Here is a 72,089-nt window from a genome sequence, read left to right on the forward strand (position 1 = left end):
ACATCTTCTTTATCCATTCGTCTGTCAATGGGCATTCAGGTTGCTTCCATGACCTGGCTATTGTAAATAGTGCTGCCATGAACGTTGGGGTGCATGTGTCTTTTTGAATTATGGTTTTCTCTGGGTATATGACCAGTAGTGGGATTGCTGGATCATATGGTAATTCTATTTTTAGTTTCCTGAAGAACCTCCATACTGTTCTCCATAGTGGCTGTATCAAGTTACATTCCCACCAACAGCAAGAGAGTTCCCTTTTCTCCACACCCTCTCCGGCATTGGTTGTTTGCAGATTTTCTGATGATGCCCATTCTAACTGGTGTGAGGTGATACCTCACTGTAGTTTTGATTTGCATTTCTCTAATAATTAGTGATATTGAGCCACTTTTCATGTGCTTCTAGGCCATCTGTATGTCTACTTTGGAGAAATGTCTATTTAGCTGTTCCACCCATTTTTGGATTCAGTTGTTTGTTTCTGTAATATTGAGCTGCATGAGTTGTTTATATATTTTGGAGATTAATCCTTTGTCCACTGATTCGTTTGCAAATATTTTCTCCCATTCTGAGGGTTGTGTTTTTGTCTTGTTTATGGTTTGCTTTGCTGTGCAGAAGCTTAGAAGTTTCATTAGGTCCCATTTGTTTATTTTTGGTTTTATTTCCATTACTCTAGGAGGTGGATCAAAACAGATCTTGCTCTGATTTATGTCAAAGAGTGTTCTTCCTATGTTTTCCTCTAAGAGTTTTATAGTGTCTGGTCTTGCATCTAGGTCTCTAATCCATTTTGAGTTTATTTTGGTATATGGTGTTAGGAAGCGTTCTAATTTCATTCTTTTACATATAGCTGTCCAGTTTTCCCAGAACCACTTACTGAAGAGACTGTCTTTTCTCCATTGTATATCCTTGCCTCCTTTGTCATAGATTAGTTGACCATAGGTGCATGGTTTTATCTCTGGGCTTTCTATCTTGTTCCATTGATCTATTTTTCTGTTTTTGTGCCAGTACCATATTGTCTTGATCACTGTAGCTTTGTAGTATAGTCTGAAGTCAGGGAGTCTGAGTCTTCCAGCTCCGTTTTTTTCCCTCAAGACTGCTTTGGATATTCGGGGTCTTTTGTGTCTCCATACAAATTTTAAGATTTTTTTGTTCTAGTTCCATAAAAAATGCCATTGGTAGTTTGATAGGGATTGCATTGAATCTGTAGATTGCTTTGGGTAGTATAGTCATTTTCACAAAGTTGATTCTTCCAATCCAAGAACATGGTATATCTCTCCATCTCTTGGTATCATCTTCAATTTCTTTCATCAGTGTCTGATAGTTTTCTGCATACAGGTCTTTTGTCTCCTTAGGTAGGTTTATTCCTAGGTATTTTATTCTTTTTTTTGCAGTGGTAAATGGGAGTGTTTCCTTAATTTCTCTTTCAGATTTTTCATCATTAGTCTATAGGAATAGAAGAGATTTCTGTGCATTAATTTTGTGTCCTGCAACTTTACCAAATTCATGTTTATCTCTAGTAATTTTCTGGTGGCATATTTAGGATTCTCTATGTATAGTAGCATTTCACCTGCGAACAGTGACAGTTTTACTTCTTCGCTTCCGATTTGTATGCCTTTTATTTCTTTCTCTTCTCTGATTGCTGTGGCTAGACTTCCAAAACTATTTTGAATAACAGTGGGGAGCGGGGACATCCTTGTCTTGTTCCTGATCTTAGAGGAAATGCTTTCAGTTTTTCACCATTGAGAATGATGTTTGCTGTGGGTTTGTCACATATGGCCTTTATTATGTAGAGGTAGGTTCCCTCTATGCCCACTTTCTGGAGAGCTTTTATCATAAATTGGTGTTGAATTTTCTCAAAGGCTTTTTCTGCATCTATTGAGATGATCATATGGTTTTTCTTCTTCAATTAGTTAATATGGTGTATCACATTGATTGATTTGCATATATTGAAGAATCGTTGCATACCTGGAATAAATCCCACTTGATCATGGTGTATGATCCTTTTAATGTGTTGTTGGATTCTGTTTGATAGTATTTTGTTGAGGATTTTTGCATCTAATTTCATCAGTGATATTGGTCTGTAATATTCTTTTTTGTAGTATCTTTGTCTGTTTTTGGTATCAGGGTGACGGTGGCCTCATAGAATGAGTTTGGGAGTGTTCTTCCTCTGCAATTTTTTGGAAGAGTTTGAGAAGGATGGGTGTTAGCTCTTCTTTAAATGTTTGATAGAATTCACCTGTGAAGCCATCTGTCCTGGACTTTTGTTTGTTGGAAGATTTTTAATCACAGTTTCAATTTCAGTACTTGTGATTGGTCTGTTCATATTTTCTATTTCTTCCTGGTTCAGTCTTGGAAGGTCATACCTTTCTAAGAATTTGTCCATTTCTTCCAGGTTGTCCATTTTATTGGCACAGAGTTGCTTGTAGTAGTCTCTTTGGATGGTTTGTATTTCTGCGGTCTCTTTTGTAACTTCTCCTTTTTCATTTCTAATTTTATTGATTTGAGTCCTCTCCCTCTTTTTCTTGGTGAGACTGGCTAATGGTTTATCAATTTTGTTTATCTTCTCAAAGAACCAGCTTTTAGTTTTATTGATCTTTGCTATTGCTTTCTTTGTTTCTATTTCATTTATTTCTGCTCTGATCTTTATGATCTCTTTCCTTCTGCTAACTTTGGGTTTTGTTTGTTCTTATTTCTCTAGTTCCTTTAGGTGTAAGGTTGGATTGTTTTTTTGAGATTTTTCTTGTTTCCTGAGGTAGGCCTGTATAGCTATAAACTTCCCTCTTAGAACTGCTTTCGCTGCATCCCATAGGTTTTGGATCATCATGTTTTCATTGTCATTTTCCTCTAGTTATTTTTTGATTTCTTCTTTGATTTCTTCAGTGATCTCTTGGTTATTGAGTAACATATTGCTTAGCCTCCATGTGTTTGTGTTTTTTACGTTTTTTCCTCTGTAATTCATTTCCAATCTCAAAGCATTGTGGTCAGAAAAGAAGCTTGATATGATTTCAATTTTCTTAAATTTACTGAGGCTTGATTTTTGACCCAAGATGTGATCTATCCTGGAGAATGTTCCGTTCCCACTTAAGAAAGTGTAATCTGCTGTTTCTGGAAGGAATGTCCTATAAATATCAATTAAATCTATCTTGTCTATTGTGTCACTTAAAGCTTCTGTTTTCCTATTTTCATTTTGGATGATCTGTCCATTGGTGTAAGTGAGGTGTTAAAGTCCCCCAATATTATTGTGTTACTGTCAATTTCCTCTTTTATAGCTGTTAGCACTTACCTTATCTATTGGGGTGCTCCTATATCTGGTGCATATATACTTATAATTGTTATATCTTCTTCTTGGATTGATCCCTTGATCATTATGCAGTGTCCTTGTCTCTTGTAACATTCTTTATTTTAAAGTCTATTTTATCTAGTATGAGCATTGCTACTCCAGCTTTCTTTCGATTTCCATTTGCATGGAATATCTTTTTCCATTCCCTCACTTTCAGTCTGTATGTGTCCCTAGGTTTGAAGTGGGTCTCTTATAGACAGCATATATATGGGTCTTGTTTTTGTATCCATTCAGCAAGACTGTGTCTTTTGGTTGGAGCATTTAATCCATTCACGTTTAAGGTAATTATTGACATGTATGCTCCTATGACCATTTTCTTAATTGTTTTGGGTTTGTTTTTTTAGGGCCTTTTCTTCTCTTCTATTTTCCACTTAGAGAAGCTCTTTTAGCATTTGTTGTAGAGCTGGTTTGGTGGTGCTGAATTCTCTTAGCTTTTGCTTGTCTGTAAAGTTTTGATTTCCCCATCGAATCTGAATGAGATCCTTGCCGGGTAGAGTAATCTTGGTTGTAGGTTCTTCCTTTTTATCACTTTAAGTATATCAAGGCACTCCCTTCTGGCTTGTAGAGTTTCTGCTGAGAAATCAGCTGTTAACCTTATGGGAGTTCCCTTGTATGTTATTTGTCATTTTTCCCTTGTTGCTTTCAGTAATTTTTCTTTGTCCTTAATTTTTGCCAATTTGGTTACTATGTGTCTTGGCCTGTTTCTCCTTGGGTTTATCCTGTATGGGACTCCCTGAACTTCCTGGACCTGGGTGGCTATTTCCTTTCACATGTTAGGGAAGTTTTCGATTATAATCTCTTCAAAGATTTTCTCTGGTCCTTTCTCTCTCTATTCTCCTTCTCGTCTGGGACCCCTATAATGCAAATGTTGTTGCTTTTAATGTTGCCCCAGAGGTCTCTTAGGCTGTCTTCATTTCTTTTCTTTCTTTTCTCTTTATTCTGTTCCACAGCAGTGAATTCTACCATTGTCTCTTCCAGGTCACTAATCCTTTCTTCTGCCTCAGTTATTCTGCTATTGATTCCTTTTAATGTAGTTTTCATTTCAGTTATTGTATTGTTCATCTGTTTGTTTGTTCTTTAATTCTTCTAGGTCTTTGTTAAACATTTCTTGCATCTTCTCGAATTTTGCCTCCATTCTTTTTCTGAGGTCCTGGATCATCTTCACTATCATTATTCTGAATTCTTTTTCTGGAAGGTTGCCTATCTCCACTTCATTTAGTTGTTTTTCTGAGGTTTTTATCTGGTTCCTTCATCTGGTACGTAGCCCTCTGCCTTTTCATCTTGTCTTTCTCTGAATGTGGTTTTTGTTCCACAGGCTGCAGGATTGTAGTTCTTCTTGTTTCTGCTGTCTGCCCTCTGGTGGATGAGGCTATGTAAGAGGGTGGGCCTGGGTTCCCTTCCTGTTGGTTGTTTGGCCTGAGGCAACCCAATACTGGAGCCTACCTGGGCTCTTTGGTGGGGCTGATGGCAGACTCTGGGAGGGCTCATGCCAAGGAGTACTTTCCAGAATTTCTGTCAGTGTCCTTGTCCCCACTGTGAGCCACAGCCACCCCCTGCCTCTCTAGGAGACCTCCAACACTAGCAGGTAGGTCTGGTTCAGTCTCCCCTGGGGTCACTGCTCCTTCCCCTGGGTCCTGATGCACACACTACTTTGTGTGTGCCTTCCAAGAGTGGAGTCTCTGTTTCCCCCAGTCCTGTCAAAGTCCTGCAATCAAATCCCACTAGCCTTCAAAGTCTGATTCTCTAGGAATTCCTCCTCCCATTGCTGGACCCCCATGTTTGGAAGCCTGACGTGGGGCTCAGAAACTTCACTCCAGTGGGTGGACTTCTGTGGTATAAGTTGTTCTCCAGTCTGTGAGTCACACACCCAGCAGTTATGGGATTTGATCTTACTGTGATTGTGCCCCTCCTACCGTCTCACTGTGGCTTCTCCTTTGTCTTTGGATGTGGGGTATCTTTTTGGCAAGTTCTAGTGTCTTCCTGTCGATGATTGTCCAGCAGCTAGCTGTGATTCTGGTGTTCTCACAAGAGGGAGTGACAGCACGTCCTTCTACTCTGCCATCTTGGTCAGTTCTGTATTAAATTCTTTCTACTGAATTTCTTGGCATTAGTTCTGTTTCCTGACTGGACACTAATTGATTCATTATTTTTTTGTCCTAAAATCTCTGATATTAGAATGCATCTTGTTATTTTTTTGATGAGATAGCAAAACTGACTTATTTACAGTTGCCTGTGTATGTGCATCAAATTTTGCAGAATGAGTGTCAGTAGCTTAAAGGAAAATCTCAGAGAAGGTAATAGAAAAGTTTTAAGAAACACTGCATAATCTATACTTTTGAAGTTGCAGCAGATATAATGTGGAAAAACATGTACATTGACCACTCTGAGACAAAAAAAATAAAAGATACAATTTCATGTAAGACAGTTTAGGAGTATCTTAACCAATTTGTTTTGCTCATATTTTCTTTTTTCTGCATGTACAAGTGTGATATATGATTAAAGTATTTGCTAAAATGTCTAAATAAGCCCTTTCAATACATAAAAATAAAAACAATATGTCATAGGCAAGCATTTTATCATAGTTTTAATTGGCAGTGTATATTTTTTTCTTTGTTAATGGATCATAACATAATGGAGCATCCTACAATTGATGGTGCCTTAGATTGGATGAAATATAACATATGTACAGACCAAGCACTAGGAAGATTATTTCCAAGTTCAATATAGGGATTTGTATGACTTTTTAGTTCCTTTATAACTTTACTTCCTTAATTCTTTCTGATTAAATTATTGTAATGTTAAAGTACTGTTAAAGTAATTTTTACAATAAGAAAAATCTATTTTTTTAAAAAAAGGATATATATTAAGCCAAAATGTGTACTGGAGGTATATTCTGGACTTCTTCCTTACATGGCAGAGTCTGCATTCAAATCTAGTTTGCTAATGTTTCTTTTCTATCACTCTTTTGGGTTAATCAACACTGTACACCTTAAATCAACCAGTGCTTCCTTTTCTCATAAAAGGACTGACAATTATTGACATTTCCTTTTTTTGGTTAAAATGCTTTTTAAATGATCTTAGTTAATAGGTAGGCTATATTTAAATTTGAATATTTTCCAATAAATTGATCTTGGCCAAAGGACAGGCCCAAAATCTTGCGTGTTCAGCTGAATATCTTAAGAAGCAAGATCGTGATAGGCATTCAGGGGAACCCATGCTCAGCCAATATACTCTGGATTAGAAGTGAGGATCACAGTTACAGATTGAGGTCTCTTTAATAATATCCCTATTTGTCAGGATGAAGAGAAGGAGATAACACAGGAAGGGGCACATGTATAGTAATTACAAAAATTTCAGACACTGAAGTAATTTACATATATTTACTCATTTTATCTCTCCAACAATCCAGTACTATTATTATCTTCAACTTATACATATAGACTAGTGCAAGAAGAATTACTCAAAGAATGATAATAAATATGCATAATTGCAGAATGTAGACCTTTACAATTTTTATAGAGATATTCCCTAACTTTAGTGCCTGCCATGTGTGCCAGACACCATGAACTAAATAAATAAGACAACTAAAATTCTGAAAACAAGAAGAGAACCTTTCCTTTTAAATCTCCTGGATCATGGTTACTGAAAGGGTGCAGCTCCACTCAATCAGTGACATTCATAAAGTGAAAGAATTTTTGACATCACTTATTTTTTTAAAAAATCATTTCACAAATGAAAAGGTTGTGTCCCAGTGTAGACGGAAATAGCCTACACTATCTATTGCTGCATAACAGATTACTGCAAAATTTAGTGGCTTAAGACAAAAAACTTATTATGTCATAGTTTCTGAGGGTCAGGAATTCTTAGCCATGTGTTTTTGGCTCAGAGTCTCTCTCGAGGTTGCAGTCAAGCTGTTGGCTGGCTGGTCTGCATCTCTATGGATTCATGGGGCCTGGAGAATCTCTTTCCAAGCTCACTCACATGGCTATTAGTATATTAGTAAGAGGTTTCAGTTCCTCACCATGAGGGACTCTCCATAAGTCTTCCCCCAAATCAGGTGATAAGATAGAGAGAGAAAAGGGGAGAGAAAGAGAGAGAAGAAGAGGGAGGGAGGGAAGCGGGGGCGGGGGGGTGGGGGAGAGGGAGAGAGAGAGAGAGAGAGAAAGAGAGAGAGAGAGAATCCAAATTGGAAGCTGTCTTATAACTTAAGCTCAGAAGTGATATCCCATCGCTTCTGCCATATCTGATTCATCAAATAACCTAACCCTAGTCATTTAACAGAAAGGGGTTGGATATCAGGAGGCATCAGGGGCAATTTTTAAGGCTGGTTACCACAGAGCTCTTGACTTGGAGTCCAAAGATCTGAGTTAATAAAGTCATCTGGGTAGTAGAGGAAGATGAAAACCCACTCTTTCCTTATCCTTCCCAGAAGCTCCATGATTAGAAAAGATGCCCCTTGCCTTTTGATTTTAGAGGCACTGAGTATCCTCCTGATTTTGTCTCATCCATGGGAGACATAAAGCAATAGTGTATTCGAGTAGTGAAGTGATGTACTGAATGGCCCTGTAAAATCCTGAATTCCCTTGCTTTGGTGTATTCTCCAGTTAAAGCAATGGATTTACTAGAAAAGCTTACTGTTAATCAGAAGCTGAGGCAGTTTTCTTAACAGGAGAAGCTGAACAGAGTAGCAAAGCAATTGTACTTACACCTTTGAAGTACCACATTCTCTATTCTTGTCAAAGTTCCCATTTATCCTCCTAGGATCCATGAAATAGTTTAGCTTTTCAAGGACTTGTGAATTCCTCTTTGATGTTTTCCTGAGAAGTTTTCTACATGCTTCAAGACAGAACATTGAATTAAGATTGCTTCAAGGCCAACCTACATACTATTCACATGCTGCTCTTTAGTCAATCTGAATTAAGCTACTAGGAGTGATATGTCTAGGATGACAATCAGGTGTGTGGCTTACAATTCTAGAGAGAGGGTTTTGCATAGTGTAGACCTTATTTTAAGTTTGCTTCTTTAAACATGATTTTTTAATAAGACATACATTTTTTCAATGTATTACCAGGTACAATCACTATATACAGTTTTAGAATAGGATCACAATCATCAGGGAGAATTACAGCAAGCAAGAAGTATTTTTGTGCTAAGCTTTACTGCTCATAGTGACTACTTACATGGCATAAATGTAGTTCAAACATCAGCCAGTTTCTTTATTCATTTTAAGAGATAGGCTCTTTTTTTATCTTACTGATTTTTCCCTGCTCATTATGGATCACTTCATCTTCCTTTGATTTGTTTCTCTTACTGACCTGGCACTTTGTGTAGGTGCTTCAATTCTCACTAATGGCAATTGCTGGCTATTGACCAAATATGACATGACCACTGAATCAAAAATTGTTACAACATTATAGCTCAATATTGGTAAATGGAGTTTTATACCATCCAAATTAGCTCTGCTGTTTGCAGTAGGGACCAGCGAGGACAAAATCGTAATAAAAATGTCCAACAATACAATCACAGCTTAGATCTCTCCTAATACTATATGGTACAATAATTTTACTTATCTAGAATTAAGTGAAGCTTCCACAAACATCACTGTACTTAATGAATATCTATTATCTATGTTTATTCACTGGGATTTTTATTGTACTTGGTAAAAGAACCACAAAAATAAAATTAATCCTGTATCGTAACTATTGGACGCTGAATAAACAAACCAAGGAAAACACTGATTTTGTCTATGTTTTTTCTTTTTTAGATGCTGCATTTGACAAGACCAATGTTCTCAAGGACAGTAATTGTTACTTAGCCCACTCTGTCAGTATTGAGCAGCAGAAAACAGATAATTACATTGACTGTTCTCTAACCTGTTTCTGTGACCTACAGGAGTTACTGATTCCTTTTTTCCCAAAGGTTGCATTTAAATTGTAACATATTCTACAGAATATGTGCCTGTAGCAGAAAATAAAAATATAACCTTTGTGAAATATGCATGCTTTTGAAACTTGGATAGTCAGATATAGGATGGGTGAGGCATAAGAAATGATAAGAGAGAAGAAGCTAAAACAAAATCTAAAAATCCAAGAGTATTCTATGGTTTTTGTTCACAATTATGAGAGCCTCAGAAAGATGTATACATCTTATAACAGGACACACTAGTAGGAACTACAGGAAATATAAGATGCAAAACCATGTGTTAAGATTTTATTCAAATTATCGGTTACAAACCTTTTTCTTTCTTGGCTTGAGCATATAACTACATAATCATTTATATGAATGAGGTAAATCAACACTTTCTTATTGACTTCCTTTCTCATTCTCCTCAGGTTTTTACTGTACCTTTACTACTCTCCTTGAATCCCTAACCTGCCTCTTGACTGTCACCCTCACCTTGGCCTTCAAACATGGTCAGTCCTTTCCACTCAGAAAATGGAGATAATAATTCGTGTTTTTCAGTTTCCATTCTTCCTCCTCTTCTGATATAGACACTCAAGAGCAATCTCTACCCACTTTTCTCATGCTTATGCCTTCCAGTGTCTTGAATCCACTGCACTGCTATTTCTTTTCCTCTAGCACTCCAGAGAAACTCTATGAAATTGACCTCTGGATGATCAAATAGACTTTATTTTTCACCTGCCTTGTTTTCTTTGTCATATCTGTCTTATTGGACATTCTCTCTTCTTTTAGCTTAACTGCCAGCACTATTTTGATTTTCCTTCTTATCACTATTATTTACCTGGCTGGTTTAGCATTAGTTTTTCATCTGCTCCCTTCCCCAGAGATGAACAATATCTTTGTTCTTGTTATGGTCTTTCTACAGTCCCTTCCATGATAGCAACTACAAAAATTATTTCTCCAATATTAAACTTTCTCCTGAGTGCAAAGTTCATTTTAATTCACCTACAAATTCTGAACATCTATATAGTTCTTCAATAGAAATTTCAAGTATATTATTGACAAAAATAGTAACAGTAATAATAGTAGTAATAATATATGATAGAAATAGTAATCCATTTCACATACGTTAGCTGTTTTAATCTCCATAAAAACCCCTTGAGAGGAATTACTCTACATGTTTTACCATGAACAAAACTAACAATCAGGTTAAGTAACATGCACAATGTCAAAAAAAAAACAGTAAAGGTAAGTACAGTGATTATAATTCAAGTCTATCTAACTGCTAAATTCCACTGCTTCCGCAAACAAATTTTATATACAATGAAACCTGTCTTTCCACTTTGTTTAAAACTCAGGTAATGACTTCAGCATCCACCGATCACTCATACTTGAAATCTAAGAGACTGCTCTGACCACTCCATCTCTAACAATACCCACATTCAACTTGTTTACGATTTTTTGATAAATGGGTACCAAAACTGTGTTTAAATAAACTCCCTGCTTCCATTTTCTCTTCTAGTACCACTTGCTCAACACTTTCTAATCTCAGCTCTCTCTAAATCATCTTTTACTCACTTCATGAATTATCATTCGTTAACATAAACCTTTTCATATTAGTTCCTTGAACAAAATCTTTAAATTATTTTAACTGCAGACCGGATAAAGCCCATACTCCCAATCCTCTCATTCACGTATCTATTATTATTTCTAGTCATACCCCCTGCCACTCAGTTCCATGCCTTTTTGGCTTTGCAGTCACTCCATCATTGTTTGGTATGTGAATATGCCAGTCACTTTCACACCTTCCCTTATTCTTTTGCTCATGTTCTTCCTTCTGTCCTTATTTTCTTTCCTGACTAGAAATCCAGCTCATCACTATTCATCAATGATACGTTTGGATTTGAATAGGTTGGTTACGTGCCTATCTCCCAAAATAAACTGACGGGTTTTCAAGGGCATGAGTAAGGTATTCATTTTCACAACTCTCCTCTTTTTCCCCTGTAGACCCCGTCATCTAGAACTTCTTGCACATGAAAGCTCAGACTGAAATCATTGTTTCACGGCTACAGTGGGATAATGAGAAATTTTCAACATTCATATATGAAGTTTTGAGATCCTGGGAAGACTATAAAAGTGAGAATAATCGTAATAACTACCTTTTTAATAAATTACAATGTGACAATGACATACACAAAAATCCCACCATTGTACCATACAGTAACATTTCAGAACACATATAACGTGAAATTGATCTTAAAAAATTTTAGATATAGAAAAACAGATTATACACAAAGGATGGGAGATCAGAAATGCATCACATTTCTCAAAATCTATAGCTATTTATGTTTTCTAAAAATTAAGGACACCACAAGGAAAATACAAATTTGACACAAAAACATTCAAATCATGAAAGGGAAAAATGAAAAGATGTTTTATTTTAGCAAAATTAATAAAAGACAAGAACCCATAAGAAAGTCTAATAAACATGAAATGTAAAATCAACTAGGATAAATAATACAAATAAAAGGTTATTAAAATAAGTGTAAATAAGATTTTTAAACTTTTATATATTATTAAAGAAAAAGAGGAAAGTATCAATAAATCTAGGTAAATGTAATTTATAGTAGAAAAACAAAAAATGAGCAAATAAATAAATACATAGGCAAAAATATAACAGATAAATGTAAACAAAAAATATTGTAAGATGGCAGTTTTATATTAGATGACACAGTACTCAAGAAAAAATTTTTATTTTGCAGTAATGGAACAAATGTGAAGCTTTCAAAATGGGAAAAGCTACAATATTATAAACATTTACAAACATAAATTCTTTTAATATAGCAGCAAAATATACAAAGCAAAAGTATTAGAAACAATGACTGTTTGTCACCCTTCCTCCCTCCATCCAAAAAGAATTCATGTTAGGAGACAATAACTTATTTACCTCAGAATTCAATAGGCTGAGGAGACAAATGATACAAGAAATTTAAGTATCAGCCTTAATATCCCTAGAATTCTATATCATACCCTGAATATATATTCTTTTAAAATTGACAAATATTATTTATAAAATCAGTTATGTCTTTTGCCACAAAAAAACTCAATAAAATTTCCAAGTAATAACTATAAAGTCAACATTCCCTTATTTCAATGTACATAATAAAACATATTTTTAAAATTAATATAAAACAGAGAATTTTTAAAAAATCAATCCTCTAAATAAATTTTCCTAAAAGAGAAAACTAAATTTTTAAAAAATCTGCTTGAAATTAATATTGATGAAAACTTTATATGGAATATCTATAGGATTCAGCCAAAGCTCAATGTAGTAAAAAATGTGCACAGTAACTCATTTAATTAGAAAGAGATGTTGAAAATAAATGAATTATGCCCTTAAGAAGGTAGATAAAAGGCAATAAAAAATATGGGATGAATTTAGGTGGATGATATTAAGGTGGATTTTAAAAGTAAAACTCCTCAAAAAAGTTAATGTGTAGTCCACTTGTTTATTTTCATTTTTGTTGCCTGTCCTTTTGATGTCATACCATAAAATCATTGCCAAGATCAATGTCATGAAGCTTTCCCCTTACATTTTCTTCAAGAAATGTTACATTTTCAGGTTTTAAATATTTAATCCATTTTGAGTTGATTTTTGCATGTCATGTAAAATAAGGATCCAATTTCATTCTTTTACATGCGAATACCCATTTTTCCCCAAACCATTTGTTGACGAGACTACCCTTCCCTCCTTGTGTATTCTTGGTGCTCCTGTCAAAGATCAAGTGACCATATATGCATGGATTTACTTCTTGATTCTCTATTCTGTTCTATTGGTCTATAAATCTGTTATTAATGCCAGTACCATACTGTTTTGATTACTGTAGCTTGATAATATATTTTGAAATCAGGAACTAGGATACCTACAGCCTTGCTATTTCTCAGGATCATTTTGGTTATTCATAGTCTTTTGTGGTTCCATATGAATTGTAGAATTTTTTTTTCTAATTCTGCAAAAAAATGACTTTGGGACTTTGACTACATCAAACATAAAAATCTCTGCATTGCAAAGCAAACAATCAAGGGAGTGAAAAGGTACCTACTGATTGGGAGAAAATATTTTCAAATCATTTATCTGAGAGGGGTTAACCTCCCAAATATATAAGGAACCCCTATAACTCAATAACCACAAAACTAATAATTCAATTTAAAAATGGGCTAAAGACTTGAATAGACATTTCTCCAAAGAAGATAGCATACAAATGGCCAACAGATATATGAGAAATCATCAGGGAAATGCAAGTCAAAATCACAGTGAGATATCACCTTACATCTGTCAGGATAGCTATTATCAAAAAAAAAAAAAGACAAGTGCTGGTGAGCATATGGAACAATGGGAACCCTTGTACACTGTTGGTGGGAATGCAAAGTGGTGCAGTCACTATGGAAAACAGTATAAAGTTCCTAAAAATTAAAAAATAGAGCTACCATATGATCTAGCACCCCCACCTCTGTATATATGTCCAAAAGAATTGAAATCAAGATATCAAAGAGATAATAGCACCCCCATATTCATTACAGCACTATTCACAACAGGTAAGGTATGGAAACAAACTAAATGTCCATGGACAGATGAATGGGTAAAGAAAATGTGGTATTATACACACAATGGGATACTACTCAACTTTAAAATATAAAAGAAGGAAATTCTGCAATTTGTGATGACATTGATGGACTTTGAGGAAATTATGCTAAGTGAAATAAGCCAGAGATAGATAAATATTTCATGATTCTACTTACATGAGGTACCTAAAACGGTCAAATGCATAAAATCAAAGATTGGAATGATGGTTACCAGGAGCTGAGAGGAGTAGGAAATAGGGAGTAATTAATCAATAGGTACAAAGTTTCAGTTAAGCAAGATGAATAAATGTTAGAGAGCTGTGCACAACACTGTACCTATAGTCAACAACAGTGTATTGTACACTTAAAATTTGTTAAAATGAAAAATCTCAAGTTAAGTATTTTTACCACATTTTTTTTAAAAGCACAGTTAATAAGACTAAGAGCTGGAATTCTGAAATGGCCAACAAAATAGACAAACTCTTAGTGAGCAAAGAAAAAAATCAAAGAGAAATGAAAAGTAAACACTATCAATTATAACAGGGGCATAATGACAGATACGAATAAGATTAAAAACTATATGGGAATAAAATTGTATTAGGATGTTAAATTTAGAAATATTTATATAAGAAATATATAGTAACATAAACTACCAGAGCTGATTGAAAACCGTAGGAAAGGTAAATAATCCAAATTATATAAAATAAATGGAAAAGTTAACAAATGATCTACCTTTACTTATTCCAAGTTATTTAAAATATTTAAGAACATAAATAAAAAATAATTGCTCTCCAATCTATTTTAGAAATCTATTTGAAATCTGACACCTAATGCTAACAAACATAGCAAAAAAAAAAAGAAAATCATAGACTCATTTGATTTACAAAGGTGCAGTGGCTTTGCATTTTACAAGAGGATTAGGTTCTGAACTCAGTCTCTAAGGTAAAATCTGTTTTTTAATATTTGAAATTACCCCTGAAGACCCCTTAAAATGCTCATAACAACATAATATGTTTCTTTGTGTTTGTAAACCTTGTCAATACTATACCTCAGTATGTACAGCAGATTATAGCTTAGTAAATATTTGCTTTGCATTTAGGGGCCCTGGTCATTGAAAAATACATACGCTTAAACCCCAGAACAAAAATTTATCTTAGAAAAGTCTTCCACAATGAGAGGCAAACAGGAACTGAATTCACCTGAATAGAGAGATTCCTATCTTCCCTCATAAAGCTAATTTCAGAGGATGTATGCACTGAATGGAATGGCAGAAAGAATTGACCATACTAGTTAAGATTTAGCATTTAGTAATTTTGCACTTGAAGGAAACTTACTTATCATGATAAACCCATACCCAGAAAACAAATGCAAAACTCTGTGTACTTATATGTAGTACACTAGAACCAATACCATTTAAGTGAAAAAAAGAAAACAAGCAATGACATCCATTAACACCACGAGAATTCCAGAGTTTGGCATTGCAGTGGCGTTCATGATTGAAGCAATATTTCAACTGAAATAAATAAGAATTAAAACTTTTAAAAAATGAGGCAAATTTCATTATTTCCAAAAATATAATACTAAATTGGAAAAATAAAATTACACCAAGAAAAAAATACTATTAGATATTCTAGGAGAGCTTAGTAACTAGTGGCAGGCCCAATATCAATATACTGAAATTAATGTCTTTTTCATAAACTATCAATAAATTGTTTTGAAAGTAAGAAAATAATTGAAATCCATAATAGCAGCAAAAACTATAAAAGACATAGGAATAAACCAAACAAGAAATGTGTAAGGTCTCTGAAAATAACTGTAAATCTTTTGTTACAAATATAAAAGTTAAGGGAAATACATACTGTACTTTTAGATGAGGAGATCCCATATCATAAAAATATAAAATGACTCAGAGTAAATGCCAAACTCAATCAAATTCTCAGAGGGTTTTTATGGGGTTAGGGGGAGAAAAACAAATTTATTCAACAGCTTATCTGGATGAGCAAATGCTCAAGAATAGCCAGGAAATTTTTGAAAAAGAAGAAAATAAAAATAAATGTGATATTATGCAATAATGGACAAACGGATGAAAAAAGTAACTGAGGAGTTAAGAAAAGGGCACATACATATATGGGGAATTAGTATGTGGAAAAGAGAAAATTTCGTTTCAACAGGGAATAAATGCAGATGGGGCTTCCCTGGTGGCGCAGTGGTTGAGAGTCTGCCTGCCGATACAGGGGACACAGGTTCGTGCCCTGGTCCGGGAAGATCCCACATGCCGCGGAGCAGCTGGGCCCGTGAGCCATGGCCGCTGATCCTGCGCTTCCAGAGCCTGTGCTCTGCAACGGTAGAGGCCACAACAGTGAGAGGCCCGCATACCGAAAAAATAATAATAATAATATGAGGATGATTCCAGCCATATATCATAATGAAAAATAAACTATAAATGATTTAACAAATAAGAATTTTATGTAAAATATAGTATTAGAAAAATATTTTTGAATATTCCTGAGATAAAACACTTTTCTAACCAAGATATAAACAACATGTCATAAAAGAAATGTGATAGATATGACAGTAAAATTTTAAAGTTCTATATATTACCAGAGCTTAAAAACAAAGTTAAAAGAAGTGATATAAGAAGAAAAATATTTTCAACACATATAACATTAAAGAGTTAATATCCATAGGGGCTTCCCTGGTGGCGCAGTGGTTGAGAGTCCGCCTGCCAATGGAGGGGACACGGGTTCGTGCCCCGGTCCAGGAGGATCCCACATGCCGCGTTGAGGCTGGGCCCGTGAGCCATAGCCACTGAGCCTGCGTGTCCGGAGCCTGTGCTCCACAACGGGAGAGGCCACAACAGTGAGAGGCCTGCGTACTGCAAAGAGTTAATATCTACGATATATTAAAAAGTCCTACAAGTCACAGTGAAACAGATTCTTCTAGAAATCTAGAACCAATTCTCACATGAAGTGCAAAGACGAAAGCACAAGAATATTACGGTATTGTTTCTAATGACAAAATACTAAGAACAACCCAAAAATATGTCAGAGCATTCTGTATATTTCATAGTGAGAATGTCTCATAGAGTAAGTAATGTGAAAGATCCAGGTTTTTTTTTTTTTATTCTTCCCAATACTTTGTAATGTCAGTCTCTAAGTTTAGCCATTTTGGTAGCTGTGTAGGGTTATCCAATTACTGTTTTAACTTATGTATCTTTTATGGCTATTGGATTGAGTTCCCTTTCATACATTTATTGCATATTCTCTTTTGTGAAGAACTTGTTCAAGTTTTTTACTCATTTTTCCAGTTTGATTGTCTTTTTCTTATAGATCTATAGGAGCTCTCTATATATATTTAGATATGAGTTCATGATGAAAATATGTATTGAAATATCTCCTCTCAGAGTGCCTTTTCACTCTCTCAGTGGTGTCTTTTCATAATAGAAGTTCTTAGATTTAATGAACAGCAACATCAACAGAACATCAACAGAAACGAGTGCATATCAACAGAATGACATGTACAAAAATGGTCACATTAGCTTTATTCATAATAGTCAAATTTAGAAACCAATTGCCCATCAATGAGAGAATGGGTTAAATAAGTTGTAGTATATTCATACAATGGAAAGCTTCATTTATAAAAAAAACAAAATTCAGCCAAACACAACAATAGAGATCAATCTCGGAACTATGGTTAAAACATCCACTCTAACAGCACAAATAGATCTACACTCAAGGACAGTGATGGGTTGATTAGATAAGATAGACCAAAATGCATACCGTCTAATTCCAATCATGTGATATTTAGCAACAGGCAAAATTATTCTATGGTGAGAGAAGCCAGAATAGTGTTTACCAGTGGTTCTCAACTGGGGGTGATTTTGTCCCCCATGGGACATCTGACAATCTCCAAAGACATTCTTTATTGTCAATACAGAGGGAGGGGTTGCTATTGCCATCTAGGATTAAAGGGCAGAGATACTGCCTATTAGATATTGTCTTTTCTTTTTTCTGCATTACATTGGACAGATATATAAGAAGCAATGGTGAATAATTAATTTAATTAAATCTATTAGTGTCTACAAAGCAAACATCAAAATTGGAAATAGAAAGAAGGAAGGAAGGGAGAGAAGGAGAGAGGGAGGGGGGAGAGAGGGAGGAAGGCAATTTCTAAATAAGGTAGAACTAAAACTGATTCATTATAACTTTCCAGAGGAATATAGGCAGTGATGGGAAAGAGAGAATGAGGCAAGAGTTCTTTTTTTTAACACTTAGTATTTCTGCTTGATTCTTCTTTATAATTTCTTGTTCCTCCTTCATGCTACCAACATTCTCTGTTTTCTGAGTATATTTATTATGTTTATTTTAAATTATTGAACTACCTTCTCTATTAATTCTGGTTTGTCTAGGTCATAGTGTGTTATCTTTCTTTTATAGCTGTGATCTTCAATTTCTGTTGTTTTTCTTTTTTCTTCCAGTAAATTCTGGGAGGTGGAGAAAAATCTAGGGATGCATTAACTTTGGCCATTCCAGATGGTTTGAAGGATGCAGAATGCCCAAGGCAGAGGGTACCTGTGATATCTCAGCATTTAAGCACCCTCAAAAGGTGGTATTAATATTTAGGAAATATCTTTATAGCTCTCGCAGGGCACTACTCTTACAAGAGCTTACTCCAAAATGTAGTGGTTCTCAAATTTGACTGCACATTATAATAACCTGGGGTGCTTTACAAAATATGCCTGAGTCCCAAACCCCAGAGAATCTCACTTACTTCGTTTTAGTTGTGGCCCTGGCATGAGAATTTCTTAAAGTTCCCCAGTTCTAATGTGTAGCCAAGACTGAAACTAGTTTTACAATCGGAAGATTCAACTTACAGAAAACAACCAATTGTTAATCTGTTTTAATCTTTTCCTAGTAGCAATACCCTCCTGTAGTGGTTCTTAAAACACAGTGTGCTTCCAGATCACATAGTGGGCTTGGAAAATCTCAGATTCCTGGGTCCAGCCCAAAGTTTCTGACTCAATAGCTTGGACTGGTACCTAAGAATTTTCACTTCTAACACATCCCCAAGTGATGCTTATGCCATGGGCCTCATTCTCTAAGAGAACGACTGTTCTACTGTTGATATTTATACACATGCTTAATTTATAAAATGTACATTAATATGTTTCTGGTAACTGTTTTTCACTTTTTAAATAAAGTTATTTAAGCAGTAAAAACAGCATGAAGAATTCAGTAAAAATAATTTTAATTTAATTTAAATGAATTAAAATTGATTTTTTAAAAGAAAACTGCTTGAAACTTTGGGGCCCTCCAATTAAGCAGAAAAATCCTAGAATGCTGAAAAACTCACATTGGAAGTTACTGTTCTGACCTGAAAACTTGGAAATTATAAGTGAAATCAGTAACCTCTGTAGTGACCTTAAAGTTTTTCTATAAATATTCTTAATTTTCTTAGCACTTGAAAAATAAAACCCTGAACACATCATTTCTTAACAGGTTCCAGTGAAATATAATGTTAAACGTTGTAATAATCAAAGGAGAGTTTGAGCTATTACCTTTTGATTTGTCTGCATTACATAAACCCAATAAAATAATTGCTTTGGAGAATTTTTTATGAGGATTACTCCTGGAATAACTTATACTGAGAGTTTATTAAACCACCTTGGAGATATAGGATAATAGTTTTTTGTTCTATTAGATCACATAATTCTAATAATGCTAAGCCATAAATTGATTTATGTAATTGATAGTTTCAGATCATATGATATAGATTTGTGTTGCACTTTAACACTGCATATTATAGTTTATAGCAAAAAGTTTTAAAAATGCTAATAATAATTAAATATTTTAGATGTGACTACTGCCCCATTGCCTAATGATGTACTTTTTATGTTTCTAAGCTATGTGAGGCAGAAGCTTCAAAGCTACAGTCTATACAACTTCCATTTTTCAAAGAGGAATTCTTCACGTAAGTCATTCTTACATGGAAGCCTAACATGTAGGTATGTAGCATTACACTGCTGAGAATCCTGCTTTCATAGAAGGCAGTCCAAAAATGATAATGAAAACTCTCCAGTTAAAGCAAACCATTTTACTGAATTTAAACTTAGTGGGTTAGAAACTTGAAATTTTTTTTGTTTGTTTGTTTGTTTGTTTTCTGCTCCTTGCCTTCAACTATCCTCTTTTTCTACCTTTCTCCTTAAGGACATCTTTGAGTCCACAGTAGGACAGGAGTGATAATGTCCTCTAAATAAACCCAAAGAAGTATCTAGTCTTCATTTGTCCTCAGTTCTCCCCAGAATACAGAGTATTTAAGCCTCCCTGTCCTCAGTTCTGGTTCCTAGTTACCAATTCCCAGTTACAGGTAAGACCTATTCACCACCCTGTAATATTGGTTTTCAAAAAGCAATCATATTAACCTCATACATGAAATTCTTAATGCAATTAATTATTGTTTTTTTACTGAAAAATCTGTCCTTTAGATCTAATTAAATATTTTTCTGAAATACATCTGTTTAAAGTTCAAAGAAAGTTGCTCTTAAATATATGAATCGATTTTTTTGCACAGTTTAAAATTATTTATAAATATATTAGATAGGATGTGTTACAGAACTATCTAATTTGAGGGTTTGAGTTGTATTATGTATTGACAAATCAGAGTTTTAGATCATTTTACACAAAAATATTGCCCTCACAAAATACGTTTAACAAAACGGGACAGTATCGTATGAGTGAGATTTTTGTGTTTCTAAAATTCTCTGCTCTTAAGAGTTTTACATTGAAAGATAAATTGTTTAAATGAGATGCATACAAGAATGTGAGAGTAAATGCAGCTTCAAGTTAAGCTAAGGTTTCAAAATAAAAACAACAAAATGAACAAAAGCAAACAAACCTACAAAAGCAAACAAACTTACAGTCACTATCCACTCCTCATCTTGTTTGTTCCTATCATGTCACTTTTTTTTCAATATTCATATCAGCTTTGGCTACACCCTAGCTCACGTCGCAGAAAGCTTGGCTGAGATTTTACATTTTAACCACTCAATAAACATTCCCAGGTATGAGACCAATCTTAGTGCCAGTTCCAAATTCATTGTAATGAATTATGAATGGCCTACCTTGGGTCAGGTGCCCACCTAGAACTTGCCAGATGTGGATCAAAAGTGGGGTCAGACTGCCCAGTGACCATGGAAGTGTGAGTGTGAAGCATCTTCCAAAGAGGAGGTACTGAAGATGTTCATGCAGTGCTCATACAGGTTTGATAAATTCAAAGGATGAATGAATGAATGAATCACACTAAAGCATAAAATCTATTTTAAAAGTTCTCATCAATAAGGTCTGATGGATATATCCAGGAATGGAAAGTATTTTTCCCCTGGTGATAAGCAAGATAATAATTAAAGCATCATCAGAGATTGACATCATTCTTGGATACTTGTTTTCCTTCCTTTTTCCTCTGCTGTATTTGTCTTGACTTTAAAGTACAGAATTGGCTTTTCATCGTTTCTTCTGTTGTGAGAGAATATGTCGTTTTCACGTGACAGGATGTTCAGTGTATGTTTTTAGAACTGCTATATTTATTAGTATCCTCCAGTGATGCACACCAAACAGAGTTGTTTGTTTAAAAAACATAGGAACAGTGCAGATATTAAATAATGGAATTCCTAGTTTCTACTTCCCTTAACTGCCTTTACCTAATTTAGTGAAGTTTTCTCGCACAGACCCAATAAGATATATGAAAATTTTAATTAATAGTTCTATACATTTTCTATAATTTTTCAGAGGTTTTTCTTGAAGCTGCAGTGCACTAAGCCAGGATGCAGGCCAAGTGTAGGGTAAATGTCTTCAAAAGAAACATAAGTAAAACCAAACCAAGAAGCATGCCAAGAAGTAAATGAATAAGTAGAGTGCATAAGCAGGAGAGTGATGCTGGATAAATATCTGAGTTACATCATGAGCTTGTGCCTTGTGATCATTTATTTGATATGCCAAGGTGAGTGGATGTACCACCTGGTTCCATTTAGAAGTTTTAGGCACAGGCTAATCTCCTCCTCCCCCACCTTTAGGACCCACTCAGCAGATTTATACACACTCTGGGGCATTCTTGAGGTTACAGGTAGGTTGCCATCATAGTTTTATTTTACTGTACCCTTCCTACAAAATCAAAATTGGAAATTGCAATAGCATTCATGGGAAGGAAATTCTTCTTTGACTATTTCCCATATTCCGCTTCTTAGTATGCCTGTGCTGATTGCTGGTAGTGATCATGAGCATGGAAGCCTGATTAGCATATCCTTACTAGGGTATCTAATTATAAGATTAATAAATAATTAATTACTTGGGTATCATTATTAGCATAATAAGGAATCCTTGTTAGGACTGCAACAAAATATTTATATAGCAAATATATCTGATGATGATTTTTAAAGGAAAATTCCTAATTTTTTTAAGCTGCAGATTTACATATTTGCTCAATGATTCTTGTCATCCTTTGAGATGAGCGTTATGGATATGCTACATCATTTTCAACTTTAAATTAGATGGGTTTACTTGATATAACAGGAAGAATCATTCACTGCTGTGAATGATTAACCATGGCAAAACTAGTTTTCAGATCAGTTACAAATTTCATTATGGCTTAAATAATTTTTAATGGTATCGTACTCATAAAATCGAACTTTGCTGCATAAATCTGGTAGTTATATTAACTCCATTTAGAATAAGAAAAAACAGTTACTTTTAATTTTAAACTTTTTTCCTTACCAACAAAAGGTTCAATTTTTAAAAATCTAAACACCTTATAGATGTAGGAAGTAAGTCCTTTTATTATCCAACTGTTTGCTGACGGATAGCACTAGTGACAGAGTAGAAAACATTGTGTGGTACAAAAGGGCCCAATTTTAAAAAACAGGAGGTTTAAGCTTAGTCATGCCTTCAGTATTTTTGTCCACTAAAAAATTTATAGAAACTCTCTAGACATTCCTCTTCTCTTCAACAAAATTTAGGGGATTACATTTACTTCTATATAGTATGTAAGAATTCTAAGACTCTACAGATATATGAAAATCTATTTAGTGTTAATTTTTTTCCTTCAAGTAATAGAATTTGATTAACCTGAAGAATTTGCACTATATCTTTCTATCTAGAGAGCTGTGGTATATGAATAAAGGAACATTATTACTACTATTCAAAATTAGAAATCTTACTTTTTATTCATTCTGTATATTAACCTATATTTACTGAACACCAACCACATGCAGGCATACTTGTTAAATACAAAGGTAGTGAAAAATTCCTGTCCTTGAAGAGTTTACACAAAAGTTTCATACTGCCAACCAATGAGTTCTACAGCTTACAGATATATTTGATTTGGTGTGCAGTGTTGACTGCACAGTGGTGTTTTTTGATATTTTTACTTATTTTACTTGCTAATTAAAAAGTGATGTCACATAAATGTATGAATTTATGGTTTATTTTGAGAAAAAAATCAACTTATGCTTTCTTGTCTTGTATGATGAAAACTGACTAAAAGTAAGTGACATCTACTTTTAGACAGGACCATCAATCCCTAGTTGGTTATATATGCATTTACCTACCCACCCCCAGCCTCATTTAGTTTTAACCACTGATCTACAAACATAAAATTAATTGGGAAAATATCTCACTGAGAGAAGCCATACTGAGCTAGCTAAGTATGCTGTAAGAGTTTCATGTTAATGCTAAGATAGCCAATATATATACCTAAGAAATGATTTTGTCAAGAGATAGGCATAAAGGATGGGATAAAGAGAAAGACATAATACAGTTAATAAACTTGTGAGAATCAAGGATATAAGACAATTTGATCATTTAGTTTATAAGACATTTCACAGCATATGAATTAATTTTTGTGTTAGGCTATTTATCTATGAATTCAGCCCAGGGAAATTCTATGCAGGCACATTTCAAATATTAACAATACTGGCCATTTCCTCATCTTTGAATTCTACCAAAGTGTTTAAATTTAAATAAGCCTTTAGGACAAACTTAAAGAACCAATAGGAAAGAAGGAAGAACTGTAAAGAGAAAAGTAATATTAATTTGAATCAAAGGAGGAGGAGGCAAAGAGAAGGGGATGGTGTATGTAGAAAGAAAAAGAAAATAAAAATCATGACAGAGAAACAAAAAGTGCTATTTCACATGCCCCACTAGCACTTGGTGACTATATGGTTTACTGCCAGCTAAAACATGCAGGAAAATAAAATAAAATAATAATTTTAGTTTATAAGGTAGTACCATTCTAAATTAGTATGTAAATACTTATTATGTTTGGCTGCATCTTTTTGTTTAGCTTACAGTTTTTAAACTCCTTACTATTAAAAAAAAAATCAAAAAGTTTGGAAACAACCTAACTGTTCATCAACAAGGACTTGATTAAAATAATGTCCTTATTATGGAAAACTTTTTAATAATAAAATCAGCCAGAGCTGATTTATCTTTCAATTAGTCACAATAGACATAGTGCCTAAGGCTCACCAGTACCTTTAGGGACCCATGAAAATGTGCTAATTTAAATTTCTTTTAAAATCAGAAAAAATAAATATACTAATAATAAATAATAATGAATCCAACCTTGATTATATTCATCTTTATACCAACACAGTCATAAAATAGTACATTATTATTATTACTATTACCATTACTATTATTTATGGAGAAAGGGGTCAAAGAAGGCAAAAGAACCTAGGGCTCACAAAAATCACAATTCAGCCCTGAATAAAACAGTATGACAAATCTCATGATGTACTGATATGGAAAGATCTCCAAGGTATTTTAAAAAATAACACCAACGGAAAAGCAAAGTACCAAACTGTATGTAAAGAATACTACCATTTCATTTGTGTTAAAAAGGACACTTTTACATAACTTGTATACATATGTTTATCACTGGAAAATGCATGAGAAACTGAAAATATTTAGGCTCTGAGAGAGGAACTGTTTATCTGGTAAATAGGGATGGAAGACAGTTTCTCAGTACATATCCTTCTGTACATTTTGAATTTTGAACCATATAAATTTAATATCTGTTCAAATAAAAATATTTTAAAATTTTAAAATATTTCTTAAAAATTTTTAAATATTTTTAAAGTATTTAAATAAAAATATTTTAAAACTAGCCGGTTTTCATCATACAGAAGCAACTGACCATTAGGAAGCACTTCTCTCTCTTACATGGCATCAAGTATATCCTTCTAAATTAATGAGCCATTTTGAGATATAATGCTTACTATCCCAATATCATATGCTCTTTCTGGAATTAAAAACACAAGTATATTGTCTCCAACAAATTCTAAATCTGGCTTCAGCTCTATCAAAGAATGGCAAGATCTGTTCACAAAGGCTTGCATATTTAATTGCCTTGGTGAATTTGGTTATTTTCTGAGGTGCCCGCCCTGTTTCTCAGCTTTAAGACATAAACTGCACCTCCTCCCCTGCCCTACTAATATCAACCACCACCCTATATGGCACTGAAGAGGCCCTAGAGAAGACAGTTGCAGACATATCTGTTACAGATTATAAACTTCATGACCCTATGATCCCAATGACTCTTCGTGCCTCAGTAAATTCCCACTGCCCCATAAATGCAGTTTTTAACCCACTTGGTGACACTCGTGCTAAGGAAGATTATACTGTGCACATATAAAGCCAGTCATAACTGCCTTGTCTCACAAAATAATCTCTATTTTCCCCTCAAACCTGACACTGAGTTCTCCTTTTAGGTTCATTGCCAATAGACTATCCCTCACCTTAGGAACACTAAACTGCTGCACAGGCTGAAATGTTAATTAATATAACCCTCCTCAATGAGGCCTTACCTTCTCCCAAGTGATGATGGCAATGAATGGGGGCAAAGGTGTTATCACCCTACTCCATACTGGCTCCACTCTCAGACATCGCCCTCCTGTATTCTTGCCTGTACTTAGACCACAGTCTTGGGTTTACTTCCCACAGTTATTATTCACTGGATTGGGTGCTCAGTTACAGCCTATGAGACCATTCACCATTTAGTATTGCCTCAGCTCTATCCACTTCTGCTTTTCAAACAACTGACACAACAAATTTATTTTTTAAATCTTTAAGACAGGGAGACTCTGTCTACCTAAAACCCTAAAATGAGGTCACTGGCATATATTCCCTTAAGAAATAATTCACTGGCAGAGATGCAGAAAATATTTAAATAAAATAATACTTTAGTAATATTTTTCATAACAGTGCTCCAGCTAAAGGGAAACTGTCCAACGTAGTGATTACATATAATAAATCATTAAAATTCATGTTTACAAAGATACTTGAGACAAAATATTATTTATGACATAAATATAAAAATAGAATAAAAATTATATATACTCTATTGGACTAAATATACAAGCAAAAAATTATATATGTATATATACAGGCACATATATAATATTGGAATAAAGGAAATTCTCAGGGTGGTAGAATTATTGCTTCTTTAAACTGTAAGTTTCTAAATTTCAGTAGTATCAACGTACCACTTTTATTATTAGAAAAAATGCCATCTTCATGATCCACTGTAAGAAATACTTGACAAAGATATATTTTTATTTGTAGCTATATATTTATATTATCTTTCCATAGATATAACTCTCTTCATTATTTTTGACTGGTTGCTGTAAGTCTAATGATATTTCTCCTTATTATTATTTTAACAATGCCTATTTAGCATCAATATTGTGTCACTTCAATTTTCACTTCTAATCATAGGGGATTCCTACTTCATAAACCCCACTTCACACCTGACATTTCCCACCTCATATTTCACAAATGTTATAGCCTTACAACAGCATGATTCTACTTATAAACATTCCACTTCTAACCTTAGGAGTTTCCTACTTCATAATCCCACTTCACATCTGACATTTCAAACTTCACATGTCACATGTCATAATTCACAAATGGGAAAGTATATTTCCATTTAGTTCACCTCCCTTGTCCTTTACCTTTATGCTCTATTGCCATGTTTTTACATGTACATGCATCTTAAACGTGGCCTTATGCAAAGCATTAAATTTTTTTTAAGAAAATTAGAAGAGAATTAAAAAATTGGTCTTTGTATTTACACAGTGATTTTCCATTTCCACTTGCCATTCTCTCCTTCCTGTAAATCGAAATTTCCATCTTGTATCACTTCCATCCAGCCTGAAAAACATCCTGTAGTGCCGTCTGTTTGAAATGAGTTTCCTCAGCTTTCACTTGCCTGAAAATATCTTTATTTTGCCATATTTTTTGGAAGATAATTTTACTGGATATATAATTCAAGATGGATAACTTTTTAATTTCTTTTTAGCACCTTAAAGATGCTACCGCTCCTGGTCTTCATTGTTTCCGATGAGAACTCTGCCTTCATATATATTATTGTTCTTCTGTAATGAATGCATCTTTTTTCTGTGGCTCCTTTCAAGACGTTCTAATTTGGACTCTGATATCCGTGACTCTCTGTGTGACTCTGATATGCCTATATGCAGTTTTCTTGGTATTTATCTTGCTAACTGCTCTCTGACCTTCTTGGAACTGTAAGTGAAAGTTTTTCAATCATTTTTCAAAAATATTTATTGCCTCATTATAATGATTTTTCTTTTGGAGCTCCAATGCATATATATTAAACTGTGTAATATTGGTCCATAAGTTCAAGGGGGTTTGTTCATTTTTTCTTGAATCTTTTTAGATCTCTGTTCTTGAGACTGTATCATTTCTGTTTTCCAAGTCCCTGTAAATTGGTGAGATCCAATCTCAAAACTCTGTGTCCTCTAAGAATCTTGTTAGGGCTTGGTTTTAAGCTTTGTTAAAGTGGGTATAAACAGGGCCTTTCTCTGGGTGTGGCTTTTATCATAAAGCAGTGATTCAGCTTGATTCCCACTTTGTTAGGAGGTGTTAAAGGGTCTATTCAGGAAGTCTGGGCCCTAAGTTCGAAGTCCCCCAGCACTGCTTAATGTCTAATCTCTCTGTTCTGCTCTTACCTCTGTAACAGCCAGTCTCTTATTAACTTTGTTGGCTGTGTTTGGTGGTACTGCCCAGCTCTCAGTCAAGGGTGTGTGGGAAACTGCCACATGAACTTCATGACCTCCACAGACTCCTTCTCTTAATGCCCTGGCCCACAGATCCCAACCACTTCAAAAGCCCAGAACTCTGATCTCTGCCTCTTCAGATGAGAGACTTGCACATTCTGATTGAACTCCAGGTTGATGCACTACAGCTGGGAAATTTTCCCCAGGCAGAGATCCAGGGAAACTGTGGGGCTCACCTTGTTTCTTTCCTCTCAGGAACCATAGCCCATTTACATGGTCATTTTCTTTTAGATATTTAACCCTAATATTTATTCATATACCTACTTGGTTATGTGGTACCTACCTCAACACTGTTCCTTCTTATTCTTGAACTGTTGCTCTTTAGTTGTCCTCTGACATTCCAATTCTGCCTTCACGTTTGAGCTCTTTAGTACAATCTCTTGACTTCCTGGTTTTGTGATCAGTTTGTATTCTCTTTTCATATTGAACTCTTTTTCTTTTTGGACTTCAGGGTATAGACAGTCCCACCTGATGTGGCAATAAACTGCCACTTAAAGTATAAGAGACTCAATCTATCAGATGTCGCTATGAATGACCATTCCAGCTGAGCCAACCTCCTACCTTCCCTCTTCCTTAATGGGAGGGGAAGAGGGAAGGTAGGGAATTCTGACACCAGAGAACACTCATTTGAGCCTTGTTCTCTATTAGATAGAACTGAAAATGAAATGCCTATCAATATAAATTGTCTTCTTTTTTCTTGCTAACATAAAAAAATTTTGTCAGGGACTAGAATATGTCCATTTTAACATTAAAATTCCAAGATTCCCAGAAGCTAGAAGTGGCCATGTGACATACCTCTCTCCAGTGAGATGTGTGTCAAGGTGGGACTTTGGGTAACCAGTTGTTTTCACTGTTTAAAAAAAAAAACAGACATACATAGCTCCTCATTTCTCCTTATGCCCATTCCCCATCCCCTTTCCACTTACTCACAAGGTCAACTTAAATTAGTCAATCCCACCTTTACCAAAAACACAGGAGAAAAAATAAATGTTTATTTGCTGTATGCCACTGATATCTTTTTAGTTACTGGCTATGCAGCATTAATCTAGCAATAGCTGATTGAGACAATAAGCTAGACTCAAATCATGGAAACCTACAACTAGGAGAAAATAAAATGTAGCACGCAATAGCCCACCTCTGCTGCTAGACTGCCTGGGTTCACTGCCCAGCTCTATTGTTTTTACTCATGTTGATTTTTACCAGTTTGATTATCCTTGATCTCAGTTTCCTTAATTGTAAAATAGGAATAATAATGGTTTTGTTTTAGTTTATTTGTTTTTTTCTGGTAAGGACTAAATAAAGATAATCATTTAACATTTGATAAAATGATATCTGGTACACAATAGATGCTTAATTAATATTCAAAATTATTATTCAATACTAGAGCAGGGAGGGAGGGTTAGATTTTCCTTATCAGGCCAGTGGTATTTTACAGATTTCCACGAAAGACTGTTGTTCTGTCAGCTGGAGTGTTCCCTGATAAATTAGAATAATGGTGGTCTTTTCCTAGTATGCAGATTAATTTAAGTAAATTGATATAAATTACTTGTTCTAATAATTTTTCTCCCCTATATGTTTTTAAATCTCTAGTGATGGGCACTACTTGTTTGCGAGACAAATGAAAACATGTAAATGAACAAATATTATTATTATTAATAGAAAAAATTCAGAAGCACCAATTATACTTAGTTTGACAATCTGTCTTTTAAATAGACATGTGTGCCCCCAAATTGTCATTTTATATTATATAAGCAAAATACAATATTTTCTCCCAGGAAACTTGCTCCTAGTTCCTGTGATTGAATTGAAAATATTTTTCATGACACTTTACAAATAATACGGTATTATGCAAAAAACACAATAATCTGCAGATTTAAGATCTCTAGCAATATAAAAATAATCCCTTGTCAGAGGCAGGGAACAGAAAAGAGTTGATTAGTGACAGAGACATTAGGAAAATGGAGAAAATTTGACAACATTTGGACATAGGTGGTGAGAGAGAGAAGAGATTCTTAAACTTTAGTGCAAATAAAAATTACCCTGAGAGCTTAATAAAAATGCATACAGAGTCCATGTCCCCAATCCCAAACATTCTGGCTCAGAACTTCTGGAATAGTGACCTAGAACCTGCATTTTTAACAAATCCCATTTCTGATTCTGATTCAGGTAGCTAAGAATCACATTTGGAGAAACACTAGAACATGATATGCTCTAACTATTTGGAATCACTAGTTTAACTCTGCTATTTCAGAATTATTTAGCACTTTGCAGTTACTGGCAAGCAATGATGCCAGTGGAAAGCCACGGGTAAAGGATGACTCCAAGATTTTATGCCTGAACACCTGAGTGAAGAATAATGCCATTAATCAAGACAAGGAACACAATGGTAAAAATGAGATACTGTAAAGAAAGAAAGATGATGATGAACTTTTTTTGTTTTTTGATTGTGGAATATTGGACTTTTTTGAGGAGTGGAAGGGAGTGGCATTACATACTAACTCTCTTCCACATTTGACTCTGAATAAGGTTGTGAATGAGGGAGAGAAGAAACGCAAGGAGCCACTTCATTACTGATAAATGCCCAGGCTGGAAGCTAAAATTAGGGTTTGTCACCAATGGTCTTCCTCACACTGGAACCCAGCATTAAGAGGCCTAGTCCCTGCAATTCTACGTGGCAGGAGCAACTGCATTGCTCTGTTACCCCCAAGCAGCTAGAAGACACTATCCTCTCCACCTTACCTACAATAGTCCTTTACACAATTTTTACTGTGGACTCTGTACTTGTCACTTATAACACACACTTCAGAATCAGAATGAATGCAAGTGTTTATTCTGTTATCTCCATTTGAACCTAAGTGCTAAGAGAGCAAGGATATCTTACTTGCCTACTATTTAATACTCAGACCCAGTGCTAAGAAAGGAGTAGAAAGTCTAAACAATTTGTTGAATGAATACGTTTTTAAAAGAACAAATACTAACTCTGACTTCTGGTCTGGTGTTTGTTTGTATCTGCTCAAACCAAAGTTCCATGTTACTGATGTCAAAGTTAAACAGGCAGGGCTTCCCTGGTGGCGCAGTGGTTGAGAGTCCGCCTGCCGATGCAGGGGACACGGGTTCGTGCCCTGGTCCGGGAAGATCCCACATGCCGCGGAGCGGCTGGGCCCGTGAGCCATGGCCGCTGAGCCTGCGCGTCCGGAGCCCGTGCTCCGCAACGGGAGAGGCCACAACAGTGAGAGGCCTGCGTACCGCAGAAGTTAAACAGGCAAGGAAGACTTCTCCAAGATTACTGCAATAGAGAAGAGGGGCCAGGACTCTGAGCTCAACTCACCAGAAAATAACAAAAAGCTTATGAGATTTTAAGAGTAGGGAGGCTCTTCGGCCAATTCTGTTTACTAATTAGCCTTACCCAAAGAAAAAGTAAAAATTTCTCGTAGCTTTGTGGCAGGAGGTAGTTTTACAAATTGAAACAAGATGCCTGCCTAAGTTAGGCTCCTACCCTTCCAAAGAGACTGGGGAATAGGGATATCTTCTTTGTTGGCATTTTTCAAAAGGATGGCTCCTTGTTCCTTAAGAAAGCCCTGGGTTGTATCACCGGCAAGAACTTTTTTAAAGATTTATATTTCAAAAATGCAGAGAATCAATGTACAGTTACAAGATTTCTAACGTAAATGCCCTAAAGAAAGAGAGGTCAAGGACCTAGAGGCAGGAAGAAACCTGTCTAAAATTTGTACCTGAGCTGAGGGAAACGTCAAGGCGGTCTTAATAAATGATTAGCTGTGTTTCTGCAGTTCTGCACCAACGAACTCAAATTACGAGCTTCCAATCTCTCATGGTTTCTTCATGCAAAGAGCTCCTGCACACTTTAAACACCTTTTTTTGTTTACTTTCTTACTTGTGAGCCAACCACGGAGCTCTTCCCCGCGCCCCTGGCAGGGCGCGTGCGCAGATGGCCTTGCGCGCCTGACGTCACGGAACGCGCCAGCCCCGGCATGTTAGCAACCGAAAGCGTCCCTGGTAGCAGTGGCTGCTGAGATGTACGAACTTCCGGTTCTCCCAGCAGCTGCGGCCGCTGACGCTTCTGCCAGCTGCTGTGGCCGGGTCTTAGCCCGGGATTTGGTCACCCTTCGTTCTTCACTGCGCCCATGGTCCCACCTGGAGCCAGGGCGGCGGGCCCGGCAGCTCCCACGTGGTGAGAGGGCGGTCCGGGGAAAATGAAGGCGACGCACTGTAGCTGCTGCCTCAGCCACCTGCTCGCCTCCGCCCTCCTGCTGTTGCTACTGCTGCCTGAGCTGAGAGGGCCCTTGGAGGTACTGCTGCAGGCGGCCGAGGCCGTGCCGGATCCCATGCCTCCGGACCGTGGGCCGCGAACCCTGCCACCTCAGCCGTCCGGCCCCACAACTGCCCAGTCCCCGGGCCGCGCTCCGGCCGAAGCCGAGGGACCACGGGGCGCCGAGGGCGTCAATAGCAGCACTCCCAGTGCGGGGCTTGCAGCCGAAGACCCAGGCGGGAAAGCGGGGGAAGAAGGCCCAGTGGGTGGCGTCCTCTCTGTGAGCCCCAACCCCGGCGACAAGCCCATGACCCAACGAGCCCTGACCGTGTTGATGGTGGTGAGTGGCGCGGTGCTGGTGTACTTCGTCGTCAGAACGGTCAGGTGAGGCGAAGCCTCGATGAGCCTCCCTCGCAGGCCTGAAATGGGCTATCTTTTGACCTGGCGTTGCCCTCTTCCCACCCCCAGTATCATGGATTCCTGCCTGAGTGAGAGACTGAGGATGAATGTCTTAAAAGTCTGTGGTACATTTGGGAGTATTTAAACCACCAAGTACTTGCTCCCTTTCATTTATAAGTTATAAGTTAGTACCGAACCTCTAAATCAATCTTAATATTTGAGTAAATTAATACTAATGCAGAGTGACCTTATTATATGGGTACTTTATTTTATAAAATGTAAAAGAAGAAAAGTTCTTTTAGCAGTAGTTTCTTTTTTATTTTTTACATCTTTATTGGAGTATAATTGCTTTACAATGGTGTGTTAGTTTCTGCTTATAACAAAGTGAATCAGTTATACATATACATATGTTCCCATATCTCTTCGCTCTTGTGCCTCCCTCCCTCCCACCCTCCCTAGCCCACCCCTCTAGGTGGTCACAAAGCACTGAGCTGATCTCCCTGTGCTATGCGGCTGCTTCCCACTAGCTATTTTACATTTGGTAGTGTATATATGTCCATGCAACTCTCTCACTTTGTCACAGCTTACCCTTCCCCCTCCCCATATCCTCAAGTCCATTCTCTAGTAGGTCTGTGTCTATTCCTGTCTTACACCTAGGTTCTTCATGACATTTTTTTTCTTAGATTCCATATATATGTGTTAGCATACGGTACTTGTCTCTCTCTTTCTGACTTACTTCACTCTGTATGACAGACTCTAGCTCCATCCACCTCACTACAAATAACTCAATTTTGTTTCTTTTTATGGCTGAGTAATATTCCATTGTATATATGTGCCACATCTTCTTTATCCATTCATCCGATGATGGACACTTAGGTTGTTTCCATCTCCTGGCTATTGTAAATAGAGCTGCAATGAACATTTTGGTACATGACTCTTTTTGAATTATGGTTTTCTCAGGGTATATGCCCAGTAGTGGGATTGCTGGGTCATATGGTAATTCTATTTGTAGTTTTTTAAGGAACCTCCATACTGTTCTCCATAGTGGCTATACCAATTCACATTCCCACCAGCAGTGCAAGAGTGTTACATTTTCTCCACACCCTCTCCAGCATTTATTGTTTCTAGATTTTTTGATGATGGCCATTCTGACTGGTCTGAGATGATATCTCATTGTAGTTTTGATTTGCATTTCTCTAATGATTAAGGATGTTGAGCATTCTTTCATGTGTTTGTTGGCACTCTGTATATCTTCTTTGGAGAAATGTCTATTTAGGTCTTGTGCCCATTTTTGGATTGGGTTGTTTGTTTTTTGTTGTTGAGCTGCATGAACTGCTTGTAAATTTTGGAGATTAATCCTTTGTCAGTTGCTTCATTAGCAAGTATTGTCTCCCATTCTGAGGGTTGTCTTTTCATCTTGTTATGGTTTCCTTTGCTGTGCAAAAGCTTTTAAGTTTCATTAGGTCCCATTTGTTTATTTTTGTTTTTATTTGCATTTCCCTAGGATGTGGGTCAAAAATAATCTTGCTGTGGTTTATGTCATAGAGTGTTCTGCCAATGTTTTCCTCTAAGAGTTTCATAGTTTCTGGCCTTACATTTAGCTCTTTAATCCATTTTGAGCTTATTTTTGTGTATGGTGTTAGGGAGTGATCTAATCTCATACTTTTACATGTACCTGTCCAGTTTTCCCAGACCACTTATTGAAGAGGCTGTCTTTTCTCCACTGTATATTGCTGCCTCCTTTATCAAAGATAAGTTGACCATATGTGTGTGGGTTTATCTCTGGGCTTTCTATCCTGTTCCATTAATCTATATTTCTGCTTTTGTGCCACTACCATACTGTCTTGATTACTGTAGCTTTGTAGTACAGTCTGAAGTCAGGGAGCCTGATTCCTCTAGCACCATTTTTTGTTCTCAAGATTGCTTTGGCTATTCGGGGTCTTCTGTGTTTCCATACAAATTGTGAAATTTTTTGTTCTAGTTCTGTGAAAAATGCCAGTGGTAGTTTGATAGGGATTGCATTGAATCTGTAGATTGCTTTGGGTAGTAGAGTCATTTTCAAAATGTTGATTCTTCCAATCCAAGAACATGGTATATCTCTCCATCTATTTGTATCATCTTTAATTTCTTTCATCAGTGTCTTATAATTTTCTGCATACAGGTCTTTTGTCTCCTTAGGTAGGTTTATTCCTAGGTATTTTATTCTTTTTGTTGCAATGGTGAATGGGAGTCTTTTCTTGATTTCACTTTCAGATTTTTCATTATCAGTGTATAGGAATGCCAGAGATTTCTGTGCATTAATTTTGTATCCTGCTACTTTACCAAATTCATTGATTAGCTCTAGTAGTTTTCTGGTAGCATCTTTAGGATTCTCTATGTATAATATCATGTCACATGCAAACAATGACAGCTTTACTTCTTCTTTTCCAATTTAGATTCCTTTTATTTCCTTTTCTTCTCTGATTGCTGTGGCTAAAACTTCCAAAACGATGTTGAATAAGAGTGGTGAGAGTGGGCAACCTTGTCTTATTCCTGATCTTACTGGAAATGCTTTCAGTTTTTCACCACTGAGGATGATGTTGGCTGTGGGTTTGTCATATATGGCCTTTATTATGTTGAGGAAAGTTCCCTCTGTGCCTACTTTCTGCAGGGTTTTTATCATAAATCGGTGTTGAATTTTGTCAAAAGCTTCCTCTGCATCTACTGAGATGACCATATCGTTTTTCTACTTCAGTTTGTTAATATGGTATATCACATTGATTGATTTGCTTATACTGAAGAATCCTTGAATTCCTGGAGTAAACCCCAGTTGATCATGGTGTATGATCCTTTTAATGTGCTGCTGGATTCTGTTTGCTAGTATTTTGTTGAGGATTTTTGCATCTATGTTCATCAGTGATATTGGCCTGTAGTTTTCTTTCTTTGTGACATCCTTGTCTGGTTTTGTTATCAGGGTGATGGTGGCCTCGTAGAATGAGTTTGAGAGTGTTCCTCCCTCTGCTATATTTTGGAAGAGTTTGAGAAAGATAGGTGTTAGCTCTTCTCTAAATGTTTGATAGAATTCGCCTGTGAAGCCATCTGGTCCTGGGCTTTTGTTTGTTGGAAGATTTTTAATCACAGTTTCAATGTCAGTGCTTGTGATTGGTCTGTTCATATTTTCTATTTCTTCTTGATTGAGTCTTGGCAGATTGTGCATTTCTAAGAATTTGTCCATTTCTTCCACGTTGTACATTTTATTGGCATAGAGTTGCTTGTAGTAATCTCTCATGATCTTTTGTATTTTTGCAGTGTCAGTTGTTACTTCTTTTTCATTTCTAATTCTATTGATTTGAGTCTTCTCCCTTTTTTCCTTGATGAGTCTGGCTAATGGTTTATCTATTTTATCTTCTCAAAGAACCAGCTTTTAGTTTTTTTGATCTTTGCTATCGTTTCCTTCATTTCTTTTTCATTTATTTCTGATCTGATCTTTATGATTTCTTTCCTTCTGCTAACTTTGGGGGTTTTTTGTTCTTATTTCTCTAATTGCTTTAGGTGCAAGGTTTGGTTGTTTATTTGAGATGTTTCCTGTTTCATAAGGTAGGATTGTATTGCTACTTCCCTCTTAGAACTGCTTTTGCTGCATCCCATAGGTTTTGGGTCATCGTGTCTCCATTGTCATTTGTTTCTAGGTATTTTTTTTATTTCCTCTTTGATTTCTTCAGTGATCACTTCATTATTGAGTAGTGTATTGTTTAGCCTCCATGTGTTTGTATTTTTTACAGATCTTTTCCTTTAATTGATATCTAGTCTCATAGCACTGTGGAAGGAAAACATACTTGATACAATTTCAATTTTCTTAAATTTGCCAAGGCTTGATTTGTGACCCAAGAGATGATCTATCCTGGAGATTGTTCCATGAGCACTTGAGAAAAATGTGTATTCTGTTGTTTTTGGATGGAATGTCCTATAAATATCAATTAAGTCCATCTTGTTTAATGTATCATTTAAAGCTTGTGTTTCCTTATTTATTTTCATTTTGGATGATCTGTCCATTGGTGAAAGTGGGGTGTTAAAGTCCCCTACTGTGAATGTGTTACTGTTGATTTCCCCTTTTATGGCTGTTAGTATGTGCCTTATGTATTGAGGTGCTCCTATGTTGGGTGCATAAATATTTACAATTGTTATATCTTCTTCTTGGATCGATCCCTTGATCATTATGTAGTGTCCTTCTTTGTGTCTTCTAATAGTCTTTATTTTAAAGTCTATTTTGTCTGATATGAGAATTGCTACTCCAGCTTTATTTTGGTTTCCATTTGCATGGAATATCTTTTTCCATCCCCTCACTTTCAGTCTGTATGTGTCCCTAGGTCTGAAGTGGGTTTCTTGTACACAGCATATATATGGGTCTTGTTTTTGTATCCATTTAGCCAGTCTATGCATTTTTGTTGGAGCACTTAATCCATTTACATTTAAGGTAATTATTGATATGTATGTTCCTTTTCCCATTTTCTTAATTGTTTGGGGTTTGTTATTGTAGGTCTTTTCCTTCTCTTGTGTTTCTTGCCTAGAAAAGTTCCTGTAGCATTTGTTGTAAAGCTGGTTTGGTGGTGCTGAACTCTCTCAGCTTTTGCTTGTCTGTAAAGGTTTCAATTTCTCTATCAAATCTGAATGAGATCCTTGCTGGGTACAGTAATCTTGGTTGTAGGTTTTTCTCCTTCATCACTTTAAATATGTCCTGCCAGTCCCTTCTGGCTTGCAGAGTTTCTGCTGAAACATCAGCTGTTAACCTTATGGGGGTCTCTTGTGTGTTATTTGTTGTTTTTCCCTTGCTGTTTTTAATATGTTTTCTTTGTATTTAATTTTTGACAGTTTGATTAATATGTGTCTTGGTGTGTTTCTCCTTGGATTTATCCTATATGGGACTCTGTGTGCTTCCTGGACTTGATTAACTATTTCCTTTCCCATGTTAGGGAAGTTTTCAACTATAATCTCTTCAAATATTTTCTCAGTCCCTTTCTTTTCCTCTTCTTCTTCTGGAACCCCTATAATTCGAATGTTTGTGCATTTAATGTCCCAGAGGTCTCTGAGACTGTCCTAACTTCTTTTCATTGTTTTTTCTTTATTCTGCTCTGCAGAATTTCCACTATTTTATCTTCCAGGTCACTTATCCGTTCTTCTACCTCAGTTATTCTGCTATTGATCCCATCTAGAGTATTTTTAATTTCATTTATTTTGTTGTTCATCGTTGCTTGTTTCCTCTTTAGTTCTTCTAGGTCCTTGTTAAATATTTCTTGCATTTTCTCTATTCTATTTCCAAGATTTAGGATCATCTTTACTATCATTATTCTGAATTCTTTTTCAGGTAGACTGCCTATTTCCTCTTCATTTGTTAGGTCTGGTGGGTTTTTATCTTGCTCCTTCTTCTGCTGTGTGCTTTTCTGTCTCCTCATTTTGCTTATCTTACTGTGTTTGGGGTCTCCTTTTTGCAGGCTGCAGGTTCGTCGTTCCCATTGTTTTTGGTGTCTGTCTCCAGTGGGTAAAGTTGGTTCAGTGGGTTGTGTAGGCTTCCTGGTGGAGGGGACTAGTGCCTGGGTTCTGGTGGATGAGGCTGGATCTTGTGTTTCTGGTGGGCAGGTCCACGTCTGGTGGTGTGTTTTGGGTGTCTGTATAGTTATTATCATTTTAGGCAGCCTCTCTGCTAATGGGTGGGGTTGTGTTCTTGTCTTGCTAGTTGTTTGGCATAGAGTGTCCAGGACTGTAGCTTGCTGGTCGTTGAATGAAGGTGGTTGTTGGTGTTGAGATGGAGATCTCTGGGAGATTTTCGCCGTTTGATATTACGTGGAGCTGGGAGGCTGCAGCACCAAGATCCTTTCATCCACATGGCTCAGAATAAAAGGGAGAAAAAGTAGAAAGAAACAAAGAAGGAAAGAAAGGAAGGGAGGGAGGAAAGAAGGAGATAAAAGAAAATAAAATAAAGTACGATAAAATAAATATTTTATTTAAAATAAATATTTTATTAAAATAAAAAATAATTATTAAGAAAAAATTTTTATCAAAAAGTAAATAAAAATACGGACGGAAAGAACCCTAGGACAAGTGGTGAAAGCAAAGCTATACAGACAAAATCTCACACAGAAGCATACACATACACACTCACAAAAAGAGGAAAAAGGGAAAAAATAATAAATCTTGCTCTCAAAGTCCATCTTCTCAATTTCGGATGATTCGTTGTCTATTCAGGTATTCCACAGATGCAGGGTACGTCAGGTTGATTGTGGAGCTTTAATCCACTGCTCCTGAGGCTGCTGGGAGAGATTTCCCTTTCTCTTCTTTGTTCACCCAGCTCCCAGTGCTCAGCTTTGGATTTGGCCCCGCCTCTGCGTGTAGTTCACTGGAGGGCGTCTGTTCTTCGCTCAGAGAGGACGGGGTTAAGGGAGCCGCTGATTCGGGGGCTCTGGCTCACTCAGGCTGGGGGGGGGAAGGAGGGGCACGATGCGGGGCGAGCCTGCGGTGGCAGAGGCCGGCGTGATGTTGCACCAGCCTGAGGCGCACCGTGTGTTCTCCCGGGGAAGTTGTCCCTGGATCCTGGGACCCTGGCAGTGGCGGGCTGTGCAGGCTCCCAGCAAGGGAGGTGTAGATAGTGACCTGTGGTCGCACACAGGCTTCTTGGTGGCGGCAGCAGCAGCCTTAGCATCTCGTGCCCATCTCTGGGGTCCACACTGTTAGCCGCGGCTCGCGCCAGTTTCTGGAGCTCCTTTAAGCAAGGCTCTTAATCCCCTCTCCTCGCGCACCAGGAAACAAAGAGGGAAGAAAATGTCTCTTGCGTCTTCGGCAGGTCCAGACTTTTCCCCGAACTCCCTCCCAGCTAGCCGTGGTGCACTAACCCCCTGCAGGCTGTGTTCATGCCGGCAACCCCAGTCGTCTCCCTGAGCTCCAACCTCTCCCTAAAGCCCAAGCCTCAGCTCCCAGCCCTGCACGCCCCGGCTGGTGAGCAGACAAGCCTCTGGGGCTAGTGAGTGCTGGTTGGTACCGATCCTCTGTGCGGGAATCTCCCTGCTTTGCCCTCCACACCTCTGTTGCTGCGCTCTCCTCCGTGGCTCTGAAGCTTCCCCCCTCCGCCACCTGCAGTCTTCTCCCGCGAAGGGGCTTCCTAGTGTGTGGAAACCTTTCCTCCTTCACAGCTTCCTCCCATTGGTGCAGGTCCCATCCCTATCCTTTTGTCTCTGTTTATTCTTTTTTCTTTTGCTCTACCCAGGTACGTGGGGAGTTTCTTGCCTTTTGGGAGGTCTGAGGTCTTCTGCCAGCGTTCAGTAGGTGTTCTGTAGGAGTTGTTCCATGTGTAGATGTATTTCTGATATATCTGTGGGGAGGAAGGTGATCTCCACATCTTACTCTTCCACCATCTTCCCCCTCCACCACCTTAGTAATTCGGTTGTACCATATGAAATTTCTTATGTTCCACCTTTTTTAACTGGGAATACTGACAATTTTGTATGATTCAATCTTTGTCATAGCCCCTATTAGAAACATCTAGCATTCTTTTACATGGCACTAAATATTTCAATGCAAAGTGTTACCAGTTGCATGATAAGATGGAAAACTAATACCTATGCCGGGTTGGGGGGGGGTGTCATAAATATGATCCTGTTTTAATATTGGTACATACGTTTAATATCCTAACTATCCTATCCTGATTTTAAATTTGCAAAAATTTGAATGAGTAAATGGATAAATTTGATATCTTACACACAAAAAACCTTTGCAAAGTGAATTCATCTATAAATCTAAGTCATTCAGAAGTTGAAACTTACAAATGAATAGTTTTTTTAGCCTATTCTTACTACAGAATGTTAGATTATAGAATTACTTAAATTTCAGATTTGGTACAGATATGGACATGTAAATGACATCTTTCACTTTATATATGATGAAACTGACCTAGAAGAGTAAAGTGGTTTAATTTGTGTCCCATGGAGTCTAATGACCATCTATGATTGTAAAATCCATTGTTTGCTTTGTTTGCCTTTTTTTCCCATTAACGTGATGTCTGTGTCCTAAGACTATGATCAACCTTGTGATGAAGTAGACCAGGTCTTTATGTTGTACCAGGTTATGAGTAAAAGTAGAAGACTGTCACTTATTTTTCTACTCCTTTTAATGCCTTATCAAGTAGAAAAGGAATTATATAATTCAATTAGTGACACTTGTTACTGTTGTAAGTAACTTCCACTTGATACATTCCACTGTTACTGAAGTAAAGTTATTTTATGGCATCAATCATGATATTAAAATATTTCAACTATGTAGTAAGACTGATTTGGAAATCTATAATAAAGCCTCTTTAACTGGGTTAGTTGGGTACCACCTCTCTGAAGAGCTGACATGCAGAGCCAAGACCTCACTGTTAAAAGGAGCCAGCCAAGAGAAGAGCTGAGGAAGCACTGTGTAGTTTCCTCCTGTATAAATACAGTAGAGGATAGGTTTATAGGAATGCACTGGTTTGTTTTCTAAACTATTTCACATCTTTTCCTGTAACTGCCTACCCTCTACTATTTCATATATTTCTTTAAGTGGATTTATTTAAACTGAAAGTTTCCTTTTAAACATATCTATTTATTATTTTGTGAACAGAAAACCAACATCCCTTGGCTTAAATAACTGATTGAAGAAGTACAATGTAAGCCAGTGGTCCAGGGAACCCTGGAGGGTGGGAGGGTTCTCTGAGACCTCTTCAGGGGATCTGCAAGATCAAAACTATTTTCAAAATAATACATTCTAAGTTTATAGGGCACAAGAAGTTCATTGATACAGTTTCAAATTACACATTGCAACTAGCTTTTAAGAAACTACTTCTTGTTGAGTTTGGGTGTACTATCAAAATAGCATAAACACCAGTATCTGAAAACACTATTAAAATCCACCTCCCTTTTCCAAGCTCATATCTACATGAACCTGGATTTTCTTTATATCCTTCAACCAAACAACACATTGCAAATGATTGAAGGCAGAAGCAGATATGAAAATCTAGCTGTTTTCTATTATCTCTCTTTTCATTTTCTATCTAGTTCTATCCATTTAAGCCAGACATTAAAGGGATTTGAAAAATCTAAATCTATGCCAATTTTCATCTTTTTCTGTTTTCTTTTTGATAATATATTTTTCACAGAAACTATGTTAATATGTAGTGGATTTATTCTAATTTTAAAAAGCAAATGATATTTTAAAGTTTTCTTAGGTTTAATTAACATATTAATAATCCACCTAATTGATATATATATATATATAATCCACATATTTATAAGCTCTTTGGGGTCCTGAATAATTTTTAAGAACAGAAAGGAATTTTAAGATCAAAACATTTGAGAACCACTGGTGGGAACAATATTATTTGAGTTATATACTGTTGGTTCACAAAACCCAGCAAATCCAGGCCCACTTTCTATTAAAGAGGGAGTTAGAAAATGAGGTGTTACAGACATATTACCACTAAACTGAGACTTTCTTCTTGATATAAAGAAATATTAGAAGAAAATTGAAGCAGTAATTACTTTTCCCACTATATAATTGTTAGTTAATGCTGTCTGTATATTTCCTATAAATATCCAGAGTATCCTAAGTGTTATGTTTCATATACATATAAATAATGGGTCTGATGATAACTTTTTGGGGATGATCTTTTTTCATTTTGCTTCCACCTTATGTATAATCTTATATATAATTGTTTATCGCCATTGATTTTCTATCTTCATTTCTGTAAAGCTTGGAAGGGTACAGTCTTTTCAGTCTGATTCTGTTGGATGACTCACTAATATTGTGTGTTAACAGCCAAATTCTGAACCTATGGCTAAGAAAAACTGGACTCTTTAACCAGCATCTAGTACATTCATTTAGTCCAAGTCCTAAATTTAGTTGGCCACCTGATGTCCAAAGCTTGACTGATGCTAACAATGTCTGGGCAATGTTCAGAACTGATGCTTTTTGCTTCCAGATTATGGGATGAAAACTATTCATTTTGGTGAATGCCCATTTTGACCCCCCAACTTCCAAAATAGTTGTGACAACAAAGCAGCATTATTTATTTGTGCCAAGGGGGAAGAATGGGCCAAAATCATCATTTCATTAACTGATATGTGAAAACACAGAATATTTTACTTGTAAAGTAGTTGAAGTCCCTGAAATGTCCATATTGTTTTAATCTAATTCAGTTATAATGAATGTGTAACTAGAGATAACTTTCCCTTTGAGTCTGGAAATATTCCAAAGAACAATTAGATTCTCTCTATAGAAATTGAAATATATATAGAGAGAAGGAACAGAGTAGGCTTCCTAAGATTAATACATAGTCTTTATGAGAAGAGGCTGTCACATTCTCTATTATATCCCCAGTGCTGAACGTTATGTACAAAATAGGGTAGGCACTGAGTAAGTAGTTGCCTAATGAATGAGTGTTCTTAGTTCTTGTTGGGGATCAGTGTGAGTCTGGGGAAGACTCAAAAACATGAGAACAAAGGCTATTTACTTATCTTTTTTTTTTTTTTTTTTTTTTGTGGTACGCGAGCCTCTCACTGTTGTGGCCTCTCTCGTTGCGAAGCACAGGCTCCGGACGTGCAGGCCCAGCGGCCATGGCTCACAGGCCCAGCCGCTCCGCAGCATGTGGGATCTTCCCAGACGGGGGCACAAACCCGTGTCCCCTGCATCGGCAGGCGGACTTCCAACCACTGCGCCACCAGGGAAGCCCTACTTATCATTTTTTATCCAAGGCTAAGTACAGTGTTTGCACTCAGACATTTAGTAAATGAACTAAGTTTGATTAGACTGAGAAAATAAATGTTTGGGTAGGGAAAACAATTATTTTATTATGTTTTTCAAAAGAAATAACATTCCCCATCTTTCTCCTCCTGTACACTTTTCCTTTCATGCTTCATTCTAATATTAAAGGAATATTAGATTACTGCTTCTATCAGTTACTATTTTAGTTAAACAGATAGAACAAGCCTGGCTAACTTAAACTAATGGGGATTTACTGGAAGAATGTTGAGATCTCAGAAAGTCAAAGAGAAACTGGAGAATCGGTTCTGGGAACAGGCAGAAACTAAGTCAGCTTAGGAGACAAGACATCAAAATACCACACAGGTTTCTTTGCAGGAACATACCATTGTATAGATACGCAGTAGTTTTCAGTCTCTTTGTCCCTCAGCTTAGGAATCAAATTCCATGGAAGGAGAAATAAATTAAGTCTATCTATTGGCAGAGGTGTTGGGAATCTTAATTATCATCTCACCAGACAGTTTATTGTGGTAGAGATACTACCAATAAAGGAATATGGGTGCAAAAAGAAAAGAATACCATCACCGAAACAACATATTTACACCTCTCTGATCCATCTTTGCTCTAGGAATCAAGGAAGAATATAAACTATTCATACCCGCCTTGCTAGATATTTTTTAGCCTAGCAGTTTGAAATGCCAGTCCCTATGAGTGGCTCAAAAAGTGTCATGCAATTTGACCAGCAGTCTGTAAGGTCACTAATCACCTCCAAGCTACCAAATATTCTTTATTCTACCAGAAGGGTCTTTATTCTGAATAGCTCTACTGCATTTGTTACCAATCATTTAATTCTTGAGTAATTTTCCTCTATTGGCTTTTGATCCTTTTTACTATTTTAACCCCTTTTCAGTATAGTCTTATGGGAAGTCAGACTTTCTGAGTTCTAATCCCAAGAGCTGTGTACTCTTGAGTAAGTTACACAGCAGCTCTAAAGTTCAGCTCAGGTTTTGTAAAATAGAGAAAATGATAGTATTTACCAGAATGGATTGTTTCAAGGACCTATACCAAGTACTTAGCACAGTTCCTGGCACATAATAACTGCTCAATGAATTTTACTAGTGATAATGATTATTATTTTTCTTATCACTCTTTTCTGATCTCTTCCATGGATCTTTTCCATTTTCTCTTATAATAAGGACAAAAATCTAGGCTTCTGAGAGTGCTTCTTTTTATTTATTTATTTGTAATTGAATGAAAGAGTCCTTAAATTCTATAGTGATCTACAATTTTCAAAAGTTTCACACAGATGATTTCGTGCTTCTAAAGCTATCTCTTTAGTCTGTTCTTCTACATATGATAATGGGGTTTTCTGTATTTAAACAATATTTATCATGTGCAGTTCTGGGAGATAAAAGTAATGAGGTGAATTTGTTGGGGAATTTGGGCCAGGGTAGTGCTCCCCCACCTTTTTCGTGCCATGCCACACTTAGAAATTGATATTCATGTAGGGTAAATGCTTGAGACTATTTGCCCTGATCTCTGTCTACGTTGGACCCTGTTAGCTACTCCAAAGGGCTAAGGAGATCTTTGTTTTGGCACATCAGTAAACCATTTGCGTGTATGACACAGTCGTTGGGAAGTGTTTATAGAATGGTGCTGAATGTGGACTATGTAAAGAAGTAGTTGGACAAGTTATCAGATGGGCCACCTTTAAATCCAGATTCTTAAAATGAAGAGAATCATATGGAAACATACAAGTGGGTGATGGAACACTGGTAACCTAACTCAGAGAAGCTAGGATGCTCAACGCCCTTATCAGTTAGGAGATTTTTACCTGTGAGTAATAGAATATCCAATTAAACGTGACTTTAACATAGGGACATGTTTTGTAGTTGTTTCTTATCATGAATACGAGCAGGCTTAGGCTTAGTTCAGTGACTTTGTGAGATTATCAAGGATTCTGGCTTTTTCTTTCCTTGTCTCACCATGGGATGGCTACCTCAGCTTTAAGCATTATGTTCCCACACAATAGTATCTCAAATAGGAAAGAGGGAAGGGGGCCTGAAAAGAGGCCTTCTCTTCCGATGTTCTTTTTTTATCAAGGAGAAAAATCTTTCCCAGAAACCCCACTACTTGAGTTAACCCCTTCTATCTCATTTGTCTGAACTGCTTCATCTATTTAGCCCTAGACAATGACTGGCAAAAGGGAAATTATATTTTCATGATTGGTTGCACCAATTATTATGATCATTATATATTTCTTAGGGCTGGGCTCAATTGCTGTCTAACCAAAATCATGGTACTGTTAAGGCAGAAGAGAGTTTCCTTTAGGATAAACAAAAAGCAGATACTGTTACAGTGATCAAAACTAAGAGATGGCCTAACCAGAACATCATAAATGTACTTATTATTGTAAGTAGCTACCAAGTCATTACTTTTTACCATGAAAGGATGAACCCGAAAATGCAATTCACTTAAAACAATATATCCAGACTGGTATAATGTAAGATCATTGTATAAGGGATCAGAAGACTGTTTGGTAGCTAATTTTGGACGTTGGTTAGAATTACTTTGAATCATTAGGAAAACAATATAGCTTAATGTTTAAGAACCTAGACTTGAGAATCAACCTGCTTGTATTTGGATCCTAGCTCTACCATTTACTGTCCCAAATTTAATTTTTCCTGAGCTTTGACTTTCTATGTTTAGAATGAGGATACTTATAGGATTGCTGTGAGGATTACATCAGGTAATGCTTGCAAGCTGCTTAGCTCAATGCCTGACATATGTGCACACTCGGTAAATAGTAATATTCTTAGTGAAATTTTTCTGTATCTAGAATTGCTATTGTAATATATTTGGGGGGTTTTTACAGTATTTTCTGTAAAAAAATGTATTTCCCCCATACCATACTCTGTGGTGTTTGACCTCTTAAACTATAATCAGCAAGAGGTTAGGTCTGACAAGGCTAGAGATGGGGTGGGAGCAAGGAGAAAGAAGGAGGTTGTAAGAGAAATCTGCTAGAATGTTGGTCATAGAGCCAGTCAAAGGTGAGGCGGGATGAATCTTAGAGGCGCTGGTTTGTAAATAAGACTTTAAAGTCGGTTGGGGAATAAACCCATGCTGAACTGTTAGAGGTGGAGGTCAGGAGAATTATCAGTCTTCACATCCCAAATTCTAGGGCCTAAAAGAGAACACTAGGAAATCTATATAAAGACAAAGAGGAAAGATGACAAGGGAGCTATGTGCTGTGCACCTTCACGTAGGATACTTCATAGCTAAGCTATATGACATTTACTTAAGGTTTACTTCACCTGGGGGTATCCACCAGAATACCATCAAATGGGAGACAGATCTAAACACAAGAACTGATCGTACATGCTGAATTATAGGGAGCTTGTTTAGAAAAGGGGTCTATCAGAGAAAGCAACATTCCAATAACCTAAACATAGATAAACATGCATTTGATCTTTTCTTTTTTAACTTTTAGGTATTAGCAGTGAACATGTTACAGGAGATGAAGAGTGGCAGGATACCTTGCTGGGGAATCTTCTATTTAGTGCTGCACTTGGTCAAGCTTGTGATAGTGACAGAGCCTGGTAACTTATAAGCCAAAAGAGAGGACCCAAGAATAATTATGAAAAGAAGCCAAAAAGATTCAAAAGTTCTGTAGTCTATCAACTTGGAGTCAATAACTCATGACAGCACCGTTGCTTTACACTAAAGTGGTATAATTACAATGATCCTTGAGAGATCAAAAAGAGTAGAATTAACTCATTTTATCCTATATATTAAGGCATGGATAGCTCTAGTGTTGGATATGTCTCTATGTAGAATGCTGAGATTTTAAAAGAAAAACAATAGTTTGGGTTTTGAAAGGATAAACTTCAATTATTTAGTGTGTAAATGAAGAATAACTACATGTTATAATATGATAAATTTATATACCCAAAAGATAAAAATGAAACTCCACAGCACAGGATACAAGTTGAATATTGGTGGTTCTAATTGAGGTAGCATATGAGAATCACCTGGGCTAAAGCAGGTAGGCTAATCTACCTAAAACATCCTAAATGAGTATCTTAGAGGTCCTGGAGTGAATGCATGTTTAATATGCTTAATTATTCTAGCACTGTGTGTGTGGGTGGGTGTGTGTGTGTGTGTGTGTGTGTGTGTGTCCTAAGCCAGGGGGCTATTATCCAAATTACAATATAAAAATTGGCTAGATCCCTTAGGTTTTGCTGTGGTATGGTTCTGGAGATGGTGTTCTTTCAGGCTTCTCTTATACCAGAGGTGATGATTTGCATATAAAATTGTAGGTGTCTTTGTTATACAGAGAATATGCAAGACCTATGGTGAATCTGAATATTTCAGTTAAATAATTTAACAGATATTTATTAGGCATATGCTTTTTTTTTTTTTGCCGTACGTGGGCCTCTCACCGCTGTGGCCTCTCCCGGACGTGCAGGCTCAGCGGCCATGGCCCACGGGCCCAGCCGCTCCACGGCATGCAGGATCCTCCCAGACCGGGGCACAAACCCACGTCCCCTGCATCGCCAGGCAGACCCTTAACCACTGCGCCACCAGGGAAGCCCTAGGCATATGCTTTATACCAGTCCTTGTGTGCTGTAGGCAGAGTGATAAGAACAGATCTATTTCCTGTTCCCATGAAATTAATGGTCTAATAGAGAAGATAAAAAGTTACAAAAATAAGTGTGCAAGTACATCTTTGATAAGTTCTTCAAAGGATATATGCATGGGTGGTATGGAAGCCAATAATAGGTGCTTGTGACCTAGCTGGGTAGATTAGGGAAGCCTTCCTTGTAAAATGAATAGGCAGTACCACATATTGTGGTGCCAGTGTAAGAGAAAGCATAGCTATTATGAGGGAATGAGGGAAGGCTTTGTCAATGGAGTATAGAAAGTGAAGTAGAATGTAGAGTCAAGAGCAAGGTGAGGCTAGAGAGAAAAGTATGAGCCATCCTGTGTTGAACTTTATAGGCCTTATTACAGAATCATTTACTGCCAAGCAGTAGGAAACCACTGGTAATTTTAGAGGGGAGATTGCTGAGTGACCAGAGTAGACAGAGGTAGACAGTTATAAAGCTATTTTAATAATTAAGGCAATAGATAGTAGCAGTGGTAAGCACTATAAGTGAACTTCAGTGATTCTTAGGAAGTTCAGTCAATTGGACTTTGTGATTGTGGCAGCCATGGAAGTACACTGATCAAACCTCCCTTTAAGAGACCCTGCTGTGGGGATAGCCTCTAGTTTCCACAGCTTTGGATCTGTCACAACATCCATGCCAGTGCCATGATTCCTAAACCTGCTTCCAGCCAATGATTGAATGTAGCCAGATCTGGTCATCATGACTGAAAGAGGACTCCCTTCTCTAATAGGCAACCTTTGCTTAAGGACATACCATTGGTCTGGTCAAAACTTTCTCAGAATTGCATTGCACTGGTACTGCTGTTCCTATCCTGTCATCCTTCCTTTCTACTCTCACAGGTGTCAGACCTGTATCACCCTCTGTAGGATTTCCTCCTCGTCTCCAGCTTCCTCCCTCTTTATCCTTCAGAAGCCTTTCCCCTGATAAATCTTCTGCATACTGTATTAGTTTGCCAGGGCTGCTATAACAAAGTACCACAAACTAGGTGAACTTAACAAAATTTTATCACGTCACAGTTTTGGAGGCTAGACATTCGAAATCAAGGTATTGGCAGTGTCGGTTTCTTCTGAGAGTTATGAGGGAGTGTTCTGGACTGAATGTTTACGTCCCCCCCCCCCCCACCAAATTCATATGTGACTGTACTTGAAGATAAAGCCTGTGAGGAGGCGAAAAAGGTTCAATGAGGTCATAGGGGAGGGGCCCTCTCTAATAGGGCTGATCCCTTATAAGGAAAGGAAAAGACTCCAGATTGCTCTCTTTCTCTTCCTTTACACCTGAAGAAGAGATCATGTGAGCACACAGTGAAATGACAGCTGCCTACAAGCCAAGGGAAGACGCCTCAGAATGAAACCTATCTTGCAGGTACCTTCATCTTAGACTTCCCAGCCGCAAGAATGGTGATAAATAAATTTCTGTTGTTTAAGCCATCAAAACTATGGTATTTTGTTATGACAAACTGAGCAGACTAATACAGAGAAGGTTCTGTTCCAGGTCTCTCTCCTTGGCTTTTAGATGGGCCAGCTTCATGATCACTTGGTGTTCTCTCTGTATCCATATCTGTCTCCAAATTTCATCTTTTTATAAGGACACTGGTCATGTTGGAGTAGGGCTCATTCTGATGACTTCATTTTAACTTGACTCTGTGAAGACCCTGTTTTCAAACACCATCACATTCTGAGCAACTAAGGATTAGGATTTCAACATATGAATTTTCAGGGGACACAATTCAACTCATAACATACTCATCTCTTACTGGTGTCTGCTTCTTGAAAAACGTGACATTTCAGTGATGGATTAGGTTTGGTGAATGGGAGATGAAGATGAGAGAGATTTCAGATAAAATAATTTTTACTGTGTGTTATATATTGGGTTGAATTTCTTCATGAATATCATAGACAACTAAAACTGTGGCTCACCAATTTTTATTTAGTTATGTCTCAGTACAAAAAAAATGAGTTCCAAAACCATTCTTGATCAGTAATTCACTTTTCTTGCCAAAAAAAGTCAAGGCAAACAAATTCTGTATCATTAGTCATACCTTTATTAAGATTTACTCTGCTTTATCATTGTGCCTAATCATATAGGAGAGTGTATGTCTATAAAATATGCACTAAATACTATATTCCTCAGTCAGTTTTGAATGCGTAATAGAAGAAATTAAGAAATAATATTACTTATATAATTCCTTACTTAATAATACCCTACAGGCATTCAGTTAAAACAAGAAAATCAGATCGGTACAGCAAGTTACAGCAGGTTACATTGATTGGTTTTCTCCCTTTCACAGAGTAGTAAAATGAAATGGAGTTTTATTCTGTTGTGTTTATTTTATGTGGCACCATACATTTCTACATAAAATTTTATCAACCTTACTTAGTAATCTAGTTTTATTTTTCTACTGTAGCTTTTACATGTTATTTAAACAGAAATAATTCTTACCGACCTAAGTATAATGGAACATAGAGGAATCTGCATCTATTTTAGATAGCTATTTGAATAATAACTTGAATACCTGGAAGGTATCTAATCCAGATCATTTACCTGTGATTGCCATGTGATGAATGAATATAATTCAATATAATAATAAACCATATTGCTATTTTCTTTTGCCTTCTTAGGCCTCCATATTTTCCTCTACACATTTATAGATAAAGTCCCAATTTTTTTGTTACCTGAAGAGCCAACAAAATATTTTTTCAGGTTGCAGTTATGCGTTTACTATGTCTGGTAGAAAACTGCATATCTATGATTATATGTATGTAGTTGTTAACATACTTGGACAAATTGGGCATCATGAGCTTAATGAAAACATTAATTTGTAGGAAAAGAGCCATAGCTGTTAAAATTGCATGAATTTTAAATCCTCCTCTCTTTTGTTTAAAAATAATGTACACTGCATATTAAAAAATGGAAGTAGCCTTTTTACTTAAAGTTTCAGTATATTTTTATGTGTATTGTATTTTTCACTTCATATTTATTAGTATTTTAAGTAGGCAGTTCACTGAATCAGCCCAATAATTTTAAAGCTTTATAAGTGTTTCTGGCTTTCGCTGAGAAAAATCACTGCATATGGATGCGTTTTATTATATTTGATGTTTTTATGGCCATAAAGCTGTCATGACCATGCAGCCATCACCGCCTATATCCTTGGACTTAGGAAAGACATTCTTAGGGAAGTTGCATTTCAAGCTTAAATTCTATTTAACAATATATAGTTTTTTATTTGACTTATTCTTGTATGAATTAGTGACGTTTACTAAAATACTAAATTCATTTTAACTGAACTGCATTCCCCTATTTATTTGGTGCCTGAGAGTACACAGTCTTTGCATATGAAGTAGATTCTTATTAAAGAGTTTGGATTCAGAAAGTGGTATTTATATACACGTTAAAAGATAGTAGAAGCTGAAATAAATGATAAAGTGCTCACACCAAATGTTTAAACAGAAAGAGAAAACAGTGTTATTGGGCAGATTAGATTAGCCACTCATTGAAAGATTGGAAAATCATTCAAGGTATGATGATGACCTTGGAAGTGGAGAAGAGTGTCCGCTGAGATGTCAAAAGTCCTTAAACTCTATGTTCATATCATTTCCTTTTTAAAGACTTGGCAAGGTATCCTGTGACTGACAATGACCTGGTTATTAACATATTGACTATTTGATATGTAATATGTGACTTGAAAGAATCTAGTTTATTTCCAAAAATAATTTCACATGACTGAAAATGCCAGAATGTTTGGAAGCCATATGGTTTAGAAAGTTGAGCAACAGACTGGCAAAAGGGAAGAGAAGAAATTATGACTCTGAATATTCTTAACTTAAGCTGCCAAGTGGCTTCACTCATTCTTATGTATTCACTTTTTAAAATCAAAGCAATGCGTGCAAATGTTATTAAATCATGTGGTTCAAAAAGACCAATAGTGAATTATAATTCCCCTGTACCTTCTATTCCTACTTCCAGTGTCAGTACTTCTGTCATTTCTGTTCTTAGTTCTTCTGTGAATTACTTTCATAAGTCTAAATCAGAGATTGGCAAACTGACCCATAGGACATATCCAGTCTGCTGACCTGTTTTTCTAAGGCCTATGAGCCAAGAATGTGTCTTACATTTTTAAAGCGTTGTAAAAAATCAAAATAATAACTGAAGAAGTTAAGATGAATGTGTGACAGAGACCATATGTGATGTACAGTGCCTAAAATATTTACTGTCTGATCCTTTACAGAAAAAAGTTTAGATTTCTGGTCTACATAAGGTATGTGTGTATGTGTATGTTTATCAGCATACACACATATTCAATGCATAGAAACATGCACACATATATATACTTGTAAATTTAACAACCTAAACACATGTAATTTTTCACTATATAAAGACAGGCTTACACTTCATACCATCACCAGTTCTACCTCATTTTTGCCAGTTATTAGTATTAACTCTTTCACTGGTTATATTTGTAGCTCTAAATACTATACTTAAACCTCGGTTTCCTTTTCTGCCATCTTTGGGTGGGCATATAGAATAGATTTTTAGGCAGTAATTAGTGGAAATTATCTCGGTTTTTACCTAAAGTTGGTAATATTTTGTAAATTTTGATCACTCAGCCAGGTACTTTATACCCAGAAGCTAGCACAATGCCTGATGCTTAGTAAGACTCAAATATTTCTTAGTAAGACTCAAATATATATACACACACAGGACAGTTTGTCTCCTAGGGGTCCCCACTATCATTTTTACAGAGGCTCATATTGCTCTATACTTGGTGCTATAGTTGTAGTATTTCTTATCACACTTATTACCTCATACAAAGTGAATCAGAATTTAAGTAAACTTATTCGTTATTACTTGCTATCTTCTGTTTTGTTTTTAAACTCCCATAGATACTTGTGTGAAACATTTTTCTGTGTGTATAGAGTTGAGGTTGTTACGTTGGAGGTGATATAGGCATTGATTTCAGGGTCAGATTTGGATCACTGAACTAGAATATGATGTCACTCAGACCCTCAACAAATATTTAAGGGGAATCTTAATCAGACACTGTGCTACAAAGTAGTAATACAGTGGTGAACATGATAGGCATGGGTTCTCCCCTCATGCAACTTAGTGGGAGAGACAGGCAAATAAACACTCAAATAAATACATACATAGCACACATAAATGCAAACTGAGATAAATAATTAGAAGGAAAAGAACAAGTTATTTGAGAGAGAAGGAGACAGTAGGGTTCTAAATCATGAGACGCCTTCATATATATACAGATAATAGTTAAATATTAAAATATTTTCTCTCCTCTAGAGCAGTAGTTCTCAAACTTTAGTTTGCATCAAACTCACAAGGAGTGGTTGTTCAAACACTGGTTTCTGGGCGCCAAATTCAAAGTTTCTTACTCACTAGGTCCGGGTGGGCATGAGGATTTGCATTTCTAATAAGCCCCTAGATGACTGTGATTCTGCTGATCCAGAGGACGACACTTCAAGAACCATTGATCTAGGATAGTGGCTTTCAGTACATTGGAGACACTTGTAGAACGTTAATAAGCTATTGATGTCTAGTTCCTATCCCTGGAAATTATAATTTAATTGTATGGCGGTATGGCCCGAGTAAGGAGCTTTTTTAAATACCCTAGGTGATTCTGATATGCAGCCAGGAGTGTACACTACCTAGTCTAGAATTTGAGTACATATATACATACAGTTTCATAGTGGGGCAGAAAGTACCTAACGCTGCACAGTGGTAAGAAGGCATGGAGGAGATGGAGAAAAGGCTGGAACATAAGCCTTCAGTAAAAATATTGTACCAGAACTAAGACTTGAGGGATTATCTATCAACATTATACGTTGACAGAAAGAGAAGAAGGTATGTCAGACAGAAGAAATGGTGATGGCACACAAACATACAGGAGTAGCTTTTGTTTAATTAATAATCCTAGGTGGTAAATTGGTTTCGTTTCTGAAATGTAAACATTCTGATATTGAATGCCTCCAATGTCAGAAACTGGGATAATTTATTTTTAGTTTACAAGTAAGTATAAAGATCATGTATACCATATTCAAATAATTTTTATTCATTAATATGTTCTATTTAATAGGATGAGAAGAAGAAACCGAAAGACTAGGAGATATGGAGTTTTGGACACTAACATAGAAAACATGGAATTGACACCTTTAGAACAAGATGATGAGGATGATGATAACACATTGTTTGATGTCAATCATCCTCGAAGGTAAGTGTTGAGCAGTTTAATTCCATGAGTCAGGAGGTACTTTGACAAGTAAACTGAAAAAATAAAGTAGAATTTCGTTTAACAGTTTGTATCCTAAATGATTATTTTCAGTTCTGTTTAATGAAGTTCTTTGTGATACCCAACCAATAGCTCACATTCGCATTGCTTTGCTAAAAGAGATGTAAACAATAGAATATCATCCCCCAAAGAAATCATTATTGTAAATCTCCTTGAAGAGCTTGGTCCTTTTAACTGCTGCATAATAATAATTCTGTGTGTGTGTGTGTGTGTGTGTGTGTGTGTGAGAGAGAGAGAGAGAGAGAGAGAGAGAGAGAGAGAGAGAGAGAGAGAGAGGGAGAGAGGGAGGGAGGGAGGGAGGGAGGGAGGGAGGGAGATTAGTAAACTTGATTTTCTTTTTGCATTCTGAAAATATTTTGGTTTTAGTCTGGGTTATTCTATTTGTAAACAGTGTTTTTGGCAGAATTGTGGGACTAATCGTCAGTGGTCTGACAGTGTGGCTATAACGTCTATTCTCAGATCTATTCTCACTGAGTGTTAAGACCTTTCCTAAAAGGTTTGAATAAACAAAGTTATATGGATATAGACTAGTTTCAATGCAAATAGAATGAGGAAAGGAGGCAATAAAGGTTCCACTCAATAGGGAAAGACATGTTGGAATAGAGGAGGAATTAGTTGGATGAAGGAAAACTGGAGTCCAGAATCAGGTGCATATAGAAAGAGTACAGAAATCTGGGGGTTAAAAAAAAGACTCAACAAAAATTGGGCTATTAAATCAAATACATATGAGCTTTTAGTTGCTGGTCATTCATTCATTTAATAAAAATACATTCATGAAATGCCATAAAATAGTATTAGAGACCTGATATATAAACATGAACAAAACAACTGTATTTGTTCATTAGGGATTCAGTCTCTTAGTGAAAATAAACATGAATAGAATACATAAAAATGTCTTTATTTATAATATTCTAAAGTTTATTTAGAACATTCAAATATACCCCCTGAAAGACCTTAAATTGCCTATAAAGTATTGTACAATGCCCATTAAGTCTAATATTGCCAGTTGTTGACTGCTTCTTTAGGTGTGAACCTGATGAAGTTGTTTGCATGCATTTAGGAGCCACTGTGTGTAATAGATACTTATCTTTACACACTAGAATGACAGTAATTGTGAAATACAGTTGGGAACTGAGACTGACTGAGGGAACACCTCACCATTTCTCTCATCTTGGGCTCACCCTACAGAAGGTGCTTGTTGAGGAGGATGGGGGGTGAAGTCTCACTTTTTATATAATTATTTTCCTTTAATTTTCAGCAAAGTTTTTATAGTATTTAAAGAGTGTGGTATTTGTAGTATTTTAAAAAGCTAAATGCATACGAGGTACCTCTTCTGTACACACACAGAAAGGGAACACAAAAAAGGAAGCTGTTGACTTCGGAAGTCGGGGTTGCTTCCAAAGAGGAACTGAATTTGAAGCCCAGTTTGTCTATTTTAAGTGTGCTTGACAGTCAGAAGCAACCACCCAGAGCTTAGTAGTTGTGAAAAATGATAGTTGTTCAGAATGCAAGCAGCAGAAAATGTCTGGAATGCAGCCTGTTGTGTGTGCACATGTATTTATACATGAAAGGTGTTATACCTGGGGATCAGCTGTGACAAGTCATGGGGATGGGCAAGGTCTTTTTTTTTTAGCAAAATAGGAAGAATTTTTTTTTTTTTTTTTGCAGTACGCGGGCCTCTCACTGTTGTGGCCTCTCCCGTTGCGGAGCACAGGCTCCGGACGCACAGGCTCAGTGGCCGTGGCTCAGGGGCCCAGCCGCTCCGCGGCATGTGGGATCCTCCCGGACCAGGGCACGAACCTGTGTCCCCTGCATCGGCAGGCGGACTCTCAACCACTGCGCCACCAGGGAAGCCCGGAAGAATTTTGTAGTCTTTTAAGGAGTTTGGTAGTGCCCTGCTATCATTGGAGAACTATTGATGCTGCTTGACTGAAATATATGTAATCAGATAACGAGATCTGTGTTGTAGTAGTGGGGAAAGTGGCCTAAGAGTGATGAAGAGGGACAGAACTAGGGAAGGGAGGAGGGGCATAAAGAAGGGGACAGTTTCCATGAGATATAATTACCTGTAGCCATCTTTTATTCTGTATTTTGCTTCATCACAGACCTTTCTCCCATATTTATCCCTCTCTTATGCCCTGCTTCTCATGAATCTTGCATTCCATTAGGCAGCTAGACATTAATCAGAGTTACATAAACAAAGAAAGAATAAGAATAGGGTGGTGTGAGAACCAATAGAACACTTAACCAAAAACACATGGTCCAGAAAAGCCTCTTGGAAGTGACATGTAAACTGAGACTTGAGACATGAGTAAAAATTAGCTAAATGAAAGGTGGATACAGGGGCAGGAGTTGGAGACAGAACTGCAGTCACAAAGTACCAGAAGCAAAAGAGTATAGTATAGTGTATTCAAGAAACTCAAAGAAGTTAAATATATGCTATATTAATATGTGTGAAATAAATGAATGGGTGGATGAATGATTTTTGAGCTTTGAATGCAAAAGGAAGAGGGTAAGGCAGAACAAAGAATCAGAAGGCAGGCTGTGATCCATGTTAATCAGTTAGAAATTATTCTACAGGTTACAAAGAGACACTTGGAAAATTTTAAGACAGGGAAAACAATCAAAGCTATAGTTCGAAGATTACTGTGCATAAATTGGAGACGAGTAAGATAAGGAGTAAGGTGACCAGGAAGAAGACCCGTTAGATGGTACACATACATGGGGTGGCCTGTGCTAGGTGATAGCAAGAGAAGTAGAGAGGAGTGAATTATTCAAGAGGCTTTGAAAGGTATTATCAACAAGATTTAGGTATTGTGTTTGGGGGGTGAAAGAGAGAGAAATGATAATAATGGAGAAGCAGTTTTGGGAGTAATGATAATGATAACTATCAGTGATAACTGATAGTGAAATCAGCTTGAATTTTTTAGTATTATGATACCATTTACTTAAAAAACTTAGAATAAACTTTAACGTACATATGTCTAGATTAAGTAAGGAGAACAGCACACTGTTAAGTGTACTTACCTATTCATTCATTCATTCATCCAATAAATGAATGATGTAGCAGCTAGTTTATACAGCAACTATTTAATGCCTGGCACTAGTCTAGGTGCTTGGAACACATTAAAGCGACAGAATAGAAAAGGCAAATTTTTTAAATCCTGACTTTGTGAAGCTTAGCTTCTAGTGGGGAAGAGGTGAGATTGGGGGGTTGACAGTTCATTTTCATTTTTACTTTTCCTTCTATATACTTCTATGTTATTTGATTTTTTTTTCTTCAAAGAGCATATGTTCATACATTACTTAAAAAGAAAAAACTTTTTGTCTGGGAATAATTTCAAATCTACCGAAAAGTTATAGGAATAAAAATAGTACAAAGAGTATCCTAAACTTTTTATCTAGAATCACCTTTCCTTAACATTTTACTTTATTTGTTCTCTTGTGTTCTCTCTTTCCTCACATAATATAGATATGGAAGATTGCATCCCTCTCATTTTATATTTAAGTGATGTTCTGGTATTTCCTTATAATTAGATTCAGAGTATGCATTCTTGGTGGAAATACTACATAGATCTTTCTACATCCTTCTCAGGATATTGTATCTGGAGACACATAGTGTCCATCTGTCCTTCAGAAGCAGTGGTAATTGTGATGTACCTCTTCAAGGTTTTGTCTAATTTCTCTAGTATGCACTGTTTTTTTCCCCTTTGCAACTAATAAATAGACATTTTAAAATCATGGGGGCTTCCCTGGTGGCGCAGTGGTTGCGAGTCTGCCTGCCGATGCAGGGGACACGGGTTCGTGCCCCGGTCCGGGAAGATCCCACATGCCGCGGAGCGGCTGGGCCCGTGAGCCATGACCGCTGAGCCTGTGCTCCGCAATGGGAGAGGCCACGACAGTGAGAGGCCCGCATACCGCAAAATAAATAAATAAATAAATAAAATCATGAAAATATTTTGCTTATCATCAACATTTCCCCCTAGGTTTAGTACCCATTTGTCATGATTCTTGCCTGATCTAATCTTCACTATGATAGTTGCAAAATAATGATTTTCCAACCACAACATTTCCTCCATATTTACCATTCAGCATGGACACTGTACTGTAAGCAAGAGCTTACCATCATTTCTTCTTTTTCTACCTATCTGTGTGCCTATCTAACTATATATCTATCTATCTATCTACTTACCTATCTATCTACTTATTGACATTATGGAATCATGATTTTCTCTTTTTTCAAAGGTTTATAATTCACTGATGTACTTGCCAGTGGGAGCCTCTTCAAGCTGGCTTCTGTGCACTTGTGACTTGCTCCCTTTTTTTTTTAAGCACTTCCTTACATTTTGGCCTAACAAGGCGTTCCAGGCTCATTTTGTACCTACCCTGCTACAGCCATGGAATCAACCATTTCTCCAAGGAGGCTTAGTTCCTTTGGGTACTAGGTGAGCTCTTTGTTACTGGGCGTCCTTGCTTCTTGGCCCTGTCAGCAGACAAGCTTATGAAATGTATACATAAGCGCACATGCGCACGCACACACACACACACACACACACACACACTCGTGCACACTTATACATGCATATTTGCATATATGTGCATACTTTAGATATTATTACTTCACACCTCCCATTCTACCATTCCAGTCCATCCCCACTGGGTTCTTTCTTGCCTTCTTCCTTTTCCATAGTGGCATTTTTCTTGTTCATTGTGTTAAGAATGTCTCCCAGCAACATCCTGGCTCCCAGCAACATCAATATGTTTACTTCTTTGCTCAATCTTATAATAAAACTAATATAGTTTCAGAATTGCTTTGCCTAGAGCACTACAATAAACAAATCTACCAAGAAGAGTTTAGGATTTGTTTGCAGTTTTCTTCTCAGAGCCTCATCTTGCCCAGGACTGAGGGTAGTCAGATACAGTAAGTAATTTGGCTTAGTTCTTTTTTTTCTCCCCTCTTCTATGTGGTTGTAATAGTCATTTGAAATATAATTTAAGTCATTTGCTTGCTTCTGTTTTAGATTTATTCTGTCCTTCCCATTTTTACTGTTCTTTTTAAATATGAAAAACACTAACATGCTTCCAAAAGTAAAAACTATACCAAAAAATTTTAAGAATATACACCCACTCACTCTCTGGCACACTCAGAGAAGTAGCACTCCCTCATATCCCTTCCACTCCATTCTTCCCATCTCACCCATTGTAGATAATCAACTTCATTATTTTCTGGTTTGTCCTCCTGTGGTTCTTTTGATGAAAGTTGGTTGGAATATGTTATTTCTTATGTTTCTCTTCTTTCTTACACAAGAGGTAGCATATAGTGTATATTCTTTTATATTTTTTGGTTGCACTTAATAGTATCTCTTGTAAGTCATGCTACATAAGTTCATAGAGATTTTATTTTTCACAGCTACATAGTACTCCATGTTGTGTATGTATCATGATTTATTGAATCAGTTGCCTATGCTCTGATGTTTAGGTAGTTTTCAATGATTTTGCAATTACAAATTATACTGCAATGAATAAACCTACACATACATATTTTTATATTATTGGAGGTGTATGCTCAGGGTAAATTTATAGGAGTGGGATTATTAGCAAAGGGTGTGAGGTCATTTTTAACCATGAATATTGGAGGTGCCTATGATATCCCAGAGGACATAGCAAATTGGATGGATTCATTTTTTCACTAAGAGCAATGATAGACTATCTGCCATGTATCCCCAGGCACTCTACTAAGCTCTGGGGATACAGTGGTGAACAAAAATGGACAAAATGCCCAGCCTCATATAGTTAACAATAGATATACATACATAGGCCAGAAATACAGAACAAAGAAGTCTGAGCTAGACTTAGGATTCCCAATTATTGTTTTTTGACCTTGCTGAAACCAGAGGTAATGCTCTTCTCTAAGCCCGACCTACTTTTGCACCTTTTAAAATGAGCAATAAGATGGATATTTCAGGGTGCCAAGAAGCAAAGACCAGTTTTTCTATTCCCCTTTTATTTTCTTCTTCAAACAGCATTAAATAACACCTACACTGATTTTAGATCTCTACTGTGATTTTTTTTCAAGGTCTATGCACACATCGACCTCTTTTTCTGTCTCTCACTTTGAGGAAGGTAGACTCATTTCTTTTCTAGTAATGGACAGAAGTTTCAGAGAAGTGTGGATAGAGGTGTGTTTGTATTCCTATTACCTTCTGTAACTTAGAGATTATTTTCTGTTGAGATATACAGTCCAAACTCTATTACTTCATTTGAAGTAGATTCAATGGTCAGGACTTTCTCTGGTCTTCCAATGTTGGTATTAGATATTAAACATGCATTATGCCATCAATTTATTCAACATTTCAAATTTATCTTGTGGGAAAGATGCACAGATCTTCCTCAGCTTACAATGGGGACATGTCCTGATAAAGCCAGTGTAAATTGATGATATCGTAAGTCAGAAATGCATTTAATAAACCAAACTTAACTGAACATCATAGCTTAGCCTGGCCTACCTTAAATGTGCTCAGAGCACTTATATCAGCCTACAGTTGGGCAAAATCATCTAACACAAAGCCTGTTTTATAATAAAGTGTTGAATATCTCATGTAATTTATTGAGTACCACACTGAAAGTGAAAAACAGATCGGTTGTATGAGTACAAAATGGCTTTAAGTGTATCATTTGTTTACCCTCGTGATCGCATGGCTGATTGGGAACCATGGTTCCCTGCCACTGCCCCGCATCACAAAAGAGGAAAGATAATGCTAGCCTGAGAAAAGATCATAATTCATAATTTGAAGTATGGTTTCAACTGAATGCATATTATTTTCACACCATGATAAAGTCAAAAAAAATTGTTACGTCAAACCATCATAAGTTGGGGATTATCTGTATAGATCCTATTGTAACTCACTTTAATAACAGCTGATAATCATGGTTAATGCCATTTGTTGCTCTCAATAAAAGGGAAAAATCAATACTTATATGGAGAGTGTATCACAAGGTCTTCGTAGGCCCTGAAAGAGGATTTTCAGGAAGGGCTTCCCAGAGCAGTCATATAAATGGTAGAAAAAAGCAAAGGAATGTATGACAGTGGTAGAGAGAATGTCTTTAGAGGGATAAAATCAGGCAGGGGTCCTATCACTGAGCCAGGGGGAAACCTGGACAGAGTGGGGTAGCAGAACTATAATAGGTGTATAGTAAATACCTGCCTTAGTGCAGGATGTACCAGACACTGTGCTAGGCTCCTTAACAATGAAATCATCAAGACCCTCTTGCAGGGTAGTTTCTATTGCTCTCACTTTAAATGATAGGAAAACTGGGGCTTCCCAGGTGGCGCAGTGGTTGAGAGTCCGCCTGCCGATGAAGGGGACACGGGTTCATGCCCCGGTCTGGGAAGATCCCACATGCCGCGGAGCGGCTGGGCCCGTGAGCCATGGCCGCTGAGCCTGCGCATCCGGAGCCTGTGCTCTGCAGGGGAAAAGATAGGAAAACTGAGGCTCAGAGAGTTTAAGTAATCTTGGCTTCTCTTCCTGCTGCAATCTCATCTCATTTTTCAAATATTTATTTGATTTATACCCATAAAAAGAATAATTCTAAAGTCTCTTCATTCTGTCTTCTATACAAGCACTCGCTATTGTTCATTTTTCAAATGGGACCCCCAAAATTAGGAATATAAATATTATTATTTGCCTGCCTTGCCAACTGCAGTGCAGAATCATTAGTCTACAGTATAACTGCTGGTGATTCTTGTTGGATGTCTTACTGATGTTTCTTTCATTGTTTAAGTGCTTTCTAAAATTAGTTCATCTTCATTTTCCAAATTCTATCCACAAAATAACGGGAAGCAAGTCATTTCCAGAGAGGTAAATTAATTTCCTTGCTTAAAATTTCATCACAGTATAAAACTATCCTTTTGTAGTCAGCTCTTTCTGAGAGGGGTATTTTTAATGTGGCTTTTAGTTCATAAAAATTTTAATAGTAATTGTTGGTGGCTAGAATTTGGAGTACTTATTTTTAAATTTCTTTGCATTAGATTGAACCATATGAAACTGCTAGTACATGGTTTAACCTAAATTTCCTGAAGGAAGTTTATTATTTCATGTAATAAGATATAACAGGTAGGGCCAACTCCAGGCACAGTACATCAGGGCTCTGGCTTCTGTTCTTCATGATCCCTTTGACTCTGACCATCTTCAAGTGCGGGCTTCATTCTGAGGCCAATAATAGGATGGTGCCAGCAGTTCCTGTAATCATGCCCAGAATAGTAATTTTCAGTGGAAGTTAGGGACCAGCTATCTTGTGTCTCCTTCTTAGGAATGAGAATAGTTTCCCCAGAAACTCTGTTTAACAGAGTTTTGTTTTTCTTTTTCATATCATTGGTTATGTGATCATTCCTAAACTAAACACTTGCAAGAAAAATGGAAGTACCATGATTAGTTCAGAATTATTATCTGGGGTTGAATGGATATTGAGGAGTTAACCATCCTTACCACTAGATTTAAGCATTGAGGTTAATACAGTCAAATTGGGAAAATTTGTAGGTATGTGGAAAAAATTGCTCAAGCAGTTTAGTTAATATGACTTCTCTTGAATTTGCTATTGATATCCTAATTTTGTATATTAGAGGTAATTTGTTTGGTTACTGAAACATTTTGTGCAAAGGAATTATAAAACTGAAAACCAAATATCAATTCTTTACCAATTGTGTAGGACGTTTTAGCTCTCTCTGATAGAAAACCCGATGAGTAATCAGAGACAGCTGTATATTAACTAAAAATTACCTTCATTTTTCTTTAAAAAAATGTTGGAAATAAATACTCATAAGCAGTCTCAAAAACGCAGTTTAAAACAGTGCTTTACAACACAAAACAAGTGGAAAAAATACCTTGTTATTCTGTTTGATTTCTGCTGAACAGTAAAGTTATTATTATTATTTTATATTGATGTACACTAAAGGACATTTTGGCAATCTTGGTAGCAGCTTCTAAAAGCTAGTACTGCTATCACTTCAAGGCTATTCTAGTGATTTCTGCCACGTATGTAATTTTAAAAACTCTATATTTGCTTTTTAGCTACTTCCATTCTGCTTCATTAAATTTAGTATTGTATTGTATGTGTTCATTACATTTGTGCTCAATGTTACTTGGCTACAAAGTATTTTCTGGTTATTAACATCAGCATATCACAGTCAGGAAGCAGATTTGATATAAGTGTGTTAACCAGAAACTCTCATTAAGAAGATCTTATCCAAACAGTTATCAATTTGAAAATAGTTCTAATTTCTAAATCACTACTTTCAATGTGGAGCATAACATTTTATCAGAATAAACACTAAGGTTATTCAAAGTAAATAGAATATGTATAGGAATATGTCAAAGTACTAATGCTTATTTTAGATAGAAATTGGTATTTAAGGATGTCCAGTGTGTGTTACTAGTAGGATAGTCTGTAGTTTACCCATTTAAAGGGAACTATGCTGTCTTTGTCATTATTTAAACAGGTAATAAAAGAGAACCTTCATGTAGGGTTTTGGGGTTTTTTGTATGTTTTACTTTTTTGTGGACATTGAGCCTTAGAAGAAAATTTGCCTTGCTCCATTCATCATCACAGTGTCCTTATTGGTTAAGAACATGAATAATTTGTATATTATTTCAACAAATGATATGTAACATTAAATTCTGTTTGGTAATGCTGTTTTCTCATCTCAGCACATGGTCTAGAGTTGCCCTAATATGATAGCCGCTAGCCATATGTGGCTCTCTTCAACATTTGAAATTTGAGTAGTGTGACTGAGGAACTGAATGTTTAATTTTATTGGGTTTTAACTGATTGAAATTTTAATTTAAATTGCCAGATTGCTATTGTGTTGGACAGTACAGACCTAGAGCAAAAGTGTTTGACTGATCTGGTCTAAACTAATTCTGTCAAATGGAAACTTACAGAACAGTTGAATCACAAGTCTCTGTTCATATAGCAGTTGATCTATTTAATAAAATGTTTACTTACTGCTTTGGTTCAGGAGTTATATTCTGCCATGACAGTCTGGATTGCTGACTCTCTGAGGTATATAGTGGGATAGTTGGGCGTGGGACGCAGAGCATAGCCACCTGTAAGGTTGATTTATGTGAATGGGGTTGCAGGACAGTACAGGGACAAGGACCTCAAGTTTATGGACAGAAAAAGTCCTAAACACAATTATTAAGGCATTAACTTTTCCCATCATTCTCAGATAGTGTTCACTCTTTAAAATCCAAAGATATTATCTCTTCTTTAAAAGGACCAGGGAGGAAAAAAAACTCCAGAAATCTAATATTTGCAAATGTATTTAAATGAACAAAGAATAACAATACTCTTGACTACACTAGGACAGTTTTTCCTTTCAAACTTGATTTGGTTTAATAGCCATTTTGATAGTTTAAGATTTTCCCAGTTAGCTCTTAGTTTGTCCTTGAAAATGTCTTTTTTTATTGTATCATTGCATAATGTGTAGAGACAGAACATTCTTGAAGCTTGAAAAATACTCACACTGAGGTTTCCATAAAATGTATTGATACTACAGACTTGCTTTACCTCATAGAAAAACATGTGGTAAAAATATTTAACATGAGATCTACCCTCTCAAATTTTTAGTTACATAATACACTACTGTTAACCTTAGGTGCAGTGTTATTTAACAGGTCTCTAGAACTTATTCATCTTGCATAACTGAAACTTCATACCCTTTAGAGTAGCAATTCCCCATTTCCCTTTCCCCTCAGTCCCTGGTAACCACCATTCTACTTTCTGCTTCTGTTAGATTGACTATTTCTTGCTACAAGTAGTAGAGAACCTAGAATTACAGAGACTCGAAAGTCTTTTCCTATCATAAGAAGTATGCAGCAGTTGACTCCTGGCATCTATTCAATGGCGGTTTGATTACAGGATCTCTACATCTATGCAGTTTCCCCAAATCTTTTCTGATGTTTGTTTTATCGTGGTTATATGGCTGCTTCCATTTTAGCCATCACATCTGTATTCCAGAAAACAAAATAGTGAGAGGCAAGAACCCAAGCCACATCTGTCTCTTTATCAGGAAATCAAAATTTCTCAGAACTCTCCCCTTCCCCCCAACAGACTGCCACCCTACTTTGCTCACAAAAAAATCAGTATTTTTATTAGCAAACAAAAAGGAGATAATAAATATTGAGCAGACAGCTTATAATATGTCACTCTGGCTATTCAGAGTGTTTTCTGAAGGTTAAATTTGGCAACTGGCAAAAGAGAAATGTTGGGTTTGGAGTTGGGGGTCACTAAATGTAGGCATGAATTCTGAGGAATTATTTATTGTTCATGAGTAGCAGGTTTTTTAATGACCTTCAATATATATTTTTAAAAAGCTTAAATTTACCCTCAAATTAAAATTTATTAGAATCTCATTAGCTTGTAATAATCTAATCCTTTAGAGGTCTATTATAGATTGCTTACTAAAGATTCAGACAAAACAATAAGTTGGAAGAGAGTATTACTCATTCTCATAGGTATCTCCAGTGAAGTTCTATGTGTTAATGATGATTATAAAGGACGGTTTATTAAGTTAGTAAAATCTGCACACCTTTGGCTTTGGTTGGACTATGTGCTTTCGGTTGTAATGGCTCTTATTAGCAGAAGTTCCTTGGAATCTATGGTTTGGATTACGTAGCAGTAAAGCCTGATGTATAATTAGAATTAAAGTCTATAAAAATATGTGATGAAAATATAGCCTCATATTACCATAAACTAGTCAATAAGGTAAGAAAATGGGCAAATTTGCCCATTATATAGTTTAGAGAAAACCTTATCTTCTGTTTGGATAAATTTTGTAACTGTATTATAAATATTAAAAGCATTTTTTATTTGTTTCATTGAATATACTTCCAGGCCTGCAACTTCAATTAATCCTCATTTCTGAAGGTTTAGACATAGGATCAGTTAAGAATTGTGTTTATAGAAACTATACATAAATAACTACATTGTATACTTAAGTCAACTAAAGTTGTTTATGAATATTATATAAGGATATAACTTTAGTATGACTATGAAATAGCCTTTAATTACCCACAATAATTATATATAAAATCCCTTTGAAAAAGTTAGAATTATAATTTGAAGAATATTATCTGATATAATTAATATAGACAAAGTAATCATGTGTTTTATTGGTGCCATTCATTATCATTTCCTTAAATACTTTCATTATCTTCTGTCATTTCAAATCTTTGGGAATATTTTTAAATGTGTTTAAATTTGTTCCAGGATGGGCATTTATAGTATTTTTATTTTCCTTGCAGATAAATATGTGCCTTTTGATGAGAGGACTTCATCTTTCTACAATGAAGAGCAGAATTTCTATGTTTAAGGAATAAAAAGCCACTTTATCAATGGGGGGGTATTTAAGTTACATATATTATGATAACCTTTAATTAATTTCTTATTGCAATAAATACTGTATCATTTTGTTATGTATTTCTCTGTGTAGAAGTGCTCTTAATGGGCTCAGAGTTGTTGGGAATAAATTGTACCATAACAGAAATTTGAAAATTACTTTAAAGCAGGGTATTTTCTGATCAGTTTTTCTTTCTTGCTTACCTTATTATTGTAAACTGTTTACATACTAATCAGTTTTTTTTTTTTTTTTTTGGCCAGTTAAGGTTTTGTTTTGTTTTGTTTTTTTTCCTGGAACTATAATTCCCAACAAACAACTGGTGTGTAAAAACAATTTAAAAATTTCTTTACCAAGATGTATTTCCCATTTTTGTGGGGAAAAGAAGCCAAATTTATTACTTTGCATTTGGGTTTTTTGAATATTAAAAATGTCTGAGTTGTATGCAAAACAATAAATATGATTTAAAATACTTTTCAAGTGGTACAGAATGTGTTTACAAGATAAACACAACACTATAGAATTACATATTAACATATGTATTTTATTTGATTTCTAGAAAAATCTGTCAAAAAGTTATTGTATTTTAGCAACTTCCTTGTTAAATTATGATACTACTTTGATTAGATATTTCAGAAACCAGTGAATTTCAAAGCCATTTAATATATTTACAGTATTGTGAGAGAGAGAGAGAAGTAATGGTGAAAACATTCCCATCACATTATGACATAGGAGAGTAAGGAATTAAAGTATGTGTATAGACCTTGGAGTCAGACAGACCTAGATACAGAGACTGACTTCATTATCTTCTGAACATGTATTTAACACTATTGAGCTTCAGTTTTTCACATTCTAAAAATTAGAGGAGACCTTAAAAGTATGGGTCACAAACTCCTTTGCCAAGAGGGACCATGGAGGTAATTTAAATGTGTGTGTCAGGATAGGCTAGTCATATAGTAGTAACAGATGGTCCCCGAATCACAGTGGACTAACAGCAAAGATTTATTTCTCATTACTCTGCCCATTTGTTACGGACTGTGATTCTGCTCTTCATTGTCTTTTCTCCAGGGCCAAGGCTGATGGAGAAACCTCTGCCTGGAATACTGCCTCGTAGCTAAATGTCCAGATGTGGTGAACTGCATGCTAGTTCACAAGCTTCTGCCCTAAAGTGATATATTTCATTTCCATCTACATTTTATTGGCCAAAACAAACCCTGGAGCCACTCTAGAGTTCAGCAAGGCAAGGTTAGGTAATCCTCTAGCAATGAGGTAAGTTGGAGTATTTGGCCACTTAAAATGCCAACTTAGTTGGCATTTTACCTATATGCTAACTGGCAACTTTATAAGAAATATATAGTTTCTCTAGGTTACTACTTTAAAAAGAATATCTTTTAACTGAATGTGAAATTCTGACATGTTGGTTAAAAACGCTCTTATTTCATTACTTTCATATAGTCATTCCTGAACTGCAAATCTACTATTTTAATCATCATCATAAGTCACACTTTGATTAAAGTGCCAGATAGTACAAAAAATTTTATTTAGCTATGTAAATAAATTTTCATTAGATGTGTAACAAGCATGCTGATAAAATAGTTAGGATTTTCACCTATAAAGCTAAATATACATTATAAAATAGCTGGTGATATCTTGATGTTTGAAAACATGTTAACTATTCTCCTTTCCCTTTTGTACCTCCTTTTGGATGTTTTATTAGTAAGAGTCTAACCAAAATTAGAGATCAATGGAAACTAGTGTAATTGCATTCACAGCTCAGGAAGGGAGTAAATGGAGGGAAAGAATAGGTTTGGAGTATATAGCTGTTCTACGCTTGATCTGGAAGCCTGACCAACCACTGCATGTGGCTAGAAAATCAAGTCACTTCTTTCTGCCTAATTTCTCATAATTATAATTATTAGGTAAGTAACTACTACTGTGAAATCAAATCCTTGGGTTGGGTACTCAACCTACACCTTATCAGCTTCTTGCTGGTTCTGGAGTTTAGTTGTTTACCAAGGATATAATCTATTACCTTTAATCAACTATCCTCTTTTTTTTCTTTCTTTTTTTTTCTCTTTTAATTTTAGTTTTATTCATTTTTGCTTATTCAATATAGTTTTACCTAATTTACTTTCTAAAGTGAAGCAATAAAGGAAAAATTGTTTCATGTTTTAAGGTAAAAGAACTTGTAAGAAAAATTATTGAAGGGATGAGTGTAGTTAAAATAATCCATTTCATAAACATGTGTGATTGGAATACTTATTTCCCCAATACTCCTCAGTCTATCCCAGCACTTTCAAGGATGGCTTTCATAAACAGCTTTATCCCCAGTGACTTATAAAAATCCAGCAAAAATTATTCTCAGTACAGATGCTATGCTTGGCTTACTAAGATAGATGTTTGATAGTCCCTGTAATTTCACATCAGTCCCTACATCAGAAGTTGAACATTTTTAAATCCCCAGTCTATATTTTGCCTGCCTGTATCAATAGCATGTTACAAGCAAGAGGTAAAGACAGAAGGGAAGAAGATAGAACAGGGACCTTCCCCAAAACTTTCATGTCTGGCTGGTTAAGAAACAATGGATGCTGCGTATTTCATTAAAAGATCCTATTATAGAGCATAGTATAGGATCTCTAGCCAGGTTTCTGGCTCTATTTTTCATCTGACTCTAAATATGTGTGTTTTTACTTGGATTTCTCTCCATTGTAATTATACAGTTTCCTTCAATACTCATGTCATCAGGGATGAGGCAAAATTAGGGAGTTTTTCTCAAATAGGCATTTGAAGCAAAGTAAGCAAACATCTCTGATAGTTATTCCTCTTAATCTGCCAGGGTCCTTTTTAGGGCAACCTGGCCCCATACCTATTTTCATTACTTAATAAGGATTAGGAATATATTTTATCCTTTGACTCTGTTTACCCACTAGCCTGAAGAAAGTTCTTTACATAGGGTGGTTAGGCTGGGTTTTTTTTGTTTTGTTTTTAATCCTTTATCTTCAAAACAGGAAGGATGGCAATCTTTAAGCTTCAGACTTTAGCTCTTATCTCTTTGTTTTACGTATATTTCCCACTGACTCTGTTGTTACTCTTCATCTGTGCATGGTCTAATCTCCCTCCCTAAAATTCCAACTGTATTTTACCCAGTAGGCTTCATGTGGGCTAATAGCTTCTTGTGGATAAATGACCTAAATTTTAGGTAGACAAGCACCAGTGTAGTCAAGGAGGTCCAAGAAGCCTGCAGATTTACTTGTTTCTAAGCAACAAACATGTGACCTTCAATTAGATGCCCTTGGCTTGTCAAATTTGCATTACACCATGCCCAGAGCTATGGATTTAACAAATCCTAAGATCTAAGGTAAAATCAATAGGTGTAGGCTTTCAGAGAAGATAAACACTATATCATTTCTGTTGATAATTATTTCTTTCTTGGAATATGGCAAGCTGGGCTTCAAAAAGTAATCATCCCAGTTCTCTGGCTCATCTTTTCTAATGGATTTCAATATTCTGTTTTCAGGATATGGATAAGTGAATTTAATTTCACAATATCCCATAGTTTTGAGTTTTTTTCTTTTTTCAACTTTCTGGTAAAATAGACTTTGAGAGGTAGATCAATCAAACTTATTTTTAGCATCCATAAAGGTCCACTGTTTACTGTTCCTGAATTAGTTGCCTATCAAGGTACTTAACATTATTCCTAGAAAAAAACCCACTCTGGGTATCTGTTCGCAGTTTTATTTACTTTTAACTCCTTTATGATGTACACAGTATAAAAAACAAATATATCTGGGGACCTGAAAGTCAAAACTATTAGCAGGACCAAAGGGACTCTTTATAGAAGTGTTAAAGAGTGAGATTTCTTTTCTGCAGAAAGTATGATGGTTCCTAGCCTATGGAAATTTTAAAAACTATATACATGTGCTGATCCCACACTCAAGAATTCATGTTATATCAGCATAGGGAGTGGCCTAAGTATCTGTACAATTAGAAAGCTCCATAAAAGATTCTGTTGTAATCTCAGATTGAGATCCTCTACCAGTCTGAAGATTAACCACATCATGATTAAGAGCAGAGCTTCAGAGACTAACAGATTTGTACTGTATTCTGGCTCCATCTTAGTTGTCTTCCATATTTCATTTTCCACAGTCTCTTATTCTCCACATATAACTAACAGTTCAGACTAACAACACAAGTGTGCTAAATGCTTTAGACTTGTTAATTCATTCAGTCCTCACAATAGCTCTTTCAGATTATTTTCATTTTGCAGACAAATATACTGAGGCCCAGAAAATTTGAAGAATTTGCTCTAAATCAAACAGCTATAAAGTAGCAGAATGGCCTACTGAATACGAGTTTAAGAAATTTATTTTTACTAATGTAAATCTCAGTTTCCAAAGAAAGGATAAGGTTGTTTATAAATGTATATACCATAAAAAGATAAAATAAATTTGAGGAGTTGAGGAAATTGAGGCACAGGGAGACAAACAGTAGGAAAATAAGGTCATACTATGATTTTATTGCCTCACATCTATGCTCTGAAATTCCATACATTTGTTATAAAGGTGTCATAAATGTCACTCAGTGTCACTCTGTTGCTAGTACAGAGACCAGAAGGAAAGTCAGCCTTAGCATTTCCCTCACCTCCTGTATCCAAATCAACACCATGTTCATATATACATACAGTCCAAGAGGACACTTGGCAGTACCCAATCTAATTTTTTTCCAATTTAAAATTATTGGACATATACTCTGTGGGCTTGATCATTAGTATATTAGTTTGCCATTTTTGTTGTGAAATGAACAGAAATGTTCTAAGAGAAAACCCTTATTTTGTTACTGGTTACTATCTCAGCCAATCTCCAGATTGAATTAGAGTCTCCTATCTAGGTACATATCCTAACTAGGCTCTTCAGTTTTCTTAAGAAAATGCTAACTCTCCTAACTAGGCTCTTCAGTTTTCTTAAGAAAATGCTAACTCTATCTCCACATCAGCATTTGTGTCTATCTTTAATTATATGCAATACTTATACTGCTGTATTTTATCAGACTGATTTATCAACAGCTTAGTAGCAAGAAGGTTTTTATAAAGATTGATAGTAGAAATCACTGGCCACCACTTTCTCTATATTCTGAATTTTATTCTTAGATTAATTTGGACTACCAACAACTGTAAAACTTCATTGTTTTTCATTTTGTAGAATTGCTTTGGACTGTCTGGCATTATGAGAGAGAGGTTATAAAAATATATAGCTGTGAAAGATATGTCATATTTAACTTGTTAACAATGAGTAAATTGTATACTGCATCACACCATATCTTTTTTTTAACA

At 36.2% G+C, this 72,089-nt stretch overlaps 1 protein-coding gene across 1 annotated transcript; it reads left to right on the plus strand.

The window, feature by feature from the left end:
- The first annotated feature begins 32,194 nt into the window (after window positions 1-32,194).
- FAM174A (family with sequence similarity 174 member A) lies at window positions 32,195-54,292 on the plus strand. Its single transcript, XM_065875529.1, has 2 exons — window positions 32,195-32,634; window positions 54,154-54,292. Exons 1-2 carry the CDS (start codon window positions 32,195-32,197, stop codon window positions 54,290-54,292), a joined length of 579 nt encoding a protein of 192 aa, XP_065731601.1.
- Window positions 54,293-72,089: the final 17,797 nt, after the last annotated feature.

The sequence above is a fragment of the Phocoena phocoena genome, chromosome 3 (genome assembly GCF_963924675.1).
Source record: "Phocoena phocoena chromosome 3, mPhoPho1.1, whole genome shotgun sequence".
Lineage (NCBI taxonomy): Eukaryota > Metazoa > Chordata > Mammalia > Artiodactyla > Phocoenidae > Phocoena > Phocoena phocoena.

What these genes read in the sequence shown, in the direction of transcription:
- FAM174A (XM_065875529.1), top strand. Translation starts at nt 32,195, where the DNA reads ATGAAGGCGACGCACTGTAGCTGCTGCCTCAGCCACCTGCTCGCCTCC. An exon ending in TTCGTCGTCAGAACGGTCAG is followed by an intron (nt 32,635 to 54,153) that starts GTGAGGCGAAGC and finishes TCTATTTAATAG; the next exon opens with GATGAGAAGAAGAAACCGAA.